Genomic DNA, 70,962 nt, shown 5'->3' with positions numbered 1-70,962 from the left:
TTTCATGTTTGTGTCCCCTAAGTGATCAGTAAGAGTAGACTGAATAGTCTATTTCCCCATAAAGAAAGGGGATTCTGAGGAAGTCAAGACTTCACTTCTTTCATAACACTGTAGGATGAAAAGGAAGTCTGCAGGGGGCTCAGGGCTCTGAGAGCTATAAGAGGAATTTCCAAGTATCAGACAGAACCAGAGGGGCCAGGGCTCCATCCTGCCTGCAACAGACAGAAGGGAAATGGAGATGGCTGGCTCTGTCAGAGGCTGGTACCATGGTGGGTCTTGCTGGTAGAAGAGGGGAGGGATTAACCTTGGCAGTGCCCTTTCTCATTCCCTCAAGGCTGGCTGGGGGAGATGGAGATGGCTGGTCAGAGGAAGACTTGGCTGCCCTGGGCTTGGGGCCTATTCCGGGGGAGCAGATACCTCTGGAGAGGTGTCAGAGTAGAGACCTGCCTGCAGAGGGGCAGGTTTGGATGAGAGCATAGGGGCCAAAGCCTACCTGTGTAGTGCACCACGCACGTCTGGCCCTTCTTGGGGAACGTCCTTCCTGCAAGGAGACACAAAGATCCAGGAATGAACAGCAAATTGGGAAAAGTCACCAGGAACATTTCAGGTGTGACTTGTGACCAAGAGCTCTGGCCCACATTCCCCTCCATACCACGGAGAAGCCCATGGCTCCAATTCTGGCTCTGTGCTGTGTATGAGTCAGTGGCTTTGTTGTGAGTGACTTCACTTCTCTGGCCTTGATCTGAACTTTATTTCCTTGGGTTCCACAACTTTGCTCTCTCCTGGTTGTTTCCCTTTCTTTGATTGCTCTTTTTACTTTCCTCCATCCATTCCACAAACCTGACCGCCTACTATCTGGCAGGCCTGGACTAGATTCCAGAGACACAGAGCAATCTATGAACTCACAATGAGGTTCGGGAAATAGATGCATAAATAATAGATTATAATGCAGGGTGACGACTGCACAAGGATGAATAAAGAGTGAAAGTCACTCAGTCATGTCCGACTCTTTGCGATAGCATGAACTATACAGTCCATGGAATTCTCCAGGCGAGAATACTGGAGTGGGTAGCCTTTCCATTCTCCAGCGGATCTTCCTGACCCAGGAATTGAACCGGGGTCTCCTGCATTGGAGGTGGATTCTTTACCAACTGAGCTATCAGGGAAGCCTGATGATTCTGAATAAACAGAATCATTCACAAATATTTATTGAATACCTGCTCTGTGTAAGGCCTGATCTCAGGATACACCAGTGAGTTACACAGACCAGACAAGATTGCTACTCTTTTGGAATTTACATTCTAACGGAGGGAGACAAACAATACTCAAATAAACAAGACAATATAGATTGTGATAAGTTCTCTAAAGAAAATAAACACAATGATGAATTGCAAAGAGATACAGTGGGACAGGTCATTTCAGAATGGCTGATCCAGGACAGCCTCTCAGAGATGACATTTGAACTGAGACTTGAAGGATGAGGAACACACTGGGAAAAGCACTGTGGGAAGAAGCAGCAGGCAGTGCCTAAACCGTGAAGCAGGAAAGGGTCAATGCATTTACAGAATGAAAGGAGTCTAGATGACTGGAAAGAAGGGAAGGAGGTGGAGACAAGTGGGAAAGAGCTGGATTTAATTCTGCAAATTCTTTAAGTGCAACAAGAAGGCATGGGAGGGCTTTAAGCAAGAGAATGACATAATCTGAATTAAGATTTTATAAGATCATTCTGGCTGCTCTGTGTAGGATGGACAGTTAGGCGCCTGTTGCAATAATCCAGACAGAAAATCAATGATGGCTTGAATTAAAGTGGTTGGCAGCAGAGAAGAGAGTAAAATAGATGGGAGATATATTTTGGAATTGGAGCTGACAGGGCATGCTAATGGCATGGAGAAGGGGATCCAGGATGAGGGAGAAGCATGATGTTAAGGTTTTAGGGTGGGTGACTGGAAGGCTGGAGGAGCTGATTCCTGAGATGGGGAAGACTGACGAGGCACAGATTTGTGCAGGTGGCAATCTCGAGATACCTATTAAGACACATGAGCTTGTACTGCAAGTAGGCAGATAGAGAGTCTGCACTGGAGCTATAAATTTGGGTGGGATCTAAAGGCCATGGGACTGGATAACAAAGCCTTGGGAGGGTGAACAGCTGAGCCAACATGTAGATGAGGCCCCAGGGAGGGAGCAACTAACTAGTGTCAGGGAAAGTATTGGAGAGGAGATAATGGTTAAACTGGGTCTTAAAAGATGAGTAACTTGCCAGAGGAAGTAAGGGAGATAATATGGGAAGAGTGAAGCACATGTTCAAAGGCTTCGAATCACGCAGTAATGGGAGCCTGTCTGGTTTCCTGCTTTAACCTTAAGTTCTAGCACACAGTATAAGCTCAATAAATATTTGCTGAATGGCTGGTGTGTTTAACAACTTCCACACAGCTCGATAAAGCCAGAGAAAAGTTGGTGGTAGGGATAGGGACTGCTAGTGAGAGATGAGGCTCCAGTGTGGAAGGTAACAGAAGGCTATATCTGTCTGCCTGGAGAAAAAGGAGGATTCCTTAAAACATTTTATGCCCAGAGAGGGGCATAATCAGATATGCATTTTAAAAAGTGCGCAGACTGTGGTGGAGAAAACCGTGTGGGTGAGGTGGGAGGCCAGACGGAAGGCCAAGAGGTGAGACTGGAGGTGGGAAGACCAGTTTAGAGACTGCGGAAATCTGGGTGAGAGATGGTGATGGCTGGAACTAGGGCAGAGGCTGAGGAGATGGAGTCTTCAAGATACTCAGCAGGAGAAGTAGGCAGGATTTGTTGTAGGCTCGACCAAGACAGACATCCTCAGCACAGCAGCATCGTTATTGAAATATTAATTGGTGCTTTCTCCCACTCTGGGTTACAGCATGGTACCTGGCCCTTCTGTGCTTCCTTGACTTGGGGATTTAGACTGAAGTAAAAGCAGAAGGCCAAAGTTCCTCTGTGCCAAGTCACTTCAGTCATGTCTGACACTTTGTGACCCAATGGATGGTAGCCCATCCATGGGATTCTCCAGGCAAGAATACTGGAGTCGGTTGCCACTTCCTCCTCCAGAGGATCTTCCTAACCCAGAGATCAAACCCAGTTCTCTTATATCTCCGTGCATTGACAGGTGGATTCTTTACCACTAGTGCCACCTGGAAAGTTCCTCCAGGCTTTCCCTAAAAATCTGATCTGCTTCAGGAGAAAAACTCCTTGTCCCTAGCCGGGGAGGGAGGATAAGGAGAGATCACTCTAAAGGTTTCTTTGAGCCAGGGAAGGGAGAAGAGGCCTGGAGGCCCCTGGCAGAATTCTAAAGCAGTGCCCTGGGTGGGGGAGGGTGGGGGAGGTAAAAAGACCTCAGGGAGATGCTTCCTGGGACCCAGTACAGAGGTTCCCAGCATAGAAAAAGAAGCCTGTACCTCTGGAGTGATCCAAGGTCCTGGCTGGGACTCCTAGGGACCACTGTTTTTAAATTAGGAGGGTGGCCAGGAGCCAAGAGTCCCTCCAATTTCCTTGGGTTGGGGGAGTGTCAACACTGCCTGACACGCAGTTTGCCTGTCAAATCCTGCAGAAATATGGGCTCCAGTCTGTATTAAGGTTGGTTTAAGAAATGGAGAAAGCTACTCCTGGCACATCCAAACTCAATTACACAAGGGTGATGCCTGGGATGCCTGGCTTGGGAAAGTGTCGGGTGACAACCGAAGGCAGGAAGCAAGGGAACACAGAGGAGCGCCTTGGAGTGGGGAAGACCAGGAGCAGGAGTTCTGTTTTGGACTTGCTGACTTTGAGGAATCCGTGGACTTCCAGGTAGAGGCTGAGCAGCGGCTGGATAAACGGACCACCGTGAACTCAAATCCCAGGCCTGGGCTGGACGCTTAAGTTTGGGGGCCATTGGTTTCAGCCGCTCATGAAAGCCGTGGAAGTGGACAGGCTGGCCGGAGAGGCTGAGTGGGGCAGGGAGCATAAAGCTAGATGCAGAGACAGTGGAGGAAGCGCTCCGCCTTTTCCAGACTGGCTCGGTCCCTACAGCGTCTCACCGTCCAGATCGCGGGGGGCCGCCCGATCAGAGGCCCGGAAGCGGGTGCGTTAGAAGAGGGCTGGCCCGAGCAGAAGAGACCCCAAAGCATCTCTTTTCCCCGTTTCCAGAGCTCACTCAGCAAGGCAGGGAAAGCGGAGCTGTAACCCGGCCCTAGGAAATCAGCAGCAGCGGATAACCGAGTGTTTCCAGCCGCAGCAGCGCCAGTCGGAGGCGCCCGGGGCGGTGGCGGGCCGCAGACCCCAGCCTCCCAGCCTCCGCCTCCGTTCCTCTAGGTGAGCAAGCGCGGAGGGGGATGGCGAAGGGTGTCTGCTAGAACCCCCAACAATCCCATGTCGGGTCATCTCCCGCTGTCCCCATCCTAGGCCCGCTCCCCCTGTTCTGCACCCCTCCGCGCCACCTCGGAATCGGACCCCCACCCCCCCCACCGGGCTCCGCCCCGAGACCCCTCCTCCTCCCCCGGCCCCGCCACCCGGTACCGTCTCCCGGGGAGATGGTCTCGATCTCCACGCCCATCGCGGTCCCACTGGCCCCGCCTCCGAGGGTCCCCGCTGCTGCCCCGACCCCGGCTCGGCTCCGGCCCTGGCCCGCTGGCGCTCCGGCTCGCCTCCCCGCCGCCACTGCAGAGTCGGAGGAGGTGCGGCTGGAGTCGGGACCTGCGCAGGGAGGGGCCACGGGGAAGAGAGCGGCGGGGCGGAGCGGCGCGGAAAGGTGGGGTCGACCGGGGCGGGGCCCGGGGGGAAGCGACCCTGAAGCGACTGCTCCAGAGCTTGACCAGGCTAACGATCATTAACCCACTGACTGGGGAAGATGTTGAGGAAGGCATGCAGACACTAGCGCATCTACCCACCCATCTGTCCCTCCCGCTTTCCCTCCCTCCCTCCCTCCCTCCATCCATCCATCTGTCGACACATTTATGTAGCACCTACTATAGTCAAAGCTATAGTTTTTCCAGTAGTCATGTATGTATGCGAGAGTTGGACCATAAAGAAGGTTGAGCATCGAAGAATTCATGCTTAACATCTTAATTCTCAAGAAGGCTCTTGAGAGTCCCTTGGACTGCAAGGAGATCAAGCCAGTCAATCCTAAAGGAAATCAACCCTGAATATTCATTAGAAGGACTGATGCTGAAACTGAAGCTCCAATACTTTGGCCACCAATGTGAAGAACTGACTCATTGAAAAAGACCCTGATGCTGGGAAAGACTGAGTGAGTGAAAGTTACTCAGTCGTGTCAGACTCTTTGTGACTCTATGGACTGTATAGTTCATGGAATTCTCTAGGCCACAGTACTGGAATGGGAAGCCTTTCCCTTCTCTAGGGGATCTTCCCAACCCAGGGATCAAAGCCGGGTCTCCTGCATTGCAGGTGGATTCTTTACCAGCTGGGAAAGATTGAAGGCAGGAGGAAAAGGGGGTGGCAGAGGACATTATGGTTGGGTGGCATCATCGACAGAATGGATATGAGTTTGAGCAAGCTCTGGGAGATGGTGAAAGACAGGGAAGGCTGGAGTGCTGCAGTCCATGGGGTTGCAAAGCATGGGACACCATTAAGCAACTGAACAACAGCTCTGTGTTACGCTGCGGGTGGATAGGGGGAGCAGTCAACTTGGTCTCACAGGTAAGTGGAGAGGGCCAGCAACGAAACCAACACTTTAATTAACTGCATTCACTGCCATAGAGTTCAGAACCTCACAGAAGCACCAGAGAGGTACCTACCCTAGCTAGGCTGTTGGAATCTGTAGGGACAAGTTGTGGGGGTGGTGGAAGGGGTGGGTGGAAAATAAACCAGTAATTACTGACTCTCCCCCACCCACCTACACCCCTATACTCCATCCTGCATAGTTCTTAGGTAGGCATGGGTGGCCTCCCGCCTTTCAAGGCAGAGAACTGCACCCTGGGGATACCAACCGAATTAAGACAATCGTTGTCCTGGAGGAATCCAGGCTGTGATGAGGACAGGAACAGTTACCACCTGGAGTGATTTAAGTTGCGGGATGAATGAATGAATGATTTCTACCAGACCTTCACCTCCTTCCAAAGGAGACCCAGGAATCTAGAACGGTATTTTTTGGAGGAGGTAAGCATTTGGAGAAGGAAATGGTAACCCACTCCAGTGTTCTTGCCTGGAGAATCCTAGGGACGGGGGAGCCTGGTGGGCTGTCATCTCTGGGGTTGCACAGAGTCGGACACGACTGAAGCTACTTAGCAACTTAGCAGCAAGCATTTGAAAAATGAATGGAACTTTCAATTTTTTCTCTCTCTTCATGCATTGTTGCAAAAATTGATACGAAGGTATGATTCTGACAAGTGGAGCAGGAAGGCAGGCATGGGAAGAAAAGCCTGAGCAAAGAAGAGAGAGTCCTAGGTGTTACTTCTCCACTTCCGCACTCCCCTCTCTCCCAGATGGTCAAGGCACGGACTTCAGATTATCAGAAGGAGGGCTGGCTGTGTGTTCAACAAACATGATCAACTATCGTGAGGGTCAGGATCTGAAATTCCCCATGAGCTGCCCCAAGGCGTGGCCCAGAATCTGGCAGGGGTATAGCTGGCTTTAAGCCTAGTGAGTTGTAGCTATGGTCAGGCACTTTTGGGGTAAGTGTAGAATAGCGGTTTGTAATTAGAGCAGGTCCATGGAGCGGAGTCAGTTACATATACCCTATTTTGTGTATGGAGAACATCTTTCTGAGATTTTAAAGAGGTCTTCAACTCCTTCTCTACCTCCCCCTCCCCGCTGCTTCCCTGAAAAGCTAAGAAACCGTCTTGACTCTAGGGCCCAGGACTCCTTCTTAGACTGCTGCTGCTGCTAAGTCACTTCAGTCGTCTCCGACTCTGTGAGACCTCATAGATGGCAGCCCACCAGGCTCTTCCATCCCTGGGATTCCCCAGGCAAGAACACTGGAGTGGGTTGCCATTTCCTTCTCCAGTGCATGAAAGTGAAAAGTGAAAGGGAAGTCGCTCAGTCTTGTCCGACCCTCAGCGACCCCATGGACTGCAGCCCTCCAGTCTCCTCTGCCCATGGGATTTTCCAGGCAAGATTACTGGAGTGGGGTGCCATTGCCTTCTCCCCTTCTTAGACTACGAGGACCGAAAAGATGCGGGGGAAAGCGCTAAACCTCTCAAGGGACGAACGGTATCAATAGCAGTTTTACCTTCGATGGCGTTTCAGGCGGAATACAACTCCCAGAGATCTGTGCGGCAAAGCTCGAGCTTATTGGCCAATGGGAAGGACCGTCTCATAACGGGACACAAGCAATAGCCAATAGGCAGGGGGAATTGCCTAGCTTGTACAGCCTCGTCTCACCTACCGGGCTGTGGGAACCGATGCTTCCGGAGTCTGCTTGGGACTTCGGATCAGAGGTCTGTGTGCTCCGAAGGTCGCGGGGAAACTGATTTTCTGTGCGGCAGTGAGACCAAAGGTATTTTGTCTCTACTGCTTTCCGGCCTGGCCTCTGTATGGGAGGCCAGGTGGGCGGGGACGGAAGTGGAGGGATCTGGGCTTTGGCAGACGCGGACTAGAGGAAGGGTTACAGGTGCGAGGAGAAGAGGTCTAGAAGGGTGGGGGGCCACGTGAGAGGGCTGGCGGATGCGGACGAGCAGGGGTTGGGTTTAAACCAGAGAATATATTACTTGTGCCTCACGAGTGACGCTTCTGGGAATATATCCTAAGGAAGCCATTCAAAATGAACATGCTTTATGCATAAATACCTTTATCCCAGCGCTATTTGTAAAAAGATAAAGTTGGCTGTAACCAGGTATCTCACCAGTGAGGAAAAATTATGGCACTTTCTCAACAGTGAGGAAAAGTGGTATGAAGTGGCTTCTAAAAGTAATTTATAAAGCTTTTAAATAACATGGGTAAAATCCTAATATAATGTGAAGCGAAAAAATCGTGGTATGAAATGGTGCAGTATGAGTGAAAAAGTTTAACATCAACTGCATAGAAAAATGTCTGGAGGGTTGCAGTCATAATTTTCTTTCGTTGAATTTGAGTGTGTGTGTGTGTGAATTTACCTTTTGACCTTTTAAAAAAATTCATTGGAGTATAGTCGATTTAAAATGTTGTGTTAGTTTCTGCTATACAGCAAGTGCATCAGTTATACATACACATATAGCCACCCTTTTTAAGGTTTTTTTCTCAATTAAGTGATTATAGAGTGTTGAGAATACTTCCCTGTGCTATACAGTTGTTCAGTTTCTACATTTTGAGGACTCTTTATGGCCTCATGGACTGTACCCTCCCAGGCATCAATACTGGAATGGGTTGACATTTTCTTCTCCAGGAAATCTTCCCCATCCAGGGAGTGAACTCTAGGCTTTTGCATGCCAGGCAGATTCTTTACCATCTGAGCCACGAGGGAAGGCTCATCCTATACAGTAGGTCCTTATTAGTTTTTTATTTTATATATAGTAGTGTGTATGTCAATCCCAGTCTCCCCATTTGCCCCTTCTTTCCTCCCTGGTAATCATAAGTTTCTTTTCTACATCTGTGACTCTATTTCTGTTTTGTAAATAAGTTCATTTGTACCATTTTTAAAGATTTTACATATAAGCAATGTCATATTCCTAAAGGAGATCAGTCCTGGATGTTCATTGGAAGGACTGATGTTGAGGCTGAAACTCCACTACTTTGGCCACCTGATGTGAAGAGCTGACTCATTGGAAAAGACCCTGATGCTGGGAAAGATTGAGGGCAGGAGGAGAAGGGGATGACAGAGGATGAGATGGTTGGATGGCACCATCGACTCGATTGACATGGGTTTGGGTGGACTCCGGGAGTTGGTGATGGACAGGGAGGCCTGGTGTGCTGTGGTTCATAGGGTCGCAAAGAGTCAGACATGACTGAGCGGCTGAACTGAACTGATAAGGGAATTTGTCTTTCTCTGACTTATTTCACTCAATATGAGACTTTCTAGGTCCTTTTGACCTTTCTTATGTATTAATTTAAAACAATAAGTGTAAAGAACTTGGAATTATTTTATAATGAAAACACAGTAAATTTGGAAAAACAAGTTGGGGAGTATGTAACTTTAAATTTACTGGAAGTGCTCCAATTCACCTGAGCCCCTTGACTGTCACTGTGAGTTGTCTTAGTTTTTTGTTGTTGTTGTTATTGTGCTGCATCTTAGTTGCAGCTCATGGGATCTAGTTCTTTGACCAGGGACTAAACCTGGGTCCCCTGCACTGGGAGTGCAAAATCTTAGCCCCTGGACCCCCAAGGAAGTTCCATGAGTTGTCTTTAAAGAAGATTAGAAACAGAAGAATTAAATGGCTATAGACTGAACACCAGATCCTGGTTCTGGCCGTCTCTCTCCTGAATGAATACATTCAGCTTTTCGCTTCATAGAGGAACCAGGGTTTCTGATTTGAGAAACCTTATCATCTGAGGGTGGAGAGACTAACAGGTGTACATACCGTTGGCTTCAGGCAAATATTTAAAAGATACAAAATAATTGAGGTACACCTGAAGGTCTTTCACCTTTGTCTTCTTGGTTCTCTGATCTTTTTACTACTAGCTCTGTAACAGTGACTCCCAAATCCTTACCTCTGACTGCCTAAGGTACAATGCTACTCTATAAACATCTTAAATAAAGCACGTGCATGCGTGCTTAGTTGCTTCAGTCGTGTCCGACTCTTTGCGACCCTGTGGACTGTATCCTGCCAGGTTCCTCTGTCCATGGGATTTTCCCGGCAAGAATACTGGAGTAGGTTGCCATGTCCTCCTCCAGGGGATTCCCCCCAACCCCAGGATTGAACCCACCACTCCTGTGTCTCCGGCATTAGAGGCAGATTTTTTACTGCTAGGCCACTGGGGAAGCCCACATTAAACTTGTTGCACACTACATTGTTCTTACCTCTGAAGCATGCGCTGCCTTCTGTAGCTCTGATTAATGGTTCATCAGTTTCCCAAGCTGAAAATTTGTATGTTGTCCTTAATTCTCCTTTCTTCCTTAGCGCTCATTCCACTTGATAATCTATTTCAGTTGTCTTAAAAGTATCTCATAGCTACAAGCTTGGCTCACTTTCTCATCCTGACATTCAAATTATCTATGTCCCCCATTTTAAAAGTTAATTAATTGATTAATTTTTTAATTGATTGATTTTTAACTGGAGGTGAATTGCTTTGTGGTGTTGCAATTGTTTCTGCCCATGGACCTTTATTAAACTTGTCAGCTTCTTAGTTTCTCAGGTCTGTTCTGCACAATGTTGCATGAATATGTACTGGTTTCTCTAAATTCCAAATTTTTCAGCAGGCCCTTTATGATCAGAGATATAAGGTTGGAAAGGTGTAGCAGTATCAGAAAATATAAGGCCTTCAATGCTTTGCTAAAACACTTTGGAAGAACTTTTATATGTATAGACTGGAGACTCATCAAAGATATTTGAGCAGAAATGCCCAATTACCAGGAGCTGTGACTTTTCTCAGGCTTCCTTAGTGGCTTAGAGGTAAAGAATCCACTAGCAATGCAGGAGACGCAGGAGATATGGGTTTGGTCCTTGGGTTGGGAAGATCCCCTGGAGGAGGAAATGGCCACCCATACCAGTACTCTTGCCTGGAAAATCCCATGGACAGAGGAGCCTGGTGCGGTATAGTCCTTAGGACATCTACAGTCCAAGCCGGACATCTCAAGATAATTCTGCCTACACTCAAAGGGTCCAGGCTCTGTGGAAAATAAGAGACTGGAATGAAGAGAATTTCTCCTTATCCTCCTCTGTTTAAAAGCAGAAGGTGATCAGAACCTGGACCAATTATTGTTATGTGTTTAAGGAATATAGGCCAAGTTTTCTTCATTTTTATTTTTAATTTAATTTTATTGAAGTATGATTTATTTACAATGTCATGTTAGTTTCAGGTATACAGCACAGTGACTCAGTTGTATATATATGTGAGTATATATAATTAGCGCTGCAGTGAACATTGTGTTGCTTGTATCTTTTTGAATTATAGTTTTCTCTAGCTATATACCCTGGTGTGTGTGGGGGATTGCAGCATCATATGGTAACTCTAATTTTTTACCAAATTTCTTCTTGTTACTAAAGATAAAAATATTAAAATTAATTCTTCTAAAAAATTTCAGAGACTTTATTATCAAGTTTGTTTTTCCCTTATTCACAAACTCTTACCCTGGGCTAACCCTGGCCATACACACTCTCAATGACATTAGACTAACTTGGGTGGCCTAAAACATACCATATAAATTGCTTTTGATATATAATTGGCCTATTAGGAATTTTCTTTGCCCAGGAAAATGTATCATGCATTATTTATCAATAAAAGTCTTTTAAAAGTGCATAAGTAGCTATTAGGGAAGTATATATATTATCTTACACAAGACCAATGGGTTTGAGATGGCAGCCTTCTTCATTAGTAATGACAGAGGACATATTTCTCCATTTAGCAAGCTACTGCAGAACCACTTAATCTGACATCATGTGTAGAAGTAAAACAGACCTTTCTGTCTTGGTAAAAGATTCTAAGAGTAGGGACAAAGCTAGCAAAAAGGTATGAGAAAAAAATGCAGACAAATGAAAATCAAATCTACCAGTTTGGTGGAGAGTATATTTCTTTGGATTTAAAGTCTGAAGACAGCTTCTCAAGTTCTGTCTTTGATGCTAGGTAAACCAGGCAGGGTTGAAAAATATCCATTAGATTCAGTGACATGAGTAGCACTGGTGGAATGGTGGGAGTTGTTTCAGAAGAGGTGAGAATGGAATCAGTTAGGAGTGGGTTAAGAAGAGAATGACTGGTGAAGATGGACACTGCATGTTTAGAGAATTCTTTGATTAAATATTCTAAGATTAAACATCACTTAGGATGTGTTTATTGATCATCATAGTTGTTTTGTAATATCAAATTGCCTGTTGATATTCTTCAACCACTTAAAATTTTGTCTTTTTAACTGGCTAACAAGAACTTTTCATAAATTATTTTTTCACATTTGACCGTTTAGTTTCATTTTTCAGTTAGAAAAGACTATTTGACTAAATGCTTATTAAAAAACAGTTTTTCAAAAAATACAGAAATAAAGACTGTTCCACCTTCTCTCTTTTCCCATCTCACTCCTTCTCAGCATGTACTGTGAACAGTTTGGTATGTGTTATTTCTGATCTTTTTCTGCATCTTTATGTGAATATATACAAACACATGTTTATAGACATAGAGAGGTGGATTTCTTTTCATAAATAGAAGCTTACCAGATGTGTTATATTGTGAATTTCAATGCTTTGGGGGAGGATTTTTCTGTGTCATTATTCATGGAGCTTCCATATTTTTTTAATGTATTTCCATATTGATGTACATTTAGATTTTTCTCTTATAAAAGATGCTGTAGTAAATCCTTATGCATATACATGCTGGAGTATTTTTATGGTACCATGAAAAGTCTTTCTTTTAAATCTCTTATATTTTTTACATATTTTTTTGCATTTGGATCTTTAATTTATCTGGAAGGTGTTTTGTTATAAGATATGAAAGGCAAGTTTCTTAACCTTTTAGAGCTTCAGCTCTGTTGTCTCTCACACAAGAATAATAGTGCTAACCTCACTGGACTATTACATGGATTGTATTGAATTCCAGATGCTTTTGAACTGTGGTGTTGGAGAAGACTCTTGAGAGTCCCTTGGACTTCAAGGAGATCCAACCAGTCCATTCTAAAGGAGGTCAGTTCTGGGTGTTCATTGGAAGGACTGATGCTAAAGCTGAAACTCCAATACTTTGGCCACCTCATGCGAAGAGTTGACTCATTGGAAAAGACTCTGATGCTGGGAGGGATTGGGGGCAGGAGGAGAAGGGGACGACAGAGGATGAGATGGCCGGATGGCATCACCAACTCAATAAACATGAGTTTGAGTGAACTCCAGGAGTTGGTGATGGACAGGGAGGCCTGGTGCGCTGCAATTCATGGGGTCGCAAAGAGTCAGACACGACTGAGCGACTGAACTAAACTGAACTAGCACCACATATGGCATATTCTGGATATATTTATTCTCTTCCTTTCCTTCTAATTTGGCCAGCAAATTCCTATAGTAATTGGATGTGTATATAGGATATTGTCTTTTTGCATATTCAGTAAGAGTCGAGTCATCCTGATTTCCTCTGTTTTGCCGTGTCTCACATTTCACAGAAAGGCTAAACCAGTTGTCTGGATTTGTCTGGTTATATTTTCATGGTGTAACTTTCCTTCTTAATTATTTCAGAGAACCTTTATCAGAAAGGATGGAGTTGGGACAAGGAAAACTTCTCAGGACTGGACTGAATGCATTATATCAAGCAATACACCCAATTCACGGCCTTGCTTGGACTGATGGGACTCAGGTAGTCTTGACCAATTTACAGCTTCACAGTGGAGAGGCCAAATTTGGGGACTCAACAGTCCTTGGGCAGTTTGAACACGTGTATGGGGTGTCCTGGGCCCCGCCTGGTGCAGCTGACACACCCACTCTGCTCGCTGTCCAGCACAAGAAGTGTGTCATCGTGTGGCAGCTGTGTCCTAGCCCTGCAGAAGAGCCAAGCAAGTGGCTGATGTCTCAGCCCTGTGAGATCAGACAGTCATGCCCTGTCCTTCCCCAGGGCTGTGTGTGGCACCCAGAAAGTGCCATCCTGACTGTGCTGACTGCTCGGGATGTCTCCGTGTTCTACAACATCCACTGTGACAGTTCCCAAGTCAAAGTGGACGTCAGCACCCAAGGCCTCATTCACTGTGCGTGTTGGACCCAGGATGGCCAGAGGCTGGTGGTGGCAGCAGGCAGCAGCCTGCACTCTTACATTTGGGACAGTGCTCAGAAGACTGTTCACAGGTGCTCCCTCTGTCCCGTCTTTGATGTGGACAGCTACGTGCGCTCAATTGGGGCCACTGTGGACTCACAGGTCGCTATAGCCACTGAGCTTCCGCTGGACAAGATTTGTGGGTTAAATGCTTCTGGAACTTTTGACGTTCCCCCTAGTGGTGAAGACACTTGTCTGCGTGCTTTACCAGTTACTGATCCACTTTCCTCTGAAACAAATTCTGAAACACCAGTGTTGTCATCCTTTTCTGAGCCTCTGGATCTAACTCATATCCACTTCAACAGATTTAAATCTGAGGGTAGTTCTCTTACTTGTCTAAGAAAAAAAGACTACTTGACAGGAACTGGCCTAGATTCTTCACATTTGGTCCTTTTGACCTTTGAGAAGGAGGTTACCTGCAACAGAAAAGTCATCATTCCAGGCATTCTGGTTCCTGATCTAATAGCATTTAATCTTAAAGCACAAGCAGTCGCAGTGGCTTCCAATACATCTAATGTAATTTTTATCTATTCTGTCATTCCGTTATTAATGCCAAACATCCAGCAGATTCAGTTAGAGAGTAATGAAAGACCAAAAGGCATATGTTTCTTGACAGATAAATTACTATTAATTTTGGTGGGAAGACAAAAGTCCACTGACTCGGCATTTCTTCCTTCTTCAAAATCTGATCAGTATATGATTCGTTTGATTGTTAGAGAGGTAATGCTGAAAGAAGACTCTCCAGTGACACTGAGTGAAAACCAGAGTGGTAACTCTGCTTTCAGTACTCTGATAAATAAAACAAATATAAAAAAGCTAATTGAAGATCTTTCGCCAGATTTTTGTCACCAAAGCAGAGGGCTCTTGTTCACAGCTAATAGCAGCAGTCAAAGTGGACGGCCTGGAAGAACCCTTATTGAAGAAATAGAAAGTCCTACATCCAGCATCTGTGATGGCTCCACAGTCCTAGAAACTCTAGATGCCAGGCCTGTTAACTGGTCAGTAACACTGCCCAGACCCAGCGGCACACCAGCCCACACCAGTACCGCAGAACCTCCTAACTTAGAACGGGAAAAGGAAACATACCAGCTGTCTAAGGAACTGGAAGTTGTATCTAGGAACCTGAGTGAAGTGCAGCGACATGTTTCTGAACTCAGCAACTTTCTGCACAATGGAAAGAAATCCTCTCCAGTGTACCCACTCTCTCAGGATCTGCCTTACGTTCACATCACTTGCCAGGTAACTTCTCCTCTGGGGGAACTACCACTGGCTCCTGTAGCCAGTATGTGCTGCAAGAGAAATTTATTGTTGAGGCAGTGGGGTTCTAATTGAACTTCACTGAGCTGGGCATGTTATGTTCAGGCAAGTTTTTATACCTTTTCAGGTTGGTTGGATAGGCCCACATAGCAATATACACCATGACTTTATCATGCGCATGATATGAAAACATGAATTCTTGCACTCATTCTGGCAATCTATGTTTAGAAAACAAATTATTAAGTCATGCTGTTTCATTGAGAAGACCTTTTCTTATATGCAGTTGCAAGCTCTCTTCCACTTATAAGAAAGGTTATAGTCATTACAACTTTTTAATGTATCTATGTATGCCTGTATATGCAAACATAAAATATTTAAATAGGCTCATATAATATCTTATTTTATCATGAATACTTTCCCATTGAACTTGGTCCTGCTTCTCCTCCCTGTAATCCACTTTTAGCTAGCAGCTTAATGTGGATCCTTGCATATTTTTCCTTCGTACTCATATAATCTTACACAGATCTTTGCTTAATTCATAGGTATATAGGTGTTGGGGTGGTGATTTTCTCATTGTTTTACAAACATGGGGTCATATGGTGTATTCTTTACTTCATGCTGAGAGTATTCTGTTTATTCAGTTCTTCCCTTGTTGATGGACATTCACTTTGTTTTCAGTTCTTAGCCACTCCAAATAGTGCTGCAATAGTATTCTCATATGTATCTATTTATATTCATACTTTTATTTCTATTGGCTTGGTTCCCAGAAGTGGAAGTATAGATTTGAAGAGTATATATATATATAATATGTATATGCTTCTACTTTTAATAGAGTTGCCAGATTGCCTTTCAAAGACTTTTTACTAAACAATGAATCATCACATGCCCGTCAGCAACATATGGGACTATCCTTTTCCTTACATCCTCACCAATCTGATGAATGTGAAGTAGTATTTCACTTTTATTAATTGTTTTTCCCATACTGTTGGCTGTGATGAATGCTTAATCATGGATGACTCTTTGTGACCCCGTGGACTGTAGCCTGCCAGGCTCCTCTGTCCATGGGATTCTGCAGGTGAGAATATTGGAGTGGGTTGCCATTTCCTACTCTAGAGGATCTTCCCAACCCAGGGATCAAACCCTGTCTCTTGTGTCCCCTACATTGGCAGGAAGGTTCTTTACCACTGTGCCACCTGGGAAACCCCTGGTAATTCACTACTATTAATAAGTTTGAGTATATCCTCATGTGTTTTGGTCAGTTGAGTGTGAATTGCCTTTTGCTCATTTTTTGCTATTGAGTTACCAGTTTGCAAGAGGTTTTCTAAAGAAATTGATAGGTGTGTAGTAACCTAGGTTTTCTTGTATTATTTTATTACATTAGTTTTTACATTTATGTTTTTAATCATTGATTAAAATTTTCTGAAAGGTAAGTAGTTGTGCTACCAACATTATTAAAAATCCATCTTTATCCCACTGAACTTGATTTACCAAATTTCTTATATGTAAACTTACATATCCTGAGATCTAATTCTGGTTACTTCTTACTGCAGCTAATGTAATACTGGTCTTTGTCTAAAACTTTAACAATACCACACTGATATGATTACTGTGGACTTATATATCTTTGTTTAAAGATATATAGATAGATCTTTTGTCAGTTGATAGTTAGCATTTTTTTAAGCAATAAAGCATTTTAAAATTAAGGTATGTACATTATTAGACATATGCAGTTGCATACTTAAGTACAGAATATGCACTGTGTGTCCTCCATGGCTAAGTTGTGTGTGATTCTCTGACTCCATGGACTGGAGCACCCCAGGCTCCCCTGTCCATGGGATTCTCCAGGCAAGAATACTGGAGTGGGTTGCCATTTCTTCCTCCAGAGGATCTTCCCGACCCAGGGATCGAACCCATGTCTCCTGCATTGGCAGGAAGATTCTTTACCACTGTGCCACCTGAGAAGCCCAGAATATGCACTGCTGCTGCTACAGCTAAGTCACGTCAGTCGTGTCCGACTCTGTGCGACCCCATAGACAGCAGCCCACCAGGCTCCCCTGTCCCTGGGATTCTCCCAGGCAAGAACACTGGAGTGGGTTGCCATTCCCTTCTCCAATGCATGAAAGTGAAAAGTGAAAGTGAAGTCGCTCAGTTGTATCCAACCCTTAGCGACCCCATGGACTGCAGCCTACCAGGCTCCTCTGCCCATGGGATTTTTCAGGCAAGAGTACCGGAGTGGGTACCATTGCCTTCTCCGGAATATGTACTAGGAAACCAAAAAACTTCATGTGGCTCACTTTATTTCAGTGGCCTGGAACCAAAATCTGCAATCTCTGAGGTATGCCTGTTTCTAAAACAGCCGAGCAGTTTTTCCTCACCATCTGATTGTCTTTCTCAGGCTGCCATCCACCATCCTATAAAGCTATTAGTCTCATCCTAGAGAAACCAATTCCTAGAGATAAAGACATAACCTTGGGGAGGAACAGAGCAAAAGGAAATTGGGGGTTGTATCTTGTCTGATTCTTTAGTTGTGCAAAATAATGCAGCAAAAAGCTCCTTATTAACACTGAAGTTGATAGTGGTAATAGATAAGAATTTGTTAAACTGTACATTCTGTTCTTAGGAAATGTTAACCCCATTGCTTCTGCACTCAGTTTAACAATTTTTATCTTTATTTTTGAAGAAATGTCATTTTGTACGTCCTGTTGTTGAAAAAAGAATGATGCTTCTCTGCAATGGCAAGCTAAGACTCAGCACAGTCCAACAGACTTTCGGCCTCTCTCTTGTTGAAATGCTGCATGGTAGGTAAAATTCAGAAGGCGACTCTACCCGACATCCCCTCCCTCAATTTTGTGACTGTCACTGGTGATGAAAATGAAGTGTACCAACCATTTAGTGATTCAGTAGACAGTTAAAAAGTATTATTAATTGTTATTGTATATCTAGGCCTGTTATAGGTGCCGAAACACACAGAAAATATGGGTTCTGCCCTTAAGGAACTTACAACCTAGTTGAAAAACCTGAGTGCACACATGAAAAAACTAAATAGAGTTACAAAGCAATATGTAACAACTGCAGGAAATGACAGAAAACCTCATATATACTAGTTGCATTAAAACATAAAAAGCATCGCAGAATATTTCTTTTTTGTGTGTGTCAGGGGTCGGGGGGGGCTCTGTGCACACACATTCTTTCATTTGTTTATTAATTTGGGGGCTACACCACATGCCATATGAGATCTGAGATCTTAGTTCCCCAGCTAGGGATTGAACCCTTGTCTGCTGCAGAGGAAGTCTTAGCCACTGGATGGCTAGGGAAGTTCCTATATTCTTTTTTTCAAAATATTCTTTCCCGTTGTGGTTTATCACAGAACACTGAATATAGTTCTCTGTGCTATACAGTAGGACCTTATTGTTTTCTTTCTTTTGGGGAGCTGCGCCTTGAAGCTTGTGGGGTTTCAGTTCCCCAACCAGGGATTGAACCCAGGCCACAGCAGTGACAGCCTGGAATCCTAACCACTGGGCCACCAGAAAACTCCCATAGAATATTTCTTAAAGGCATTGTCATTTTTTTTTTTAATATATTTTTTTTATTGAAGGATAATTCCTTTACAGAATTTTGTTGCTTTCTGTCAAACCTATGAATCAGCCATAGGTATACATATATCCCCTCCCTGGAACCTCCCCCCCCATCTCCCTCCCCAGCCCACCCCTCTAGATTGATACAGAGCCCCCGTTTGAATTTCCTGAGCCATACAGCAAATTCCCGTTGGCTATCTATTTTACATATGGTAATGTAAGTTTCCATGTTACTCTTCCCATACATCTCACCCTCTCCTCCCCTCTCCCCATGTCCATAAGTCTCTTCTCTATGTCTGTTTAGGAGCTGTCATTTTAATATGCAGCAAACGTGCACATGAAGGACCCTCCTAGATGGCTTAGGACTGACTCATGCCTGTGTTCCATCTGATGGGCAACATGGTGGTTTTCTTATGCCTCAGTCTTCAGGACAGCCACACACTAAACATAAAGTTTTTTTTTTTATTTCATTTTTTTTTCCTGCTAAACGTTTGTAGCATCAGCATTTTTCTATTTTGATACATGCATTTATGATATGACTTGATAACTGTAATTTTTACTGGGTTAATATTCTGTCTTGGATATACCATATTTTTTTTCCTTCCAGTTTTATTGAGATACAATTGACATACAGTGCTATAAAGTATACAACATAACAATTTGACTTAATACATCGTGTAAGTTAGTGAACAGCCATCATCTCACATAGACAGAAAAACTTCTTCCTTGTGATGAGCAGTATTTACTCTCTTAATACCATATTTCAGTTTGCCTTGTTTTCTTTGACATTTAAGTGGTTTCCAATTTTTCATTATCATCAATAACACTAATAAAAACCTTTCTGTATTTTATACATTTTTGGAAAGTGTAGATTTTCAAAAGTGAAATTACAGGGTCACAGTAGACTCAAAAGAACCAGAAAAAGTCCAGGTATGTGTTATACCAGTGGTCCTAGGTTACCTCAAAACAAACTATTTAGGATTATCTGGGCATTTCTAGCCTGGCACTAGTCAGCTCAACCTCCTTGGGTGTCTAGAGGCTGGCATGGATCTCAAAAATATAGACGTTTCCTCCATAGAGTTGCTGTTGCCAGCTTTGCGTAGTTTCTGAAGAAACTACTAGATGGCATTAGAAAAGGTAGGGACACCATACACACCCCCTAACACCAGCATGCACACATGCACACACAAGCTCAAATACATGACACTGACCCCTTAATGCCTAGCCCGGGCATTAATACCTGTCCCTTAGCTCTCCCTGTCACCCGTCATCAATATCCCATTCCTGCTATGTAACCTGACCCTCAGTTTCACCCGGCCCCTCCATCTCTGTAAAGTCTTGTGATGGTCAGGTTCAGGATCATCAACGACTGCATTCTTTCTCTCAAAAAAGTTGTATTTGTGATATTTTTCTTTATTGAGTAAGACAGGATATCCTGAATGCCTGTGTGTTTATTTTACTTTGCAGACTCCCACTGGATCCTTCTTTGTGCGGACAGTGAAGGCTTCGTCCCCTTAACTTTCACAGCCACACAGGAAATAATCATAAGAGATGGCAGGTCAGATGACTTCCAAAACTCTGCCTCAGAGCCTTGATAGCAGTCCTTCCCTTGGAGTCTTCAGTGATGGATTCCCCAAAGTGGAGATACCACCGGCTCTTCTGACTAAACTGGCAGTGTAGTCTGATACTATAAGCAGAGCATGTGCTGCACAGACGAGGCCATTACTAACAAGAGCTGTTTTCCAAGATGGATGCTCCCCAGCTGGGATCTGCAGTGCCGCTGGGAAGTGAAGCGCTCACCGTGGCTGGCTCCGCCACTCTTCCCCCCAGGCTGCTGTTCCCTGCTCCGCAGCAGAGCCCAGTCTTTGTTAGATGGCTCAGAAAGCAGTTATTTATGTATTCATGACTGTGTGGTTTTGTCTAAGGGCAGAATTCCCGGCACAAAACAATATTATGGTGCCATATGGATTGTGTTTTGTGGTTTCTCTGAGGCTTTCTGTCCCTTGCCCAAAATGGCATTAAAGCTCTTAGAAGCACTTAAAAGGTACCTCAGGATTGTAATAGATCTTCTTCTTGGCTTCAAGTTGAGTGTGAGGAGTGCTGGAGAACATCTGCTCCAGTGTCTCTTTTACCCTAAACGAGCAGGAATGCACAGACCTCAAAGGAAAACAAAAAATCGATTCATTTCTGCTCCCAGGACTACCTCTAACAGGAAGTAGTTCTGATGTTGGATTTAAACCTAAGCCTGTCACTTCCCTAGAAAATTCTGGCTGACAGAAGTCCAGGAGCTCCTGAAATCTGGCTCTGGGCAAATTTCAAATGATACTTAAAGTGCTTTGACTCCCTCTGGGCCCCACTGAAGCGGGTCCTGATGTTACTAGCACAGTGCCAAGCACAGGTGAGGCCTGTGGCAGGATTTTGTGCTGTTGTCACTCAGGATTTCTCCCTGAGAGGTTACTCATCTCCTATTTTGGGGATCCTAAAAAATGCCCTATTTTTCTCCCAGTAATCAACTCCCTTAATTTAAATTGCCACCTTAATTTGTCTATTTTTATGTTCTCCCCATTCAAGTCTTTCAGGCCAGCATAGAATCTGTGAGAGAAAGTATTTCAGAAAGTTGAAGGTTACACTGACTCTAAGATAGTTTCTTATAATTATGGGCTAAAGCACCAGCTTAGCCTAGTGGAAAGAGCCCTGATCCCAGCTTCAGAAAGACTCACCACTTTTCACAGAGTCGTAAACTTCTGGCACTGCAGCGTAACGAATGGATTGATGTGTGACTAGTCGGAGCACATCTGCAGGTACGTTCTTTCAGCCGTAGGAGCTCAGATGCATAGGAGCACAAATGCCTCTTCCTCTTTTCTTTTAAAGTCATCTGGAAAGATTTTATACCCTTGAGGACTCCTGTCTGCTGGTTTATGAAGATGGAGCAGGGATAGGGAAGAGGCGAGAGCCACTTTGCGGTTGAAATGCATTAGAGGAGGAAAGCAGTGGCTGAGGACAGCCTGAGGCCTGGCTCCATTTTCGAAGGAAGTGTCTGGTGGAGTGAAACCTCACAACTGTGAAGCCTCAAGATGGGGTCTGGGGGACCTGATAGCAAAATCTGTGTAGGTGCCCCAGAGTGTACGTTACAGTCATTTCGCTGGTCAGAATCCTGTGGATGAGTCTTCAATAAAATCACTAATGGTTGTTGCAGCTGTTGTGAATGTTTTTGTTTTTTAAGTTTATTTATTTTTGTGTGCATTGAGTGGCATGCAGAATTTCCCAGACCAAGGATTGAACTTTAGTCCCCTGCATTGGAAGCGAAGAGTGCCAACCACTAGACCACCAGGAGAATCCTGTTGTGAATGGTTTTTTTGTGTGGGTGTATATGTGTGAATATTTTAATATTTACTTTGTGATTGTTTCTGGTTTAGAGGAATGTTCTTGATTTTTACATATGTTGTCTTCATATTTCTTCTGGTGGACAGTCCAGGATATAAATTATTTCTTTCCAACAAATCTGATCCCATGACAGCTCTCATACAAAACATGTTTCCCTGGTCTCTACTGTATATAATCATTGAAATAAATAAAAGATAATCCAATATTTGTTGGTTTGGGGAGAGAAGGAAACAGGGAGAGAAGAGCTAAATACTTTGAATTATTGTTTAATGTTATATTGAGAATATTTTACATAGAAACATTACTTACAAATCTCATTATGCGCCCAAATTTTAAAAATTTTTGTATGGTATTATTTAATAACTACAATAGATGTAAAGAATAAGAAGGCATAATAATAAAGTGATTCACCTATCTCTAATTTAAGAACCAGAACATTACTAGGAACCATTCAAGCTCCCTATGTATCCCTCCTGGATCCTTCTCCAGAGAAGTAACTCCACCCCATGTGCTTATCTCTTGATTGTTGTAAATTATCATTTCTTCTTTTCTATTTTTTATTTTATGTTTTTAGCTGCACCATGGGGCTTGGGGTATCTTAATTCCCAGACCAGGGATTGAACCCAGGCCACTGTAATGAAAGCACCAAGTCCAAAGCACTGGACCACCAGGAACCTCCCTCTTTTTATTTATTTATTTTTGGTTGTACTGGGTCTTCACTGATACATGCAGGGTTTTTCTGTTTGTGCTGAGCAGGGGCTACTCTCTAGTTCTGGGGTGAAAGCTTCTCATTGCGGTGGCTTCTCGTTGCGAGGCAGAAGTTCTAGGCACACAGGCTCAGTAGCTGCAGTACACAGGCTTAATTGCCTCGGGGCATGTGGGATCCTCCTGGATCAGGGATTGAACCCATGTCCCTGCATTGGCAGGAAGACTCCCAACCACGGGATGACCAAGGAAGTCCCAACTTCTACCACTTGATAATGGTAGAACCCACACGTTGCAACGCTTTTCCCTCACTTAATACATACTTGGTATATATGGGGAATGGGTTGGTGGAGTAAATGGGAGAGAAAAGAGACTAAGGAGAGACCAAGTTAGGGATTTTGGTGACTGGGTAGATGCTTACATAAATTTACCTAAAATGCAGGAGGCAGAACAAGTGTGGGGAGAAGGACGTGTGATGTTTTAACTGCCTGGAGGACACTGATGTGGGCATCTGATCTCCAATTCTGGGTGCAAAACCATTTCTTCCATTTCTAACTGCTCTTAGGCAAGTTGCTTAATTCACTAGTCTATTTTCTCACCTGAAAATGAGATAATACCTGCTTCATAAGGTTGTCATGAAGAAGAAATGGAATTATACCTTTCAGGCAGCCCATGATCGCCTCCCATCTCCAAGATCCAACACTTGACCCCCAGCGGTGGCCCCTGACTGCTGTTCTTGTACAGTGCAGCTCTTCTCGATTTCCTAGGAGACTGCACTCCCGGGAAATAGAGGTAACATCAAATGTAGCACAAGCTTCTGATCCCACCTGCATTGCCCAGGTTTCCAAAGCACCGCATGACCACATGGGAGAAACTGCCTTCTTGTACCTTACTGTTTCCACATGGCCAGTGACTGTCCAGTGTTAAGAAACTGTTCTGGGGACTTTCTTGGTGGTCCAGTGGTTAAGAACCCACCTTTCAATGCAGGGTACTCACGATTGATCCATGGTCAGGGAACTAGGATCCCAACTAAGAACTTAGTTGCCGAGGGGTAACTAAGCCCGCCAACCCAACAAAGACAGTGCAGCCAAAAGAGAAACAAGCAAGCAAACAAAAACCTGTTCTATAGGTGTGTGTGAGTATGCAATGTGTGATGTATGTGTCTGTGCAGAGCAGGGGGTGAACAGAGTTTCCTATCAGCCCCCTCCCGAATCAGGAAGAGAGGTTGAGCCCAGCTCTTTCTCTGGAGCCCTGTGACCTCAAGGATCAGATGCCCTTGTCAGTGTCACACGGCCAGAAAGCTCAGGCATCAGACAGACCGGGTCACACTCTGCACTCTCTTTGAGGTCAGGTTCCTTCTTGGAACCTGGGAACTTGGGACTTGGGAAGGGTAGAACATTTGTCGTTGTTCGGCCGCCCAGTCATGTCCGACTGCAACTCCATGGACTGTAGCATGCCAGGCTCCTCTGTCCACTGTCTTCTGGCGTTGGCTCGAATTCATGTCCATTGAGTCAGTGAAGCACTCCACTCCAGTATTCTTGCCTGGAGAACCCCATGGACAGTACGAAAAGACAGCATTTGTAGAGGAAGCCGAATGCTTTAAGCTCTGAGGAGCACTATCTGAGTGTGTCTGAGCTCTGACTCTTAGACCTTCAATCTCATCTCACACTTAAGAGGCAGCCAGAGGGCTAAAGAGGAAGTGGAAGGGGGCCTAGTCCTGGGCAGTGGGCTTGGGAAGGGTAGAACTGGGGGTGGGGGAGGAAGGTGGGGGGCAGATCTCACCTCCTGGTCCCCCTATGGGTACCCAGGCTTCTCTAGGAACACTTGCTGGGGCATCAGGGCCCCATGGGTTCCCCAGCTCCTCCCCAGGCCCCAAACCCAAACAAGCTACCATGGTCTGCTGCCCTGGCCGATGGCCTCAACTTCTTGTCTCCTCCCACAGGGAACCTGTGGTCTGAGGAACTGCGGATATTCTGGGACACATGGTTGAGGAGACATGGTTTCGGTGACATTAGGCACCCTCCCCTTCCCTCCTTGGGACAGATTTCCCAGGAGGTGGGATGAGCAGGCTGGCCCCAGTCACATTTTACAGACTCAAACAGATCTTCCCAGGTGGTTCAGCAGTAAAGAATCTGCCTGCCAATGCAGCAGATGTCAGAGACGTGGGTTCACTCCCTGGGTTGGGAATATCCCCTGGTGTAGAAGTGTCAACCCACTCCACTCTTTTGCCTGGGAAATCCCATGGACAGAGGAGACTCATGGGGTCGCAAAGAGTCGGACACGACTGAACACACGCGCAAGCAAGCAAGTAGAAGGTAAACACTTTGTTTCTGAAAAAATAAACCTTAGTGGATCTTTCTTCCCCAAAGACGTGGTGGCCTCTAGAAAATAGTGGTTCCTGTGATTTCATAAGATGAACTTTCAGAAAAGTTTTCCCACAAAAATAACTTTTGTTCATAAAAATGATTGATCCGTGGTGGCTCAGTATCAGTCTGTGACCACTTCTAGAAACAGTGTCATCAGCTGAGCTGTACAAGGGGAAAGGTCTTGAGAAACACCTCGTGCCCTCTTCAACCTGTCCCCACTGCTGGCCCGATCCGCTCCCTCTGGGGTCTGCTGACCTCTCTGGCTGCATCTGTGTATCTCTCCACCCGGACATCCCAGCATGTCCCTCTGTCCCTGCTCTGCCCATTCACATGCTGTCTGTCAGCCTCTCCATTAGATGACCACTGGACCATCAGGAGAAACAAGAATTCTGTGTGTCTGTCTTGTCAAGTAGCTTTGCCATCTAAACAGGTTGGTGGGCCTGGTGCTCCCACAGAAGTCTGCAGACCAGGCTGGTAGGGTCTTCCTTTTTCCAGGAATAGTTGCTACAGGAATGCTTTCCAGGTCACATGTTGCCCAGAGCTGGGTAGTCAGCGGCACAGGCCTCTCTGAGATGTCCTGAGGTCAACGGGTAAGACATGAAAGGTGGAGCCCAGGCCACTCCCTTCAGGAGTCACTGAAGACTCCACATCCCTGGGGAAAAGACAGGTTGTGTGTAAATGGTGAGGCGGGGGTGCCAAAGGGCTAAAAAGGGGGGCCTGGAGCCCAGAAGATGCTGCTCCTGATGTGCTGGCTCACAGGGTCTCAAATTTAAGCCAGAGTGTAGCTGGTCCTCCTGCAGGAAAGAGAAGAGAAGTCAGAGAGGAGGGTGAGGGTGGGCAGAGGTCAGGGGAGTGTCAGTGGCTGCTCCTTGTCTCCTGAGCAACTCCTCTCCTGCTCAAACCTCAGAACGAAGCTACAGCCCTGTTCCTCCAGGTCCTACCCATGTGTCATTCCCCAAACACAGGGCATGATCTCAGTATGAGGGGCTGGAGTCCCAGGCTGTCCCTACTGTGCAGTGAGGGATCCATGATGGAGCCATTTCCTGGCCTATCCTGTGTGGGCCTCTGCCTGTACACGGGCTCTTGTTTGTAAGTTTTTGAGCATGTGCAAAAATGTGGGCACAGCTTGTGACTGTCTGCTTGACCAGAAGTGTTGACACTGCAGTGCCTGCTTGGACTTTGGCTCTGAGCTGAGCTCCTGGGACACAAAAATGAAGAAAACAGCCCCCTCAGCCGTCAAGGGCCCCACAGTCTACTGTGAAAGCCAGGCAGTGAGCAGATCATGCCCAGGGCAGTGGGGTCTGTGCTTCCAAGTGGTAAGAACAAGGTGAGAGAGCTGCTCAGGGCAGCTGTTGTGGGAGGAGTGGAAGATGACCCTGGGGTTTCAGCACCCAGGCTGGAAGGTTCTTTGTGGTGCAACAAGAGCAAAGATTGGAGAACAAAGATGAATTCAGTTTGGGGCTCATTAAGATGGACTGACAGCACTTTCCCAGTGGTACAGTGGATAAGAATCTGCCTACCAATACAGGGGACATGGCTTCGATCCCTGGTCCGGGAAGACTCCACTTGCCACAGAGTAACTAAGCCCGTGGACCACAGCTAATGAACCTGGGCTCTAGATCCCGGGAGCCACAACTGCTGAAGCCCTCGCACCCTAGAGCCCATGCTCTGCAACAAGAGAAGCCACCACAATGAGAAACCCAAGCACCTCAACTAGAGAGCTGCCCCTGCTCACCGCAACTAGGAAAAGCCCACGTGGCAAAGAAGACCTGGTGCAGCCAAAAATAAACAAATTAAAAAAAAAGACTACCATGCTTGTGGCACATCAGGTCCACATGAGAACTGTGCACATCTGTGCCCTAGGTGCCCTGCGCTGTGTACCCGTGAGCACGAGGTGCCTACCTCCCCAGGGAGCGGGAGTTGGCCTGTCTTGGCACCTTGGGAGTGGGGCCGACCATGAGGATGCAGAGACCAATGAGGATCATGCTGGTGGGCACAGCACCGATGAGGACCTTGAGGGTCACCACCACCTGCTCCGACTGCCTGCAGGCTCCTGACTCGTACCCTGCGAAGCTGGAGAAGCCCCCACCCTGAGCATCCAGCTCAGAGCCTCCTGATGGAAGGGTCCCAGGTGCCCAACCCCCACCCTATCCTGAAACTTGGATTTGTTTTCTGGCCAAATAAGTCTAACTAGGGAGGAAGGGAGTGTGAGGGAACAGGCAGACTGGGGAGGAGTTCAGAGAGAGCTGAGAATGCGGGGAGTAGAGGTTTCAGACGGGGTATAGCTGCTGAGACCTGTACCCCTTCAGGTCATGTGCACAGAGAAAGCTGAGGTGGGGGTTCCCACACACTCCTCAGACTCGTGGGTGGCCCCGGGCTGGCTTGGGTTGGGGACTTTGCCCTTTGCTTCCCACGTCACTTGTCTTTTGTGCCTCTGGGACAGCCCAATTCCGGGACTCACTCCAGGCTGAGAGTGGAGATGCCGAGGGCGCCTGCTCCCGAAAGCTTGGTGAAGAAGACGTAGGATGAGTAGAAGATGGTCTCCAGGCCTGGGCCATGCTGGTGCTGCAGCTGGAAGTCATCGACAACGTCTGGAAGCATGGACCTGGGGGCAGGGGCTGCAGAATTATGTCTTTTATCTCTTCGGGAGCTGTCAAACTGAGGGCTTTTTGGGGATAAGGACTGAGTCAGATTCACCCCTGAGTCCCCGCTGCCCAGCACCAGGACTGGTCCAAAGAGAGTCAGGCAGTAAAACTGCTTGTACTTCCCTGGTGACTCAGACAGTAAAAAATCTGCCTGCAGTGTGGGAGACCCAGGTTTAATCCCTGGGTGGGAAGATCCTCTGGAGAAGGGATAGGCTACCCACTCCAGTATTCTTGGGCTTCCCTGGTGGCTCAGATGGTAAAGAATCCATCTGCAATGCGGGAGACCTGGGTTCAATCCTTGGGTTGGGAAGATACCTGGAAGGGGGCATGGCAACCCACTCCAGTATTCTTGTCTGGAGATTCCCATGGACAGAGGAACCTGGCAGGCTACAGTCCATGGGGTCTTATAAGAGGCAGACACAACTGAGTGACTAACATTTTCACTTTTTCCCCAACACACTCTTTCCCCCGAAAGGGGGAGAGCCTGTCCCCAGGGGAGGAGGCCTGGGACCGCAGGTTGAGATGAAGGGAGGATACCCACTGGGAAGGGTGGGAGGCCCCTACTCCTCATGCCCCTCACCCGGCCTACCAGGGTAGCAGCAAGGACACAGCGATGCTCAGGCCAGACACAAAGGCCACGACATATGCCACAGGCACCATGGGCACAGCAGCCAGCAGGATTGCAAAGGGCACCATCGCCTAGGGAGACAGACACGCTGGCGCCTCCTCTGCTTGTACCCCTGCCCCACATACACTCATAGCTGCTCTTAGATTCACGCACTCACCAGTCCTTACTGATGCCCTCTGAGCCTGGCACCGGGCTAGACACAGAGGACACGAGAACACACTGCCCTCTCAACACCACCCCAGGCCTGGCGTCCTGCCTCACTCACACAGATCCCGAGGGCCGACATCCTCTTCCCAAATCGCTGCAGAACCCACTCCCACATCGGGGTGCTCAGCACTGCCGAGACCTGTGAACAGACAGAATCGTCATAGCCCAGGACGCCCTGCCGGGACCTCTGCCAGATTCTCAAATGCTCAGCTTCTAGGTGGGACCCCCGACATTGATCTTGTCCTTGGTTGGAATCAGTGGCTGAACTTTACGAACTTTATGACTCTGATCCCAATTCCACCCTCTACTGAAATGGTGGCACTAGTGGTAAAGAACCCACCTGCCAATGCAGGAGACATAAGAGACGTGGGTTCGATCCCTGGGTTGGGAAGATCCCCTGGAGAAGGAAATGGCAACCCACTCCAGTATTCTTGCCTGGAGAATCCCACGGTCAGAGGAGCCCGGTGGGCTACAGTCCATAGGGTTGCAAAAAATTGGACACCGTTGAATCATCTTAGCAAAAAGCCCAAGCAGAGTCCAAAATACTGACCACCAGAACTCCATCACACGGGTCATGTCAAGGACCACACAGCCCTGACTCAGGTCTCTCGCCTCTACCACCCCGTGTCCCCTCACCAGGATGGTCAGCACCATGCCCTGGACGTGGTCTTGAAGCTGGGAGGCATGTGTACAGAACAGGACCAGGTAGCTCTGCTCCACCTGAGGAGTCGACAGGAAGTAGGCATGTACAGGAAATGGCAGAAACGTGGAAATCAAGGGCAAGGCTGAGGTCTTGAGTCGGACCTTCCCTTTGGGCCTCCAAGCTCTGGTTTCTGCCACCATCATGCAATCCCTTCCCCAACAATGGAGTTTTATTGCAACACAGGCTTAAACCCTATTCCTAGTCTCCCCCAGCACAGCTGAGATGGATGGACTTTACCACTCCAGATACTTACTGGTGTCTGGGCCCTGACCCTCCCCAGTCCCACTAGATCTAGGTAGGTTTCTCTCCTCCCAGCATCAGCCTTGCCAAGCTCTTGCCAGCCACTGGCTTCCCTGTGGTGTGGTGGAGACGAGAGACTAACCTGAACCTATGCAAGCTCAGTATGGCCAGAGCCCAGCCAGGGGGGTTCAGCCTGGCCAGACATACCTGAACAGCTGCTGAGATGAAGAGGAAGGAGACGACCAGCTTCAGATAGGGCCGATGCCGGACTGTGAGACCCAGCCCAGCCAGGAAGCCCAGGCCCTGGCCGGATGCTGGGGTGGAGGGGTCTGTAACATTGGAAAGGGACATCTTGGCTTGGTGGAGTTCAAAATCAAAACTCATGCCCAAGAGGAGCGACCAGCTTCTGCTTCCACACTCTGTAGCCCTGTACCTACCTGGTCGCTCCTTCACCCCCAGGTAGAGCAAAGTACTGCACACTGGGTAAGTCAAAGCAACCACAGCGGCTGCAATGAAGTAGAGACGAGTCTGTGGACAGGACAGAACAGTAGGGGTGATGACTCCAACCCATGGAGGTGGGGATACCCAGGGGCCTGGCAGGAGTGCCTCCCAGTGGGAGCAGAAGAGCCCTCAATTCCAAGGATGCTAGGTGCTCTTCCTCTCCATCAGTCCACAGGAGGGGGAGATCTAAGGGACTAGAATGGTCCTTCCGCTGACCCTGTGCCTCCTGTGGGCATTCATGTAACCACGAGTCAAATCCCTCCCTCCCTCTCTGTCATTTTTTTTTAAGCAAACATTCATTGCTTCTGTCTTCGGTGTGCTAGACCCTGAGGTTACAGTGATGAATAAGTGACCCTGTGCATCCACAGTAAGGGGCTTGGGGTGAGGGGGAGACAGATCCATGAACAGTTACAATGTGATGTACGATGACACAGAAAATGTCAAAAACAGAAACGGCACCACTGGGCATTCAGAGGAAGACACACATGGGATAAAATACATATAAGGCCTGCATGGGAGTAACAGTCACCCAGTTCAGAACAGGGGTTGCCTCTGGTGGGGGAGGAAGGAGGGAGACGCAGAGCTTCACCGGTGTGAGGGGTCCCACATTCAGAAAGCGCTGCACTTGGGAGTTAATGCTCTGCTCTCTTGAAATTCGGGACGGTTTTATCTATGAATTTGTGTTTTGTACGTGAAGTCTATGGGACAGCAGAACTGGAACTAGCAAGAGGCTCCTGGATGCTTCTCACCGTGGCTCACAGCCTCATGTGAGCCATGAGGACATGAGGGAGGGCAGGTTTTCAGCTTCCTACTCCCCACTTCTTGCCATCCTATGTCCCACCTGGCCTCCTGGTCTCCCACCCAAGGGGAGCTCCTCAACCCTGCTCCCCATTTCTACCCTCTGTTCCACTATCCTCACCTAGACAGTGACCCAGAAGCTTTGGGGAGCGGCCTTGTAGAGGCTTCTTGGTGGCTCAGATAATGAAAAATCTGCCTACAATGCAGGAGACTTGAGTTTGAGCCCTGCATCAGGAAGATCCCCTGGAGAAGGGAATAGCAATCCACTCCAGTATTCTTGCCTGGAGAATCCCATGGACAGAGGAGCCTGGGCTATTTTCTATGGGGTTGCAAAGAGTTGGACATGACTGAGCGACTTTGACTCTCAATTTTCTTTTGAGCGGGGCGGGGGGCTCTGGGCTTGGAAGCAGGGAAGGTAAATCTGCAGGCCACAACCCCTCTGATCCTGGGCTAGTAGCACCATGATGGGCTTTGAGGGCAACGGGGCATAGCCTCTCACCTACCCAGATCCAGGCAATCCCTTGACTGGGGCAGTGGGCCATGGGAAGGGGAGATAGACTGCCTGCTCTCTCTGGGGCCCTACAGCTTCATTTCACACTGTCTGGAGGCACATTCTGTAGCTGGGCTGCAGATGGCCTGGGGATCTCTACACAGGACTTCATTGTAATGTTTTCTTACAGGCAGTGAACTGTGGGTACATGATGCTGGCACTATTCTCATAACATTAATTCTCAGATGTTGGTGGAGATCAGTGATGTCATTTGCTTAAGAAGAGGGGGAATAGAAGATGCACTTGACAGATGAATAGATGAACATCTCCTAATTGCTGAAAAGGGAACGGCTTTGAGGGGAGAGGAAGGGGTACCGCTCCAGGTTTCCCCTCTCCTTTCACACTGTGGGTGGGGTTGGGGGGACACCTGTTCAGGGCTGCGTGGCACTGCTCATAGGATGGGTTTTGCCCAGAGCTCTCCCAGGACACTAAACCCTTCTGCTGTCTCTCTCCTGCCCCTGCTGGTGGCCCCTCCCCGCCCTGCCCCTTCTCTGGGGTCCACATCCTCCACTCCAGATGACCTGCTGGCCTGTTGTTTGGCTCCACGTTTAGAAGGCGCCCAGCAGGAGAAGCAGATTTGGCGGGAGGATGGGGAACATGGGCTCAGCACAAGGAGCAGGGAAGGAATGCAAGAGCCTGCTGGGCAGGGCTGAGCCCCCAAACAACCACGAAGAGACCTGGCGGAGACCTGTTCCTCGAAGAAGGAGGTGACCTGGAAGCGGGGGCCCCAGGGGCTCCGGGCAGCCTGGACACTCACCGCATTGGGGGAAACAGCCACTTCCCCTGGGAGCACGTCCTCCTTGCACCTGTGGGACCCATGGGCACCAGACACGATGAGTCCGTGGATGGTGGCTCCCATCAGCGTCCCCGCCATCTCCAAGGTCATCCCTGGGACACAGCATGCAGCAAGGTGACTGAGCTCCTGGGGCTGGGCCAGAGCTACCCCCTCCCACCCAACTGCATTCCTGCCTGCACTCACGGTACGCGGTGGCTGAGTCCCGCTCCTTGGGGTTGGGGGTCAGGAGCATGGTCAGCGCCGTGTAGGGTACCTGGACAAACTGCAGGACCAGGCAGAGCTTAGGATAGTGCCCACTGCCAGGTGGCCAACCCAGGTCAGCAGCTTCCCCAGGCCAGGCCTGTGTCAGGCTGGCATGTTGCCACAGGTCCCCTCAACCTGCAGGAAGGGCATCTGGCCTAGAGCCCACAAGAAAAGCTAACAGCCAGTTACCACCTGGTGAGTAGGTGGGCAGTGGGCACCCCCCAGCACACACACACACTTCAGGGAGGCCTCCTGCCAGTATGGGATTCCAGGAGTCCAGACCCAGGAAGGGGCCCACCTGCTTACCGTGGCCAGGGCCTGGAACAGGCAGTAGAGGGTCGTGTACCAAAGGCCTCGCAAGGTGGTGAAGGGGGGCAAGAACCACAGGAAGAAGTAGGCCAGGGCAATGAAGGGTGTGCAGCCCAGCACCCTGCGGAGGCACAGCCAGGTGGGGCGCCCTGCAGCACCAGGACAGGGGGTCCCCAGGGGCCTGGAGCAACCTCACCTGGCCCTCGGCCCCAGAGGAGCCCTGGTCTGGGGCTCAGGGTGGGAGCCACGGAGGGGGAGAGGTGGCTGAGGGGATGAGGAGGTCCCTGGGAGTGGGGGCTGGTGCCCTTAGGGGCTGTGTGCGTGCGTGCTAAGTCACTCCAGTCGTGTCCAACTCTTTGCCACCCTATGGACTATAGCCCGCCAGGCTCCTCTGTCCATGGGATTCTCTAGGCAAGGATACTGGAGTGGGTCTCCACGCCCTCCTCCAGGGGATCTTCCCGACCCAGGGATCAAACCCCTATCTCTTACATCTCCTGCATTGGCAGGCAAGTTCTTTACCATTAGTGTCACCTGGGTTGGGTGGTGCCATTCCCTGTACCCAGGAAAGTCTTATCTCCTCTGTGAGAATTTCCAAGCCATCCAGCCCTGCCTGGCCACACTCCGAGCCCCCTGGGGCCAGGCCTGAGACTCTTGTCCAGCTCTGTGCCACCCAGTGAGGGAGAGGTCCCTGAACACCTGCATGACTCACTCAGACCCATTCCATTCCTGCCACCTACTGTCCAGACCTGACCTCTAACCACTAAGAAGCAGCTGTGACAAGTGTCGAGATCTCAAGCCAGGGGTGGGTGCCAGGATCCTAAGGACCGTGGGGTGCTCACCAGGGCATAAGTCGTCCAGAACCTGTCCTCCTGCTTCTGTTGATGAGAAACCCAGCCAAAGGGTCTGCAGCTGCCCCAGACACCTTCCCTCCAAACAGGACCAGTGACACCTGGGCAGCAGGGATCTGAAAGGGACAGAGGAGGGGACAGCAAAGGCCCTGCACAGTCAGCGAGGGTGTCTGGACCTGCCGGCCAATCAGGAGAGACCCTGGAAACTGGCAGGGCCATAGTCACGCTGTAGAGGTCTATTCAGTCCCTCCCCCAGGACAGGAATCCAGACGGCTCTGAGGATATCTGTGCACCAGTGGAGAAGGGATGGGGGGACAAGGAGAGGGGAACAGGTGCACACTAGCACATTCCTGTTATATTTATACCCAGTCACTTTGGGAGAAGACTTGAGAGACCCTCCCCTGAGGTGGCTCAGTGCGAGAAGGGTGCACTGAAGCTGACAGTCAGAGGCAGAGCTTGTGTTTTACAATGAAAAAATGGTTTATTGATTTTTCTGATTACATGAGGTGATAACACTCATTACACACACATTCAAACAGTTCAGAAAAATATCACACAAAGCTCATCTGAAATTCCACCATCCTGAGACAACTGCCAGGAGCATTTTGATCGTTCTTTCCTCCATTTCCTTATGTGCATTTGTGAATTATAATTTTATACAAATGGGATATTGGTGTCATTTAAAAAATCATGGAAGATAAGTAAATAATAGATACTTTATTAAAAACTTTTGTTTATCCTCTATCCTCCATCAGTCCCTTCTATCACCAACATTAACATACTTTTGGATGGATGTCCTTTTGGAATATACTTTCTCCATGCTCATCCTTTAATCATGTTGTTGTACAGTTGCTAACTGGTATCTGACTCTGCGGCCCCATGGACTGCAGCAGGCCAGGCTTCCCTGTCCTTCACTATCTCCCAGAATTTGCTCAAACTCATGTCCATTGAGTCAGTGATGCTACTCAACCATCTCCTTATACCTGTGTACTCATATATATAGGGCATGTTTTTGTTTTGTTCAAATGGGATCTTTTATATGTATACCCTTCTCTAAAAATAATTTTTCTCACTTGACAGTGCATCATGGAAATTCTTGGGCATCAACTGGTATAGATCTAATTCATTCTTTTGAGTGACTACACATTACTCCATCATGTGGACATAGTCCAACTTACTGTTGAACTACTTCTACATTTGGGGGCATTTGTGTTGTTTCCCATTCTTCTACTACAAACAACCTGCAAATAAACATCTTTCAGGAGGTTGCCCTCAACAGCATTTGGTTTTTCTCAGCCTTGGGTCAGAAGTGCCATTTACCAAGGATTGTGGTGGTGGAAGTAAAGGCAGGTTGAAAGGACCAGACACCAGACATGGGAGTAGGGGGCCCCAAAGCTGCTGCCCACACTCACCTGTGCCACATCGAGCAGGAAAAGTTGCAGGTAAAAGGCTATGGCGCTGGAGGCCACCTGGTTGGGAACCCCTCCAATGCCATAGCACAACTTCCTATAGAATGAGAGGTGACCAGCTTCGCTGTCCTGGGGGAGACACAGAAGCTCAGCCCCCACAGGCACCAACCACTCCCTCCAGCCCCCTGACTTCCAAAAGTATCCTGCAGCCCTGTCTTGAGGGCTGTTCCAGCAACTTCTCAGTCCTAATTGCTCTCAATTTATCTTAAAAGAAGTGAGACAGGACTTCTCTGGTGGTCCAATGGTTGAGAATCTGCCTGCCAATGCAGGGAAAAGGGGTTTGATCTCTGGTCCAGGAAGATTCCACCTCCCTTAGGGCAATTAAGCCTGTGAGCCACGACTACTGAGCCTGCGCTTTTCAACAAGAGAAGCCACCGCAGTGAGAAGCCCATGCACAGCAACAAAGAGTAGCCCCTGCTCGCTGCAACCGGAGAAAGCCAGAGCACAGCAGTGAAGACCCAGTGCAGTCAACAACAAACACACACACACAAAAGAAATGCGACAAAAAGGCGGGGGTGGGGGGTGGGGGGGGGGAGGGGGAAACCCTGAACTGTGACTTCTAAGCATTTCCAGGGGGCAGTTTTTCCTTATATTCCCCCCTCCCCCAGTGCTTTCTGCTGCAGTCTGTTTTATTAGTCAGCAAACTAGAGTGAATTGGGAGGGTCAGGCGGCCCCTAACCTTGCCACGAACTTCCTGTGTGTGCCTTTGAATAAATCACGTTATCTCTCTAAGCCTCATCTGTTGATTGGAATATTCCTGCCAACTTCAAGGGATGTTTTGATGATCAAATGAGGCCATGGCTCTGGGAGCTGATTGTTAAATGTTCAGGACTTTTGCAAGCCAGTTGTTTAACCACTGGCAGGCTGAAATCAGCCACGGGGAGAGTATTTACACCACAGAAATCAGTAAACAACAAACATGAGAGCAAAAATGAAGTAAAGGTTACATGTATACCCACACACATATATTTGGGGAGATATATATATATATATATATCCCTAAGCATTCAGGGAACTCCAGACTCATAATTAGACTGTCTACTCACAGCCCCATATGGTTGCCAAACAGGCATTCCAGCTTAGCATGGTCAAAACACAGCCCCTGATTTCCATCCCATTGTTTTAATCTCCTAACTCTACTGTCCTTATTGCATCAAATGGCCCCAATGTTCACTCAGCAGCTCAGGCCACAAACCTAGGTGTCATCCTTGATTCCTCCTTCCCAATTTCCCCATCTAATCTATTAGTGAGAGTCTAAGTGGCTTCCAACTTAAGTGGCTTCTCATTCCCTACTATCCACTTTCTGTCCAGTAGTCAAAGTGATCTTTTCATAACATAAATCAGATTGCGTCTCTTCTCTGGTGAAAACCTCCCAACAACTTACCATTACAGTTTGAATAAAACTCCAAGTCCTTCCCATATAGCCTACAGGAGCCCACCCAATCAGCTGTCACTCCTTTTCCCACCTTACTTCAGATAGCTCTCCTCAACCACGGTAGCCTCCATCCTGTTGCTCAAAATGACCTTGTCTGTTACTGCCTCAGGGCCTTTGGACTTCCTGTCCCTTCTGTCTGGATAGCTCTTCCTCCAGGTCTTTGCAAGAGCTGACTTCTTGCCATTCAGGCTGAAGCCTCAATGTCATCTCTTTAGAGGGGCCTTCACTGACCACCCAAATTTCTCTCAGTTGTACTCACTACAGAATATATTCATATTTATTTCCTGCCTCTCCCCACCAGCACATAAACTCTCTGAAAGTGTGAACTACATAACTTTTATTCACCACCATGTCCCCAGTAGCTAGAAAAATGCTGGGCATGTAGATGCTCAATATATATTTGTTGAAAGAATAAGTGACATGAAGATGCTGTGTAAGGTGCTATTTCTCCCAAAGATGTTGGGAATCGTTCTTTTTCATCTTTTGCCTGGGGATGGGAGGAGGAGTGGAGAGGTCTATGGCTTCACCCAGTTAGGTATCTAGCCAGACACCCCAAAAGGACTCTTTTGAAAGGAAGGTCTTCCCAGATAAGGGTTTATCAAATCCTCTGCACTCTTCCTACCCACACACGAGGCAGGATGTGGTCTCTTCTGACATTTTTGTGAACAATATCTCAACTTCCAGAAAATTTAACACCAGGCAGAATCCAACATGATAGCCCCTCCTCCCCATTCCCCGACCCCTCCATAAAGGGATTCTGGTTTCCTCCGAAAGGTACTTGAAAATTAAAAAAAATCTAGGTATATGATTCAGTCTTGGAATCTTGAGGAATACTGCTTTACCTACTCAAATCATAAGCCCTTCACAGTCAACTGAGGACACGTTTCAGTTAGTCAAACTTGACAAATTTGAATGCAAATTCTCCATCTGCCATTTCTAGCTGTGTAACCCAGGACAAGGTACTTAATATGGCTAAGCTTCATCACGTGTACAATGGGGGTAATACACCTCCTAGAGTTGTTATGAAAATTAAATGCTAGTGTTTCATGGCTAATGTTTCCTCCCTAACAATTCATGTCATCCTGAGTTATGAAGGTGCAGCCCAGAGTGGGCAGTGGATTCCACATCCAGCAGCAAGCTCAGAAGTCCTAAGTCCTCTCCAACTCGGCCACCCTGAATGACACATGTCCTGGCCCTATCCGGGGGGTGGGGGAGAGGCGAGGCAGAGGGGCTGAGGCGGCCCCTGGATTCCCACCTGCCCTCCACCCTCACTTCGGAGCCTGGTTACCAGGAAGGGCTCTGGGTGAGGTCTTCGCTAGGAGAGTCTGGTGCCTGGAGGGAGCCAGGTTTGAGAGGGCGGCCAAGCCCATAGCTCCTACCTGGAGACTGGGGAAGGCGGGCCCAATTAGAAGTTCTACCTGCCCGGGGTTCCAGACTTCGGGATGACCTGGCGGGTGGTGGACAAGAGCGCTGGACTGGCCCTGATTGACTAGTTGAAGGAATCAGCGGTCTTCTGCACTTGTCTAGGACTCAGTTTCCCATCTCTTTGGGGCTCCAGAATAACCCCAGCCTCCCCGCTCCGCTGACAACTGTCAAACCCCAGCCGGGGCAGCTGAACAACCTGGAGGCTCGGGCGGGGACCGTGCGGGGCTGCGGCTGGCTGACTGCACCCAGGTGCCCCGGGATGGGGGGGGGGTCGGTCCCCGGGGCCCCCGGCCCGGCCCCGCGCTGAAGCCTAGCGCCCGCTCCCCGCGCGCCCCTCGCTGTGCGCTCACCAAACCCTGAGCTGAAGTGTGTGCTTCCGGCGAGGGCGACGGCGCCTCCAGAGCCGGGCCCGGGATCGCTTCGCGGTACACGGCCATCACGCACGGCCGCCAGCGCACCAAGGCCCTCGGGGTTATCGCCAGCCGGAGCCCGCGGGGAGGGCGGCTCCCCGGCCAAGAGGGCGCGGCGCGAAGAGGGGCGGGCCGGCCGACGCGCCCCGGGCGGGGGCAGCGCGCGGGAAAACGGGAAGCCGCGAAGTGCCGCCGGGTGGATTACCCAAAGTGAAAAACGCCAGAGCCCACATTTGCTGCGGGGAAAGGCTGGCAAATGACTCGGGACCGTTTTCCTTGGGATCGGTCTCCGAGGGAGTGAGTCAACAGCGGTTCTCACTAAACCCTCCTGCTAAAATAAATCTTTGTTAAAATCGGCTAAGTTCTTAGAAACACGAAGCAATAGAATTGCTCAGACTGTAAGGCTGAGTAGGCTTACAACCCCGCTTAAAAAATACTGCTATCGGATGGCCGAAATATACATTCTCCATCCTCTTAGAGATGACTGGTACAGCCAGGTAACTAAGTTCTAGCCAGAGAATAAAAAACTGGTGTATGCAAACTTCCCCGACAGGTACTTAAAAGGGAAGGGCTTGCAACACATACAAAGATTAACTGAAAACCCATCACACACCTATAAAGGCTGACACATAAAACTCTTCGATCTTGGCTTAGGCAAGTCCATCTTAGGACACCACAAACCCAAGATGGGCTATAGCTAAATGAAAAACTTCTGTGTTGCAAGTCAAGCAACCAGTGAAAAGACAACCCAAAGAATGGAAGGAATGTTTGCAAATCATTGTGTTGGAATATATAAAGGACTCCTTAAACAGTAGATAGTACAGTTAAAACTGGGTGAAGGATTTGAATAGATATTTCTCCAAGTCTACAAAGGGGCAATAAGCATACGAAAAGACATTCATGTCATTAGGGAAATGCAAAGCTACAAGAAACCACTCTGTTAGAAAGACTATAATTTAAAAGACAAAAACAGGGATTGGGAAGGATGTGGGAAATCATACCTTGCTAGTGGGCTTGTAAACTGTGCAGGTGCTTTGGAAAAGTCTGGCAGTTCTTCAAAAGTTAGGTATGAAATTATATGATCCAGCAATTCTACTTCTAAAGATGTAAGAGGAATGAAAACATGATCACACAATAACTTGAACACTAAGTGAAGAGAAATGAAAGTCAGTTGTGTCCGACTCTTTGGGACTTCATGGACTGTAGCCTGCCAGGCTCCTCAGTCCAAAGGATTCTCCAGGCCAGAATACTGGAGCGGGTTGCCTTTCCCTTCTCCAAGGATCTTCCCTACTCAGGGATCGAACGTAGGTCTCCCATGTTGCAGGTGGATTCTTTACTAGCTAAGCCACAAGGAAAGCCCTTGAGAACTAAAGTATTTATAATAGCTGGTCAAGGCTATGGTTTTCCCAGTAGTCATGTATGGATGTGAGAGTTGAACTGTGAAGAAAGCCGAGTGCTGAAAAATTGATGCTTTTGAACTATGGTGTTGGAGAAGACTCTTGAGAGTCCCTTGGACTGCAAGGAGATCCAACCAGTCCATTCTGAAGGAGATCAGCCCTGGGATTTCTTTGGAAGGAATGATGCTGAAGCTGAAACTCCAGTACTTTGGCCACCTCATGTGAAGAGTTGACTCATTGGAAGACTCTGATGCTGGGAGGGATTGGGGGCAGGAGGAGAAGGGGACGACAGAGGATGAGATGGCTGGATGGCATCACCGACTTGATGGATGTGTGAGTGAACTCCGGGAGTTAGTGATGGACAGGGAGGCCTGGCGTGCTGCAATTCATGGGGTCGAAAAGAGTCGGACATGACTGAGTGACTGAACTAAACTGAAACAGTGGAAACAACCCAAATGTCCATCAACTAATGGGTGAATATTTAGGATGTTAGGAATATTCATACAATTTTATTCAACAATAAAAAGGACATAGATGAACCTTGAAATTTTATGTTGTGGAAAAAAAGCTGGTCACAAAGGACAGCAATATTGTATGACTCCACTTACATGAAATGTACATAGAGGTAAATCTACAGAAAGAATATAGACTTGTGGTTGCCAAGAACTGAGGGTGGAGACTGTTAAATAACATCAAGTTGAAATTTCTTTGAATAATTTACATTTGAACACACTATATATGCAGTTTTAGGAGGTTTGGAAACACTTCACTCACAATACTTTGTTGCATATACTACCACAAGTTTAATTTTGAAAGGAAGTGGGTGGGGAGGGCAAACCAAAAAAACCCCAAAACCCTCTTTCCCTTGTTTGCACAGAAATGCAACTAAAAGGCATTTTCCCTATTACTATTCTACTTAAAGTGGCGGTATAGTCCTAATAGAATTTTTAAGGACCAATAGAGTTCCATAAATAAAACAGGTCTACAGTAACCAAGAGGTTTGTTTTTTTTAAAACAAAACTGAATACTGATACACTTAAAAATATCTGTAAAGATGCACACCAAAATGTTATTAGCGGTTATCTCTGAATGGTGGAATAATAGGTGAGCTAAAGACCATGTCAGCATAACTGTATAATTTTCTCCAGTGGATATGAATTATCTATGTAAAAAACATACATTTAATTCAAATGACAAAGAGCCAATATTAGCCTACTGAGTAAGCCACTTCTATTTGAAGATTCAGTGTGATGAGCAATGTTTGAAAGGTTTCTTCTGAGAAAGAATAAAGGAGTAAATCATACTAAGGAGTCTTCAACTACGTGAAGTAGTTCCACTAACGACACAAAGGGTGGTGAAAGAAATAAACACAACCACTGAGTTTAAAAGTATCACATTTTAACACTTCTGAGTATTAAATGAAAGTAACATTGGTTAAAATAGCTGGCAAATAGAAAGCACCTAATAAATGTTTGTTGATTCTCAAACTGAATGTCTTTGCAAATAAAAATGACAAATGCATCCATATGTAACTAATTTATAACAAACAAATATAAATTATTTCACAGATCCTTTTAATGAACAGTATTTCACCTTTAAGACAACAGTTCTTTAACCATTATCAAGATTGCTTTCAAAATACTTTAAGGCACTGAAATAGATGCATGCACAATTTCAACACAATTAAGTAAAATGAAAACTACTCTAAATGACAGAAGTATATAAAATAAATAAGATCACCTTTATAACCTGGATAATGCATAGTAATTTAACCAATAAATTAAAATTTGTTAAATTCAATATGTACTGCTCTATAACAGGCCTAACAATGCTTTTAAACTGATTGAGGCCAGTTTTCAAACAACTACTTAGGTCAAATTGTATTCCACACCTAAGATGCTGACTTATTTTCAAGTTTGCCTTCCTTTGCAAAATTCAGTTTGTTTTCTAAAGTCAATATGTTTGGGCTATATTAGACATTTAATTAACAACTTTAGAATTTTACACTTTCACATAAAAAGCTTTATGAGGTGGTTCTCACTTTAGAAAACCTTTAAGAATATCACTTGCGGTAAAGTTTTCACAGTTACAAAAATGAGGGTTATTGCTGATGACGGGTCTTTCTCTAAAGAACTTCTCATTGTGGTGTACTCTACATGTTCACCCAAGAAAACTTCCAATATGTCTTCTGGATAATAATTACGGTAAACTGGAAAACCCATAAGAGGCTTTTCTATACATGGGAGAACAATATTTCCAACAAGAAGCCCCTTCATATAAATATATGGAGAATCATAAATTGACATATTTATGCAAAGGAAAATTATAAAATGCTTCATGAAAGGCCTATATGAAACATTTTCTTACAGATTCTTGAAAATATATCAACAGTCATCTTATGTATGATCTTAGCATCCCCTCACTTTTTTAAGAATGCCATTATTTTTGTTTCACTAGCGAGAGGGCTCTATCATGGCCGTAAACATTACCGACAATAAATATTTTCTGTTATGTGTCTATTTCTGAGGGTGAATGATAAAAGGAAAAGTCTCTCCTTTGTTCTCCCTCTCTCCCTGATGAAACGACAGAACTCTACCATGTGGAGGGCTGAGAGCTAGAAAAGCAAGCATTCTCAAAATGGATTTCAAACAGAAGATATATCTTATAAACCAGGTCATCTAGTTATGTGTCTCCCTTTTGTTATCCCTGAGCCTTTAATAAAAACCTCATTTAAATAGTGCAGCCTTGTCTCGTCTCAGCTGTGCTTATAGAAGATAAAGCACAAGTTTATCTCATGATCAGTTCAGCATTAAGGGGTGGGGGAGGGAAAAACAGTTTAAGAACAAACCGTGGGGGACCAGGATAAAACTTAAAGGTCTAACAGCCCCATTTCAGTCGTGTCTTATACTGCCATGGTGAAGCATGCAGGTTTTATTTTCCTAGGGTGAAAGCTTAGTGCAGGATTTCCTGAAGATAGGTTCTCCTACTACATACCTAAGAATTACTGGAGATTAAAAATGTAGAGATCTGGGACCCATCCCAAATACAACGAATTGTTAAAATGTGTGCGGTAGGTGGCAGGTAATAGGCATTCTGAAAGCTTTCCAGGTGATCCTTAGGCATTAAGGCTTGAAGATCACTGCAAATCACTGCTTTCACTTAATCACAAGATTAGTTCTTTCAAGGGGTCTGCAAGGTCAAAACTATTTTCATAATTATATCAAGATGTTATTCTTGCTTTTTTTTCTTCACTTTTTCAAGAGTTTATAGGAGCTTTTACCAGAGGGGACATGATGTGCGGTATTGCAACAGACTGAATGTGGAAGCAAACGAGATCCCATCTGTCTTCTTTAAATCGGACAGTAAAGATGTCTTGCAGAAAATAAAATACAATGCCACATTTCCCACTCCATCTTTTGACATTTTGGAAAATGACATTTTTCACGAAAATGTTCTTTACATTAACACGTTTTTAGTGAATAAATATTTTATAACCTTTTATTTTAAATATAACATTAATATGTGTAACACACATAAACAAAAGGTCTTGGGACCAAAAAGTTTGAGAACTTCTCTTTCCAGCAGGCATTCAGTACCCTATGAACATTACTGCTGATAGGCCCCGTTGCTTCATTCCTTGGCATACTCAATGTATATTTCACTTTAAATATGATTCAACAGATCATCTGCAAAAAGCTTCTTAAACTTATTTTCAGGCAAGAGGATTTAATCTGACAGTGAAATACTCAAGTCGAATCAGTTTTAGTTAAAAATCTAAGATGTGAAGCAGGTTTTCCTTAGTGACATCTAACGTAATAAACAATCCTTTAATATATAAACAGGCCAACTGATGTATGAAATAGAAAACCACACTTCACATGACGCATTTTTAAAATGCTAATTAGTAATGTGACAACATCAGCATTAGATTCTATGTGAGTGGTGCCAAACAAATGGCTCACTCCAAATGTCAGCTAAAAACAAACCCCTAGTTTTTGAAAGAAAATAAAGTAGGGAATAAACAGGTTCCTAGAGAAAAAAAGAATTCTTTTAAATCTACACATTTTTAAAATGTTGAAATATGAGTTGGCACATTGATACTGACATTATACTAAGCTACACAGTTTTATTCTTAAATGAAAGTACATCCCAGATACTGTTAATATTCGATTGTTGGAGTATGCAAATTGGGAACACTTCTGAGGTTTAGCTGTGGTAAAAGCAGACCCTTTCAGCCTTATGATTGTATCTCAGATATAAGAAAATTATACTGATGCTTTTAACCTGCCATGTACAATTTTTTAATGTATTGCCATTTAAAAAATCTGAGACAGCTAACATTTAAACACATCATTGCTGTTTGGGAATGATATTTTAATGAAAGATGCTGTGCACATATTTCCTACTTTATACCATAGTAAGATTTTAAATGATAAGTTATTGAATATATCTTATGTTGAATAAATGATATTTGAAAATAAGTATATTTTTCTTTCTGAGTAGCCTTCTGGAAAAAGTTCACTGAATATAGTTTCCAGTAATAGTTTACTTTCCTAACTTGTACTTACAGCAGGGAATTGAAACAGTGTAAAACCCAGAAAATCTGACTTTCCCTTGTTTTGATTTGCATGTCCACTTATGACCATCATTTTTGGGGAAACTTTCCACTTAGTATATCAAAAATCAATGCTATGAAAGTTCTTTAAAAGGTTCAGCGGTTTTTTTGAGTCTCTGAATGATTACAGCATTCTGTAAATCAGCTTCTTCCAGTGTGAGTGTTTCATCTAGCAATTTGAGGAAAGGAAGAGCAGTTGCCAGGGAAAAGGGAGGACTCCTCTGAGATCCCTGGTATTTTTCGATGAAGTCTTTGATGTGGCTTATCCTGTAAAATAGCACAAACTATTAATGTAATTTTATGAAAACCTGAATTAGCTAATTTAAGGTGAAGTCTGGGATTTTCTTAAACATAATTTAGTGGGAACTTAGTGATGGATCATTATATCTTCTCACTTTTGCATATGCCTAAAAATTTATATAACAGAAAAATCAACATAACTAGCTCTGCATGGATCAGAAACGGTCCAGTCAGTAACCCTACACAGACATGGGCTTTATCTCTTCCATACCAGGTGATGTTGTATGCAAATCTAGTTAAGAAAACACTTAACCTGGTGCAGGCCTATTTTCAATTAGTATCATGAACACTATAATGTAATATAATCACTGCAATCTTAAAGGCAGCTCAGTTATTACATGTAAGTATATGTGTGTATACTTAAAGAGGGAGAGGACATACACAGTTCATCAAAAATAATTAACACAGATTTACAACAGATTTCTCTCTTGCACAAAAGGAAACAGATAAGATCATGGAAAGGCAAATAAGATATATTGGCAGATGTTTTGAGCGAGGTAGTACATAAGTTCGGAGAAGGCAATGGCAACCCACTCCAGTACTCTTGCCAGGAAAATCCCATGGACGGAGGAGCCTGGTGGGCTGCAGTCCATGGGGTCGCTAGGAGTTGGACACGATTGAGCGACTTCACTTTCACTTTTCACTTTCATGCACTGGATAAGGAAATAGCAACCTACTCCAGTGTTCTTCCCTGGAGAATCCCAGGGATGGGGGAACCTGGTGGGCCGCCGTCTATGGGGTCACACAGAGTCCGACATGACTGAGGCGACTTAGCAGCAGCAGCAGTACATAAGTTATTTCACTATTACTATTTTAACCAAGCACATATGTATAGAATATTTTACATGTGTAATATCTCCTTCCCAAATTTTAAATGCTTTTAAATAAAGAAGAAAACCTACAAACAATATGTTCCTACTTTAAATAAAATGAAAAAAATTAAGAAGAGATGAATGACTAGAAAAATTTATCAAAGTAGTAATAGTGATGATCTCTAGGCGATGAAATTTAAATTGACTTCAGTTTCTTTCAGGACTTTCCTGTATTTTCATTCTTTTTATACAATTAATAATGGAGAAGGCAATGGCAGCCCACTCCAGTACTCTTGCCTGGAAAATCCTATGGACGGAGGAGCCTGGTGGGTTGCCGTCTATGGGGTCGCACAGAGTAGGACACGACTGAGAGACAATATACACATAATGCTAAAAGGTCTACTTAAAAACATATTGAAAATAATTCTTTTAAAATTATATATCTAGTTAAGCCATAAAACTAATGAAATAAGTGGAAAAAAATCAAAAATATTTCATTAACGTCCAAGAATTTCCATTGTCATGATACATTATGTTTAGAGAACTATTTATTAAGATTCTTGGTTAGTTCTTAAAAGTAACTATTAAGTGACTTGAAAAGAAGAAATATTATTAAAACTCGGGGTGGGGGGAATCAGACAAATAATGAAATAGAAGACTCACCTATGAGAAATGTTAAATTTTTGGACAATCCTTTTCCCGTTGGCTAACCAGATCTGTATATTAGTGATGGGTTCCAGATTGTTTAGTGGGACAGCAGACAACTTATTTTTATTCTCAACTTCAATATTCTTAGCTTTAGAAACAATTTTTGGTGTAGCACTAGGAAAATCCATACAACAAATCAGATGGGTGTTTTTCAGTAAGCAGAACTTTATCATTAAGCAATTACTCTAAAACTTTTACAGGGAGTATAGATTTTAGGAAGATTTTAGCCAGTCACAGCTGTTCCCCCACTAACACATAAATATATTAGTATCAGTTGTATCTATCATAGATGATGATTATAGGAATTTAATGAAATTATGCATATCCAAGTAATATGTACGACTGTAGAGTGTTATATAAGTATACTTGAATACTACTTAAGTACATATATATTTGAATAGTGCCTTCCAGAACAATTTTATAGTGCTGACAGATCCACGGACTTTACCTATGTCCCAGGTTAAAATTTCTAGAAGAAATAAGTTCTCTGTAGAGAACAGTCCTTGGGTTATAAACGAGATAAAGTATTTCTTCATCACTCTGAAGGTCACACTTGAATATTTTTATACTCGTGGATGAATATGCATGTATATACCGTACCAATCTTGATAATTCATACATGAGAATTCATAAAAATAAGAAGCAATCCTATATTTAATCTCTTTGCACATTCTGTCACAGGCATAACTAGATAAGATGAAGACTGCAAAGTCTGAAAATAATTAAAGGCTTTGATACTAACTTTATCAGGCATTATTTCACTTGTATTACTTCAAAATTCAGATACTGATTGGAGGAATGCAATGCTGAAGGCACTGGTTACAGAATACTATCTCCCAAAGCTAGCCTATATACCCTATGACATTAATGGCAAAGCTCAAGTGGTGGGTGCAAGAGAGAAAAAATGATTTACCCATACAATTTTGTCCAATGTCCTTATTAAACCAGGCCCTTTTGATCTGAGAAAACCAAAAAAAGCCTTCATGATTTTTAAGTGTAGTGCCAGCTTGTGTTATTTTCACTAAGGTGAATATGATTTAGAAGTTCTCATTAAAGTTAACATGAAAAAAAATCTCATTTTCAGTGGGAGAAATGATAAACTCTATATATGTGGTCTACATAGTGAAATAATTAAAAGCCAAATATTAGCCAAGCCTCTGCTTATGAAAAGCACAGACCATGAGCCTACTCACCTTCCCAGTCTGTGACCTTGTCCTGAGAAGGGCTGAAACACAGGCTTTGTTGACATACATACTTCATTTTTCTTATCTTCAACTTTAACATCCACCTCCTCTTTATCAAAAACTCCCTGTAATTCTAAAGGTAATTCCCTTGGAAAATAAAGAAAAGAAGCTAAGAAGCTACTAATATCCCTTTTGTTCCTCTGAAAAACATATTCTATATTCAAAAAGAATTAAAAAATATACAAATGAGGCATATAATATTCTATATAATAAAACTACATCTATTTAAAATAATATAGTTAAAATAATACAATTAGATAATATGAATATCAAAAGCCAAGAATATAGAAAAAATTTTTTAAATTAAATTTTTTATTGAAGGATAACTGCTTTATAGACTTTTGTTGTTTCTGTCAAACCTCAACATGAATCAGCCATAGGTATACATATATCCCCCTCTCTTTGAACCTCCCTCCCCATCCCACCCCTCTAGGTTGATACAGAAACCTTGTTGGAGTTTCCTGAGCCATATATCGAATTCCTGTTGGCTATCTATTTTACATATGGCAATGTAAGTTTCCATGTTACTCTTTCCATACATCTCACCCTCTCCTCCCCTCTCCCCAAGTCCATAAGTATATTCTGTATGTGTTTCTCCACCATTGCCCTGTAAATAAATTCTTCAGTACCATTTTTTTTAGATTCCGTATATATGCGTTAGAATATGATATTTGTCTTTCTCTTTCTGACTTACTCTGTATAATAGGTTCTAAGGTTCATTCACCTCATTAGAATTGATTCAAATTGATTTGAATTGATTTTTATGGTAAAAAATTTTTAAAACTACAAATTCATGAACAGCTTGAGCTATTCAGTTTGTCCAGAGTAACACTGAAGTCATGAAACATTTGATGACTACATACTGCTAAAATTAAACAATTTGATCACTTTCATAGATATCTAAATAGGATTAATAATGTACAAGAAAAATCAAGATCTTTCTTTCATTTTTTAAAATGAAAATATAGCTACATGCTTGTTCCAGAAAAGCAAGACAAAAAATATAAATACAAATTGACTTAGACAGTGACAGTCCCCTCCCTCCAAAGTGACTGTCCTTAGAATTCCTCTCTTGATAAAAAACTGGGGTGAGTCTCTGAAATTTTTTCTCTATATATAGTAAAATACCACGGATTTGTAATTTTTCCCAAGATGGTATCATTCTATACACACTTCTGTATTTTGCATACTGCTATTCTGTTTTAAAGTAGATCAAGTACAAACATATAAAATACTCTTTTCATCTTTTTCTAAATGATTTGTAAGAAATGTGTATATATTCCATTTACAGGATATAAGTGCAACAAGTATTCCCAGTTTGGCAATTGATTTTATATAATCAGACTTATCTTTCTTATATTGCTTCTGGGATTCATGCCAACTATAGTTATATGCAACAACATGGATGAATATCCCAAAGAAATAAACTGAGTAGACACAAAACTTAAACATAGTCCATTTATATAGAGTTCAAAAATCAGATAAAATGAAAAAAGCCTAAAGAAAAACAAAAAACTATTTAAAAAAAGCAAAGAACAAATTACCACTGAAGTTAGGATAGCATTACTTTTGTGATATTCCTACCGATAAAGTATACTTTAGTCTTATCAAGGATTGTTGTTATTTAGTTGCTAAGTCATGTCTGACTCTTTTGCCACCCCATAGACTGTAGCCCACCAGGCTTCTCTGTCCATGAGATTTTTCAGGCAAGAATACTGGAGAGGGTTGCCATTTCCTTCTCTAGGGGATCTTCCCCACTCAGGGATCAAAACCATGTCACCTGCATTGGCAGGTGGATTCGTAACCACTAAGATACCTGGAAAGGTGGCTATCATGAATTAAAAATGGGACAAATCTGAACTGAGAGACATTCTATATAATTTGGGCCCATAATCTTCAAGTGTCAAGGTTATTAAAAAAAGACAAAAACAAAAACTCAGGAACTGTTCCGTTTTGAAGAAATGAAAGAGACATGACATTTAAATGCAATAAGTAATTCTGAATTGGATGCTTTTGCTATAAAGGATAGTATTAAGATAAATAGTGACTCCTGAAAATGTCTGACAATTAAATGATAATCATACATTAATAGATGGTTGTATTATGGTTACAGAGGTAAATATATTTCCCTTTTTTTAAAAGGATAGTATTAAGATAAATAGCGACTTGAAAATGTTTGAGGATTAAATGATAATCATACATCATTAGATGGTTGTATTGTGGTTACATAGGAAAATACATTTCCTTTTTTTTTAAAATAAAATATACAAACTATTCTGGATGAAGAAGCATTACTTTGGCAACTCACTCTCAAATGCTTTTAGAAAAGTTCTTAGTACTTCACTTGTGACTTTTGTATAAGTTTGAAAAAGATTAAAAATTAATTATATACAAATATACTACAAAATTAATTATATACAAATTATATACAAATATAATACAAAACAATTTATAATTTGTATATACATTGTACATATACATATGTACAGACCTATATATGTGTATGTATATATTGAAAATTGGTTATATACAGAATATTATGAACCCTTCTGAAATAAAAACTGACCAAAATAAGTACTTTGCACCATTAAATTGATGTCACACATAAAATCATATGATAAGGACAGTGCTATGGGACAGAATTTAATTTTGTGTATCTTTTTAATAAAGCAAAAGCATGAATATGAGCATCAATAGCTGAAAGAATGTTCATGTCTTTTACACATTAATTTATTTATTAATTTATCATGAAAGAGTAATTGAGATACTAGTCAACTTTGAACATAATTATAAGAAAACATAGGAGTAAAATCTTCAATGCCCTGACATAAGTGATATTTTCTTAGCTATGACACCAGACAAAGGTGACAAAAGAAAAAAAAATCAATAAATCAGACTCTTCAGATTAAAAACTTTTGTGCTTCAAAGAGTACCATCAAAAAAATGAAACAACAACAAACATAAAAGAATGGGAGAAAATAGTCTCAAAAATACATCACAAACTCTTACATATAAACAGCAAGGTAAATAACCTAAATTTTAAAAGTAGGCAAGGGGGAATTCCCTGGTGGTCCAGTGGTTAAGGCTCTGCACTTTAACTGCTAAGGGCTCAGGTGGCAAGGGTAAAAAACACCAACAAAGGATCTGAACAGATATTTCTTCAAGGAAGATATCCATGTGGCCTACAAGTACATGAAAAGATGCTCAACATGACTGGTCACTAGGGAAATGCAAATGAAAACCACAAGATACCACTTCGTAATGAGTAGGATAGTTATAATTTAAAAAACCAGTGTTGGCAAGGATACGGAAAACTGGAACTAACAAGCACTGGCAAGTATATGGAAAAACTGGAACTTTGATACACTGTTGGTGGGAATATAAAACGGTACAATCACTTTGGAATACAGTGTGGCATTTCTTCATAAACAGAGATAACAATTCCACTCCTAGACCTGAGAGGACTGAAAACATTATGTCCACATGAAAACTTGTACACAAACGTTCAGAACAGTAGTATTTGTAATAAGCAAGATATGGAAATGACCCAAATGTCTCTCCACTGAGAAGCGAATAAACTAAAGGTAGCATATCCATACAATGCAACACTATTTGGCAATAAAAAGGAATGAAGAATTGTTAAAAGCTACATGAATGAAATCTGAAAAGACTATGTTGAGTTAAAGAAGTCAAACACCAAATGACTGCATTTATATGGAATGTTCAAACTAGACAAATCCATAGAAGTAGAAAGAAGACTGCAGTTGTGCAGGGTTGTGAGGAGCGGGAAATGGAGAGTGGAGAGTGATTACTAGCATGGGGGTTCTTTTTAGGGTGATGAAAAAGGAAATATTTTGGAATTAATAGTGCTGAAGTTGCATAACTCTGTGAATATACTAAAAAATTATGAATTGTATACTTTAAAGGAGTAAATTTTATGGTAGGCTAATTTTATTTTAATAAAGCTTTAATTAAAAATAAAGCTGTTATTTTTCTTAAAAATTTAAACACAAGGATAATCACATATTTTTTACAGTGGGAGACTTAAGAAATAATCAAATCACCAACAACTAGGTATATATATATATAAATTATGGCTCATCATTGTAACAAAATAATATACAGACATATTCAAGTATTTCAAGATAAAGTCAAAACACTTTTTTAAATATATGCACAATTATGTATAAATCTATGAACAGAAAGTGCCAAAATGAAATTCAACAGAAATGTTAATAGCAGTAATACTTCTGTTTTACTTCTGGGTAATGAAATTACGGGTGATTTTCAAGTTTTTATAAATATATAATATAAAACACTACAGGGCAATGGAAATCACAATTTAACAACTATAAAGATCTTTAAACATAATTATTAAATAACAAGTAGGATGTGATGTGGTATTAAGTAACACTTGGCAAAGTGAATTAATTTAAGTCAGATTTTGGTTGATCAGAATTCACATTCCTGACCCTTCAAGATTACAGCTGTGGTTCTCTTAAGAAAACCCATCTTATGAAAAGTGTGAATTTAAAAGAGAAAAAGGATTTTTCAATGTATAAGGATGTGTGAACAACATTAAAAAGGAATCTTCCAAATGAAACATATCTAAAATATCCTTCTGCTAACAAAGATTGCTTACCCTTTTTTGATGGAGTTCAGAAACTGTTGACTTGCACCATCAGAATAACTTCTGAAATCATCATTGACAGTGAATCCATTTTTCCATAATTTTATACTTACATCTACCTGCAAAGCAGTAAGAAACAAAATGTATAATGTTAATCAATAAAATGTACTAGTAGATTAAAAATCCTTTGAAAATTTCTTCTATCAGTGTGTATTTTATGTATCAATCTTTTCTTTAAAATTGAGATATAACTGACATATGACATTGTATTAGTCTTACAAGTACAACATGATTTGATGTATGTATATATTGCAAAACGATTACAGAATGAGTATAATTAACATCCATTACACAGTTAAAAAATTTTAAATATACCATTCATAAGAGCTAGCTTCAAATATAAAATATCAAAATTATAATGTTCATGTATAATCTAGTTCATAATGAATAATATTTTAAAGTAAGTCATTAATCATTTTCTTTAGGAGAACTCATTTGGAAGAATATCCTGTGCTCTATCTCAGAGGACACTGATGCTGTCTGGTCAGAAGAGACTTCTCAACAGTTAGAGAAATCTGAAATGACTTGAACATTAAAAATAAAAATGGGGGAAAAACAACTAAGAGTAATTGACAGCTATTCCTTCAAATGTAATCTATCAGTTTGGACTTCCTGGGTGGCTCAGTGATAAAGAATCTGACAGCCAATGCAAGAGAGATGGATTGGCTCCCTGATTCGGGGAGATCCCACATGCTGCAGAATAACTAAGACTGTGCACCACAACCATTGAGCCGTGCTCTAGGACTGGGGAGCCCCAGCTACTGAAGCCTGCTTGCCCTAGAGCCAGTGCTTCACAAGAGAAGCCCCTGGAATGAGAAGCCTGTGCATCGCACCTAGAGAGTACCCTTTGCTCACCACAACCAGAGAAAGGTCTGTGCAGCACTGAAGACCCAGCACAGGCAAAAATAAATAAATCAATAAAATTATTTTTAAAAAACACACAATAATTTGCTTAAAAAAAGAACTGTCAGTGTTACTGTTAGCAATATTTCATCTCTCAACATTTTCTGGATCATCTCACTTCCTTGAAGTGTCAGACTCACTTTATACATTTTGAGGAAGTGTCTGCAGAATAGCCAAGACTGAAAAATCAGTTGTCTGTAAAGCATCCTTTCATGTATAAACAGTACACCATGAAAAAGCAAACGGTTCAGCTTGCATCTCAAGCAACTGTACTTTTCCTTAAGATACTTCTGTATATTGCAGAAGAGTTTCACATATGTGTCTGTGTGTGTGTGTTAGTCTCTCAGTCGTGTCCAGCTCTTTGCAACCTATGGACTGTAGCCTGCCAGTCTCCTTTGTCCATGGAATTCTCCAGGCAAGAATACTAGAGTGGGCTGCCATTTCCTTCTCCAGGGAGTGAACCTGGGTCTCCTGCACGGCAGACAGATTTTTTACTGTCTGAGCCACCAGGGAAGCCTCATTTTATGTATATACTTCATATTTTATTATACAGAAAGTTAGTAAGATAGGTATTGAAGTGTTGGGATTTAATGGAATCTGTAAGTTTCACTATTCTATCAAGGACATTCTTAATTGAAACAAGTGTTTTTCACCCCCTGCAAGTGCAAAGAAGAGTACAGTAATTACTGGTACGGTGTGGTGCTGTGTGGTGCCATTGCCTCAGTTCCTCCTGAGGTGCCAGTTTTGTTGACCATTGCTTTTGCAATATCAGTGCAAACTCAATACAGTGAAAAAAGTAAATAGTATCTTTCTATTAGTAAGAAAGCTGAGCACAGAAGAATTGATACTTTTGAACTGTGGTGTTGGAGAAGACTCTTGAGAGTCCCTTGGACTGCAAGGAGGTCCAACCAGTCCATCCTAAAGGAGCTCAGTCCTGGGTGTTCACTGGAAGGACTGATGCTAACACTGAAACTCCAATACTTTGGCCACCTCACGCAAAGGGTTGACTCATTGGAAAAGACTCTGATGTTGGGAGGGATTGGGGGCAGGAGGAGAAGGGGACGACAGAGGATGAGATGGCTGGATGGCATCACCAACTCGATGGAAGTGAGTCTGAGTGAACTCCAGGAGTTGGTGATGGACAGGGAGGCCTGGTGTGCTGCGATTCATGGGGTTGCAAAGAGCCGGACACGACTGAACTGAACTGATTAGTACGAAAACAGTTTTGACCTCTAAAGGTCCATATTTTGAGAAACATCAGGAAAGAAAAGATTTATGGACACTTACCTGTTTCTTTTGTTCAGTGGGAGACAAACATTTGGCACCAACCTTCTGAGCTTCCTCAAAAAGGCTGTCAACAAAATATTCACAATTTGTTTGTTGACTATCACTAAGAGGTTGGTGGTCAGATCCTGTTTCACAAACCCTACACACAAACAGACACAAAAAGAAGAAGCATTACTGACCACTAATTCTCTAAAAGTTTACATAAATTGCTCTAGTTAAGGGATCTAACACTGAGACACTACCTCCATGTCTGCAGTCAGAGATCCTATTTTAAATTAAGATAATAGATATGTGCCCTTGGGAAAAAGCCATTAACCCTTTTGGTCCAGAGCAGAGCTCTCTCAACTTCAGTCCATTGACACTTGGGGAAAGATAATTCCTTGCTGAGCTGGCTGGCCCATACATTGTAGGAGGTTCAGCAGTGTCTGCGAGCAGTAGTGTGGACATCCCCCTACATCCCAGTTTTATAATAAAAAAAAACACCTTCAGACAATGCCAGATGACCTCTAGGGGTGGGATGGATAAACCTTGCCATGTGGAAAACCACTGGTCCAAAGTGAAAAAAATATGTGTTCTTTGTAAAGGTCTCAAAATTGCTTTAAAAGGGGTTACTGTGTAGTTTTTGGTAACAGGGAGCACTCTTGAAATGAAAGGTGATAATGTGTGAAGAACAGTCACAATCATAGCTTTGCCCCTTTGTGCACTTCAGAATAAAATTTCCCACTCAAGACTTTCATTTGTAGTGGTTTAATACTCTGCTTGCACTCATCTCACACGCTAGTAAAGTAATGCTCAAAATTCTCCAAGCCAGGCTTCAGCAATACATGAACTGTGAACTTAAAGATGTTCAAGCTGGTTTTAGAAAAGGGAGAGGAACCAGAGATCAAATTGCCAACATCCACTGGATCATCGAAAAAGCAAGAGAGTTCCAGAAAAACATCTATTTCTGCTTTATTGACTATGCCAAAGCCTTTGACTGTGTGGATCACAATAAACTGTGGAAAATTCTGAAAGAGATAGGAATACCAGACCACCTGACCTGCCTCTTGAGAAACCTATATGCAGGTCAGGAAGCAACAGTTAGAAGTGGACATGGAACAACAGACTGGTTCCAAATAGGAAAAGGAGTATGTCAAGGCTGTATATTGTCATCCTGCCTATTTAACTTATACACAGAGTACATCATGAGAAACGCTGGGCTGGAAGAAGCACAAGCTGGAATCAAGATTGCCGGAAGAAATATCAATAACCGCAGATATGCAGCTGACACCACCCTTATGGCAGAAAGTGAAGAGGAACTAAAAGGCCTCTTGATGAAAGTGAAAGAGGAGAATGAAAAAGTTGGCTTAAAGCTCAACATTCAGAAAACTAAGATCATGGCATCTGGTCCCATCAGATCATGGGAAATAGATGGGGAAACAGTGGAAACAGTGTCAGACTTTATTTTTCTGGGCTCTAAAATCACTGCAGATGGTGACTGCAGCCATGAAATTAAAAGATGCTTACTCCTTGGAAGAAAAGTTATGACCAACCTAGATAGTATATTCAAAAGCGAGATATTACTTTGCCAAAAAAGGTTCGTCTAGTCAAGGCTATGGTTTTTCCAGTGGTCATGTATGGATGTGAGAGTTGGACTGTGAAGAAAGCTGAGCACCAAAGAATTGATGCTTTTCAACTATGGTGTTGGAGAAGACTCTTGAGAGTCCCATGGACTGCAAGGAGGTACAACCAGTCCATTCTAAAGAAGATGAGTCCTAGGCATTCTTTGGAAGGAATGATGCTAAAGCTGAAACTCCAGTACTTTGGCCACCTCATGCAAAGAGTTGACTCACTGGAAAAGACTCTGATGCTGGGAGGGATTGAGGGCAGGAGGAGAAGGGGATGACAGAGGATGAGATGGCTGGATGGCATCACCGACTTGATGGACATGAGTTTGATTGAGTTCCGGGAGTTGGTGATGGAGAGGGAGGCCTGGCTTGCTGCAATTCATGGAGTGGCAAAGAGCTGGACACGACTGAGTGACTGAACTTAACTGATCAGATATTTACATGAAATAATAAATCCTCCAGTGAAAAAATAACAATATTTGGTATAGAAAGTGTTCACAAAACATCTGTTAATATAAACATTTATCTTTTTAAATGGACTATGAATGAAAGGTGCTTACATTTTTGAGTATTTAAGACAAAAAGAACATAATAGAAAAATAGATATTTCATCTCAGATAAGGGAGAATAAAGAACTCTATATTAATAAGAACCACAATCTTTATACCTGCAATTTATTGGCTGCCTGCTACATGCTAATACTATGCTCAGTGTTTTGAATTGGCTAATTCTCACAAAAACTTTTCAGATATCTATGTATGCCCTCTCCCTTTTTAGAGGAGATATTGAAGCTCAAAGAATCTAAGTTGCTCAAAGGCCAGAGAAGTAGTAGACGACAGAGATGAGATTCAAACTTAGGTTTATTTGACTCCAAAGTCATTATATTTCCACTATGACTCCAAGAGAGTATAACAGAAGGGGCTAATGAAGTAAACAGTTACTTTAATTTTTCAGTTATATAACAGAAATAATAAGTGAGCAGAAAGAAATTTAACACTTTTTAAAAAACTAATCACAAAAATATTTAGAAACCACTAAAAATCCATTTAATGTGAGTACAGCAAAAAACACCAACTTTCAAATACATTACTCATAGATACTTAACAAATAATCATAATGAAAATATACTAAATCAGTGAACTGTGATAAAAATATAGTACAAATAAAATGCACTACTCAACTTACCATTCTTCCTTTATACTTTCAAGATTATCCACTTCTTTCATTCTCTTTTGTTTTACTGTAAAAGGAAAAGCTAAAGTTTTTAATACAGTATTTTAAATAAATTCATTCCCCCATATGTATTAATATTCTTTAAGCTATTATACAGTCCTAAAATAGCACCAAAGAGATCTTAAGAACAAATGACCAGACCCAAAGCTGTCACTTTCACCTAGAGTAAAGCAATAGTAAAAAGTAAATTCATGATTTGGATAATCTTCTGGTAAAAGAAAGATTTGTAAATATTATGATGAAAAATAATGTACCCTTTGATTTAATAACAAACAAAAGCAAATGTAAACATTTCATTCAACTTTCAATAGTAACAAAATATTAAATCAATATAAACTGATTCTCACAATGTTGGAGAAAGCAAACTGACCATGTTATATCTTTTGACCCTGATCTTCCAGATTTCTGGAAACTTAGAAGACCAACAATATAAGCTATATACATAAAATATGTCTACCACAGCTGTTTTTCATCAAGAAAAATTGAAAATGCAGTAAGTGGTCATGATATAGCTGCTTGATGGGACACTGTGCTATGCTTAGTCATTCGGTCGTGTCTGACTCTTTGCGAACCTGTAGACTGTAGCCCACCAGGTTCCTCTGCCCCTGGGGATTCTCCAGGCAAGAATACTGGAGTGGGTTGTCATGCCCTTCTCCAGGGGATCTTCCCAATACAGGGATTGAACCCAGGTCTCCCGCATTACAGGTGGATTCTTTACTATCTGAGCCACCAGGGAAGCCTAAGAATACTGGAGTGGGTAGCCTATCCCTTTTCCAGTGGATCTTCTTGACCCAGGAATCAAACCAAAGTCTCCTGCATTTCAGGAGGATTCTTTACCAGCTGAGCTACCAGGGAAGCCCTGATGGGATATTATGTATCCCTCAAAAATACTTGTGAAGAAAAAGATACCATATAAGTGAAAAATATAAGAAATAAAAATTTCAGCAAAAATTGAATATGAAAAAATGGAGAGAAACAAGAATGAAAATAGTTATTGTTGGCAGGTAATAAAATTGTGGATTATTTTCTTTCTTTTCCAAACTTTCTGCAATATTCTTGCCTTTACAACAAAAATGATGTAAGAAATAAGCAAAGGAACCATGGACATTCCAGTGGTCCAGTGGCTAACACTCCAAGTTCCCAATGCAGAAGGCCCAGGTTTGACCCTAGGTCAAGGAATTAGATTCTACATGCTACAATTAAGAGTTGACATACTGCAGCTAAGGGTAGGCTGCAACTAAAGAACCTGCATACTGCAACTAAGACTTGGTACAGTCAAATAAGTAATAAAAAATTTTTAAAAACAACAAATTGATTTTAAAAATAATCAAGCAAGTCAATGTTTAAAACAATCCAAGCCATCTGCCCTTTGAGAAGTCCTGGACGCAAGGTTACCCTAGATAAGTATACCAAAAACTCACACCGTGGTTTCTAAATACAATTTTCCTAAAAAAGGGAATCATGGCTCCTTAGAGAAAATTTTGACTACACAGGCAGAGAAAGAACAAATGAACCTGAAACATACTGCTCCAGAAAGTAAGATGGTGCTCAGTGAATGATGAAGACATAAAAGGACACTGAAACTACATGAAGAGGCTCCCGCTGGACAAATCTGGGAAATGGAACGTCAAAGTAAATGATGATACTAATGGATTATACTCATTGAATATAACAAAAACCCATGAGGAATCCATACTATTATTACAGATCTAAAAAAAAATCAGGAAAAGATGCACTTTTAAATAAACTCAACAATCATATGGAGTCATCATTATAAAAATAAATTCTAGATATAACCAAGATTTAAAATTTAAAAATTGACCTTGGCTGACATATATTAACTACTACATATAATACAGGTAACTAATAAGAACCTACTGAATAGCACATGGAACCCCATTCAATACTGCAATGACCTATATGGGAATAGACTCTAAAGAAGAGTTACATACATATATAAAACTGACTCCTTATGCTGCACAGCAGCAACTATCAGTAACACAACATCATAAATAATTATACTCCAGTAAACTGCCCTCCCCATCCCTACTCCCAAAATGCACTCGAGGGTGATGTCAGCAAAATGAGGGAACAGGCAATTGCAAGCTCCTATCTCCACAGAAACACTGAAAGATAAGCAGAAACTGTTAGAAACAACTTAGTCAGAACTCTGGAAAGCAGTCAAAGGTTTGCAGCTATCAAATGAATGATAAAAAAATGCAACTTAAAAACAGCAGGGAAAACAAGCCAATTCAAAACTGGGCAAAGGATCTGAACAGACATTTCTCCAAAAGATATATGAACAGCCAATCAGCACACAAAAATGATGCTCAACGTCACTAGTTACAATCAGATACCACTTTATACATATTAGAATAGTTATTATTTAATAAAACAAAAATAGTAAGCATTGACAGCGTGTGGAGAGATTAGAGCCCTGGAACCCTGGTGGTGGAAATGTAAAATGGCACAGTGGTTGTAGAAAAGAATTTGGTGGTTGAGGCATTATTCACAAAAGCCAGGAGATGGAAGCAATCCAGATGTCCACCAACAGATAAATGTCTGAACAACACATAGTATATACATACAAAGGAATATTTGTTGTTGTTCAGTTGCTAAGTCATGTCTCCACATTTCCTGCATTCCAGGTGGATTCTTCACCACTGAGCCATAGAGCCCATAAAAGCCAGTATTTACTTTTGAAATAATTAGTTGCATTCAAAGAGAAAACATTTATATATTAGTATTGTTTTTATGAAACTATGGTATAAAGATAAAGCAGTGCGTCTCAATCAGGAGGCAACGATGCCACTAAGAAGACATCTGGCAACGGCTGGAGGCATTTCTGGGTTGTCAAAACAACTGGGATGAAGGGTGCTCCTAATATCTAGTAGAGGAGGTCAAGGATGCTGCTGAAAATCCTACAATGCATAAGACAGTCCCCACAAGAAAGTATTGCCCAAAATGTCAAGTGCTAATGTTGAGAGACCCTGATATAAAGCAAAGTCAGCATCTTTGCCGGCTGCAATGAAGCTGAATCCGCCTGCAATGCAGGAGACCCTGGTTCGATTCCTGGGTTGGGAAGATGTGCTAGAGAAGGGAAAGGCTACCCATTTCAGTGTTTTGGCCTGAAGAATTTTATGGAGTATATCGTTCATGGGGTCGCAAAGAGTTAGACACCATGAGCAACTTTCACTTTCTTTACCAGCTGCTCTACCAGGGAGGAGAGGGGGACGACAGAGGATGAGATGGTTGGATGGCATCATCAACTCGATGGACATGGGTTTGGGTGGACTCCGGGAGTTGGTGATGGACAGGGAGGCCTGGCGTGCTGTGATTCATGGGGTTGCAAAAAGTTGGACATGACTGAGCGACTGAACTGAACTGAACTGAACTGAACTACCAGGGAAGCCCTCCAAGGTGCTTAGCCAAGTGCAGAGCAAGGAGGAGCCATTCTTAAAGCATCTCACTATGTTTCCCATTAATAAGTTATTATTCTCTAGCAAATTATTACTATGTTTTATCATTTCACAGTTTAAGCTATTGATAAATTGTTTTTACTTGTTCCATGAGAACAAAAGAGAATGAAGAACAGACCTTGCATTCAAACTATCCTGTGCTGGAATACTGGCTACATCATTTTTGAGCTTAAGAATTGCTTAACTTCTCTAAGGACCAGTTGCCTAACTTGTAACTTGGAGATAATTATCCTCCTAAGAAGGTTGTTCAGAGAACAAAAGAGATATAGAGACTACAGTAATGTTATGCTCCTTTCTCTTTTCCCAGTCCCCAATTATAACCTCTGTTACAAGGACTTATAGTAAGAAACACCTTCAGACTTAGTCTCAAAGTTTTAATTTCAACATGGCTATGAAATTTCACTTTTCATTTCACTAGATTAACTTTAAAAAAACATTTGTATACTTACAGAACCTCCCACTGCTGTGTGCAAGGTACTAGTTTAGAACTAATGGTAGAAGGACAGACTCAGTATCCATTAACAGAAAGTTTACAGACTAACAAGGAAAAAAATAAACTGAATTACTAATTGCAAACACAGTACAGAATTGTAAAGTAAAAACTCATTCTAGGAACTTTCTTGGTGATCCACTGGTTAAGAATCCACCTTCCAATCCAATAAGGATGGGGGTTTGAGCCCTAGTTAGGGAACTAAGATCCCACATGCTGTGGGGCAACTAAGCCCCTGTGCCACAGTGAAGATCCCACATATTGCAACTAAGACCCAATGCAGCTAAATACATAAATGGTTTTGGAAAAAACAAAACAAAACTTATTCTATAATGGACATAAAGTTACTATTATTTTAGGTATTTCTACCATAAATTAGTAACATGGAAATGAACCATGTAAAAATTTTACATCCATTGAGTGAGCATCTACAACCATCAGTCATGTGACATGAAAGAACCTGTCATGTACATACTGTATGTAGAAAATAAAAAAGCCATCTGACAAATATCGAAGTTACCACTATGAGGCTGGGCATCAGAATGGACAGATAAACACAAGTTCCTTCATTCTGCTTCAGTTTACTTCCAATTAGTACCACTACCATCTTACATTTGTATTGTGTATCACAGTTTACTAAACACCTTCTCAAATATTATCCCACTTACTCCCAGCAAGTGTAGTAATAAAATCAGTCAGGAGCCAGAGGAAACTGGGCTATCTGGAATGTATCCACTAAAAGGAAAATCCAGTCAAAATAAATTTAGACTACCAAGAAATGTCATCTTTTAATGTATACACTAGAATTTGAAAAGAAAATATGCATATTACAAATTTTACTTATTTTTAAAAACATACTACAGGCTATTTTTTTTTTAAGATTATTAATTTGAATCCAGATATTGTACCACTAGGCATGCTATGCAGAAACTAGTTTCCCCTTTAAGGATAAAGTCATTCAGCACAAAGGAAAAGAAACCAATGGATCACCTTTCAGTTACATCTTCTACAGAATAGGATTAGGCCGCCAAGAGCAAACTATGTCAGCATCAGATTCAAACACTAGTAAGACAGTTATTTGTATATTTTGTGAATTCTAGTTTATTAACTATTATGTATATAACAATTTAAAAAATGAAATCTTTTGGAAAGTTTTAGCTTGGCTTAGCTGTAATCCCAGTAGTGAAGAACATACATTTTTGCTATCTTCTATTAATAGAAAAAATTGTTAAGGAGGGAGTTATATGCTCACAAGGACCACAATGATAGTGACAAAAGTAATTTCAATGAGAAAATCTTAGGAGAAAGGTGAAACTTCTGCAAAAAACCCTCCAGATCCCTGAGTTAGCTACTGTTTTGACACCAAGATATTCTCATTCCAGAATGGGCTCCATACTGTTATTTCCCTTGCAAAACCCATCTCAAACACAATCTCCTTTAGAAAACCTTCCACGATTCCTCCAGAAGGCATGAATATAGAATTACTGCCACAACAAGGAGAGATCAATTATGTACTCTTTGAATCTGCCCTACCTTCACAACCACAACCCTAGCACCATCTTCTCTAGGTGGTTTCCCCACATCCATTCTTGTTCCCATCCAATTCAGTTTCTACACAGGAGTCAAGGTGACATTTTTTTTTTTTCTTCTTAATGACAAGCAGCTTATGGGATCTTAGTTCCCAGATTAGGATCGAACCAGGCCCTCGGCAGTCAAAGTATGGAATCCTAACCACTGGACTGCCAGGGAATTCTCTTTTTTGTTGTTTTGTGTTTTTTTTTTTTTTTGTCAGGGTGACCTTTTTGATTAAGATACAGATTTGATTATGAGACTTTCCTGCTTCAAATGCATCAAGACCTCCCACTATTCTTCAAATAAGATCCAAATACCTTGGATAACATGACAAGGAGTTAACTGCAATGTTCTCTCACTACATTTGAGAAGTTTGAAAGTTTTGGTATAAACATTTTTTTAAAAAGAAAAGAAAAAACTGGTCCCCAAACCTTAACATTATTTAAAAGGCCCCACATCATCTCTCTGGCCCGAACTGGCCACAGTCCCCTCAATTCACCTGTTCTGATCTTCAGTTCCCCAAACATTCTCAAGTCTTTGTGGAACTGATTTCCTTTGCCTGGATCTTTCTTCCCTCCTTCTGAAACCGTTTTGGTGTCCTTTCTGGGGGCAGGGGTAGGGTGTGGGGTCTGAAGAGCTCCAGTACTGGGAATCTCCTTCACCTAATTTCCTACTTATCCATAATAACTGAGCTGAAAGATGACCTATTCCTAGGAAAATCTGAACTGATTTCTTCAGTCCCCGGTTATATGTTCACACAACACCGAACATTCCCTCTTTTCAGCTTCTTTCTAGGTAGAGGATGACATGGTTAGATAACTATCTAACCAAAGGACAGGAGTTTGAGCAAATTCTGGGAGACAGCAGAGGACGGAGGAGCCTGGCTTGCTGCAGTCCATGGGGTCGCAGAGTAGGATATGACTTAGCATAGGAAAAACAAGTTAGGTAAGTAGGCATTTACTTGTGTGATTATTCGTTTCCTCCAATGACACTGCACAAACCTATAATGGTCACTGTCATAGCGTCAGCACTCAGCACACAATAGGTACTAAAAACATTTGAATGATAAATTTAGTAATTAGCATTAAATATTCAGTAATTAAAGTCTTCGTGTAAAGTATTAACGACACGCAGGGCTAAAAGTCAGTGCTCAATACGTAGTAGTTTCTGCCTTGCATCACTTTTGTTGTGTGCTTAATTACTCCCTCCATTCTGCACACAATTCTTAATTCATTTTTTGGATTCCACCAGTGCCTGTCTCTGGAGAAGGCAATGGCAACCCACTCCAGTACTCCTGCCTGGCAAATCCCATGGACAGAGGAGCCTGGTGGGCTGCCGTCTATGGGGTCGCACAGAGTCGGACACGACTGAAGCGACTTATAGCAGCAGCAGTGCCTGTCTCTAACTTTACCTTATAAACAGTCCCAAAACACACCTTGAGCCACGACTATGAAATAAGGAAGCTTGATTTTCACGTCGCTTATAAAATCGATGCCATTTTACAATCCCACATTAGTAGAGGCTGCCAGTTTCCTATCTTTACTTTCAATGATCTCAGATTGAGTACGAAGAAACCAACGCTGGAAGCCACACTAACGTTCGTTATTGCTAACAAGCAACAAACTGCAAATAAAAATGGACACAGAGGAAAAAAAGACATTAAGTAGGAAAAGAGAGACCATCAAGTCTACAAAAGTGAGTTTTAAGAGCCAACTAATGAAGTTACCTAAGAAAGGTCCACCCCACACAAACATGCGCTTTATTTCTGCGCTGCGAGTCTGCATTTTGAGAACAGAGAACTCGAAGTTTCCGAGCGCCCGCAGAGAGAGAAAACCACCGGGGCGCGTGCCCGGAGTCGGCGGCCCCGGAGCCGCGCCTCACCTGCGCGGGCCCCGAGTCCGCCCCGCCCGCCGCCCCACTGCGCCCTTTCGGGATCGCGGATCGGAGCTCCGACAAAGACGCGGCGAGGCGGCTCCGCCAGACCCATCCAACCCATCCACCGGGCCCCGCCCGGCGGCCGGCCCGGCCCCTCACCCAGCCGAGCGCGGCGCGGCTCCGGGAAACTCACCTCCCGGCGCGGCCGCTGGAGGGGGCCGCGCCGCGCCGTCGCCTCGCGGCCTCCGTCTGTCTGCTCAGGGGCCGCAGGCGCCGCCGCCGCCGGGCTGGAGCCCCTCAGATGAGGAGCACCGCCGCCCCCAGGCCCAGTCGAGCTCGGCGGCCGGGCCGCTGGAACCGCGCGCGCCTCCCTCGGTCAACGCCGCCCGGCGCCGAGTACGCGCCGAGGCTGGCTCTGCGCAGACCCGAGCGCGCGCGCTCGGGGGCGGGGCTGCCGGCGGCGGCGGCTGCTCGCCCAGAGGCCCGCGCCGATGGCGGCCGCCTCCTTCCTCCTGCGGCCGCTGCTGCTTCCTATCTCTCCACTCGGCGCGGAAAACGCAGGGAGCTAGGTGTGGGCTCACCTCAGAACTCAGCACCAACTTACCTGTGTACTTCGTCAGCCTCTGATTGAATCTGCGGAGAGATTTCCCTGCATCCTGACCATGTTGGACTTTACCTGAGCCCCGAGATTCCGGGAAGCGACGGTTAAAAGCACCCACCCCCCGCCCCTTCCGTCCCCCCGCGACCCTTTCGTGTCCCTGGAAGGTCTGATAACAGGAAACCACACTTCCCCACGCGGTTTATTCAGACTCACGGATGTCCCCTTGTTTACCCATGACAAGGTCAGACATAGACCCTCCAAATCGCCGCTCTCTTTGCTTCATGATTGATTGTCTTTACTGATTGTGCCCACTGACAATCTGGACAAAATACCAGCTACCTTGTTTTGACCAAACTTAAGATTCTCTCCTTCCTCCAGGCTCCTAGAACTTGGACCCACTCTCAGCTTGACCTAGCCTACAAAGTCTCAGCTTGACCTAGCCTACAATCCCCCCTTCATCGTCGCTGAAAAGTAGGCTGACCTCCACATAAACCACCCTGATCTGCTGAGTGATCAACTGCCACCTCCACGCATCCATCCCCCTGGCCCTATGCTCAGTTCTGTGAAGTCTTTGTTCCTCCTCCCTATAAAAGAAGGGCTCTTTTCTGTCTGCCTACAATGCGGGAGACGCTGGTTCGATCCCTGGGTTGGGAAGATTCCCTGGAGAAGGAAATAGCAACCCACTCCAGTACTCTTGCATGGAGAATCCCATGGATGGAGGAGCCTGGCAGGCCACAGTCCATGGGATCGCAAAGAGTCGGACACGACTGAGCGACTTCACTTTTCTGACTAACCCTGGAGGTAAGTTGCAGGCCTCTGTGATAGCATTCCCTGATAGTGATGGTTGTTGCCTCAGCTACCACATCTCATTGCAGTAGTTTCTTTTCCTCTTCTTGGAATAATCCTTTCCAATAAAGTCTCTCTTTATCTAAACCCAGGACTTTTTTGTTTGTTTTGGACAATTGAGTGTTCCTCCCTTTGTATTTATCCTCTGGCTTTATTGCTATAGTCTCTCCACCCCTCCATCCCACCCTTATTCCTGTTGGAATAATCCTTTCAAATATAATCTCCATTTGCCTATTTGTTTTTACTTGACAGTTTTTAGTGTTGGGATTCAAGTTGATATTGGGCTTCATCTACAGATCCCTGCCATCCCCATGCAAGTAAAGGCACCCTGTGAGTCTTCTGAACTCTTCTTCAGGTGAGCAATTTTGGGATCCTGTAGTTAGTTCAGCTTTCAAACCTGTTCTCCAGGGATCTTGTCTGTTGAAGCCACCAGTAAGGAGTTACTTTGATTCCTTAGGACAAAGAGACTTTTCTATGGATGGCCTTTATGTGAGGCCTCCTCTTCTTTTCCCTCTTCTTCTTTTTTGGTCCCAGCACCGTTTTTTAACAAGAGAACTCTTCCCTGGTCAAAAATCAACTGACCCTAGATGTGCTGGTTTATTTCTGGACTCAAAATTCTGGTCCATTTAGGACTTTCCTGGTGGTCCAGTGGTTAAGACTGTTCTTCCACTGCAGGGAACACAGGTTTGAGCCCTGATCCCCCTTATCAGGGAAGTTCCACATGGCACACAATGTGACCCCCAGAAAATTTTTTGTTCCATTTATCTATATAGCTATCCTTATGCCAGTACTGTTATCCACTGGGGATCCCACTGCTCACCACTTACAAAGTCAGTTATATAGTCACAAATGTTGGTAGTAAATGAAAAGTGCCTTTCATCAGAATGCCAGCAAGCTGAAGTGACAGTGGATTCAATGTCCCCCAAAAACCACCTCTGAAGAGTCTGCTTAGTCATGGAATTTCTAAAGGGAAGGAGGGCAGTAATCTCAGTTAATCATTAAAATATGGGGTCAGAGTTGCCACCTCAATGGCCTGCAGGCCTGTTGACTTATTGTGATTTTCCTGTAAGTGTTATCTTGTTCACATGGTTTGGTTGTACAATTTGGGAGATAATTTCAGGGAAAGGTAGGGAAGAGATCTGGCCATCTGTTAATTACTTGTTCTTCATTTTGGCTTCTTAGATCTATGGAAAGAACCAACAAGTTAGGCAAGGTGTTATCTGATTAAAAGATTTGAAAGGTATGCTTGAGCCTTTCCCAAGAGATGAGTAAACCATGTGCTTAGTCCCTCAGCCCTGTCTGATTCTTTGCAACCCCAAGGACTGTAACCTGCTAGGCTTCTCTGTCCATGGAATTCTCCAGGCAAGAATACTGGAGTGGGTTGCCATGCCCTTCTCCAGGGGATATTCCTGACCCAGGGATTGAACCTGGGTCTCCTGTATTGCAGGTAAATTCTTTACCAACAGAGCCAACAGGGAAGCCCAACAGGTTATTGAATTTTGTCAAATACTTTTCTGTGTCAGTTGAAATGATTATTATTTTTTTCCTTTATTCTATTGTTGTTGTTATTGTTCAGTTGCGAAGTCGTGTCCAACTCTTTGTGACCCCATGGACTAAAGCATGCCAGGCTTCTCTGTCCTTCACCATCTCCTGGAATTTGCTCAAACTCATGTCCATAGAGTCAGTGATGCCATCCAGCCATATCATCCTCTATAGCTCTCTTCTCCTCATGCCTTCATTTTTTCCCAGCATCAAGGTCTTTTCCAGTAAGTTGGCTCTTCACATCAGGTGGCCAAAGTATTGGAGCTTCAGCTTCAGTATCAGTCCTTCCTATGAATAGTTAGGGTTGATTTCCTTTAAAATTGACTGGTTTGATTTCCTTGCTGCCCAAGACTCACAAGAGTCTTCTCCAGCACCACAATCCAAAAGCATCAATCCTTCAGTACTTAACCTTCATTATGGTCCATATTCATTCTACATTAATTTGGTATATTACATTTTTTTAAAGTGCAAACCTATTTATTGGTTTCCTATTAATCTTTTAGTTGGGCCTGGGGGAAGGTGGTACTAGTACATCTGTAATTAACCCAATAGTTTAATCTCCTTAACTATATTCAGCAAATAATCTATTTTAATGCCCTTCTATCTGGCTTATTAAAGAACAAGTTGACATCTTGGACTTAGATTTACATATACTTGTCTGGTGTACTATCTAACAGATAAAGCCCATGGTCCCAAGACCATCTATCAAATAGTCCCTTTTTTTCTTATAAATTTCTAATGCTATCTTATATACCAAATCCCCATCAACACTAAGAGCTATTTCTGGGCCCTGTATTCTTGATCTGTATTCTGTTCTGCTGATCTGTTTGTTGACTTCTGTAACAATAGAACAATACTCCTAATATGGCAAGATTTTTATTTTTGTCTTGCTGCTTTTACCATTTTTAAGTAGCATTAATTACTTTCACAATCTTGTGTAACTAGATTGTATCCACTTTTGTAACTTGTATCCTCTTCTAAAACTTTTTCTTTACCCAAACAGAAACTCTGTACCCATTTACACAATAACACCTCAATCCACTCTCAACTCCTCCAGACTCTGATAATCTCTATTTTCTGTCTCTATGATGTTGCCCTATTTTAGTTATCTCTTATAGATGGGATCATATAATATTTGTCCTTTCACTTAGTATAATGTTATAAAAGTTCATCATGTTGTAGCAGGTATCAGAATCTTCCAGGAACAGGCATGGAACCCGTGTCCCCTGCATTGGCAGGTGGATTCTTAACCCCTGGACCACCAAGGAAGCCCTGCCCAGTTTTAAGGGGGATTATTTTTTATTGTCAAGTTGTAGGGGCTTTTCATGTATTCTAGAATTTAATGCCTTATCAGATATGTGATTTATAAACATTTCTCCTATTCTGTGGGTTGTCTTTTCACTCTTGATAGTGAAATTTAATACATAAGTTTTTAATTTTGATGAAGTTCAATTTATCTATTTTTTCTTTTTTTCTTATGCTTTTGACAGAAACTATTGTCAAATCCAATGTCATGAAGATTTTCCTCTGTTTTTTCCTAAGCATTCTATAGCTTTTGCTCTTACATTAGATGTTTAATCCATTTTGAATTAGTCTTCGTATGTGGTGTAAGATAAAGTTCCAACCTCACTCTTTGGCATGTGAATATACAGTCTTCCAAGTACCACTCATTGGAAACTGTCCTTTTCCCCATTAAATGGACTTGGGATAAAATGCACTTGCTCATGGTGTTCAGTTCAGTTCAGTCACTCAGTCACGTCCGACTCTTTTCGACCCCATGGACAGCAGCACGCCAGGCTTCCCTGTCCATCACCAACTCCTGGAGCCTGCTTAAACTCATTTCCATCAAAGATACCATCCGACCATGATACCAAGGTCACGGTGTAGAGTCCTTTTAATATGCTGCTGGATTTGACTTGCTAGTATTTTGTTGAGCACTTTTGCATCTACGTTCCTGAAGTATATTGCCCTGCAGTTCCTTCACTGGGATATCTTTGTCTAACTTTGGTATCAAGGTAATGCTGGTCTCATAGACTGTGTTAGAAAGTGGGTCCTCTTCTATTTTCAATATTTTGAGAAGGATGAGTGTTAGTTCACCTTTACATGTTTGGTAGGCATGTTTGATAGAACCTGTAAAGTCATCTGGTCCTGGGTTTTTCTTTGTTGGGAGGTTTTGATTAGTGATTCAGTCTCTTAATACAGTTCTGTTATAGAGTTTCAATTTTTTTTGTCAGTTCAGTTCAATTCAGTCGCTCAGTCGTGTCCGACTCTTTGCGACCCCATGAATCGCAGCACGCCAGGCCTCCCTGTCCATCACCATCTCCCAGAGTTCACTCAGACTCACGTCCATCGAGTCCGTGATGCCTTCCAGCCATCTCATCCTCGGTCGTCCCCTTCTCCTCCTGCCCCCAATCCCTCCCAGCATCAGAGTCTTTTCCAATGAGTCAACTCTTCGCATGAGGTGGCCAAAGTACTGGAGCTTCAGCTCCAGCATCATTCCTTCCAAAGAAATCCCAGGGTTGATCTCCTTCAGAATGGACTGGTTGGATCTCCTTGCAGTCCAAGGGACTCTCAAGAGTCTTCTCCAATACCACAGTTCAAAGGCATCAATTCTTCGGTGCTCAACCTTCTTCACAGTCCAACTCTCACATCCATACACAACCACAGGAAAAACCATAGCCTTGACTAGACGGACCTTAGTCGGCAAAGTAATGTCTCTGCTTTTGAATATGCTATCTAGGTTGGTCATCACTTTTCTTCCAAGGAGTAAGCGTCTTGTAATTTCATGGCTGCAATCACCATCTGCAGTGATTTTGGAGCCCCCAAAAATAAAGTCTGACACTGTTTCTACTGTTTCCCCATCTATTTCGCATGAAGTGATGGGACCAGATGCCATGATCTTCGTTTTCTGAATGTTGAGCTTCAAGCCAACTTTTTCGCTCTCCTCTTTCACTTTCATCAAGAGGCTTTTTAGCTCCTCTTCACTTTCTGCCATAAGGGTGGTGTCATCTGCATGTCTGAGGTTATTGATATTTCTCCCGACAATCTTGATTCCAGCTTGTGTTTCTTCCAGTCCAGCATTTCTCATGATGTACTCTGCATATAAGTTAAATAAGCAGGGTGACAATATACAGCCTTGACGCACTCCTTTTCCTATTTGGAACCAGTCTGTTGTTCCATGTCCAGTTCTAACTGTTGCTTCCTGATCTGCATACAGATTTCTCAAGAGGCAGGTTAGGTGGTCTGGTATTCCCATCTTTTTCAGAATTTTCCACAGTTTATTGTGATCCACACAGTCAAAGGCTTTGGCATAGTCAATAAAGCAGAAATAGATGTTTTTCTGGAACTCTCTTGCTTTTTCCATGATCCAGCAGATGTTGGCAATTGATCTCTGGTTTCTCTGCCAGAGGAAACCAGCTTGAACATCAGGGAGTTCACGGTTCATGTATTGCTGAAGCCTGGCT

The 70,962-nt window shown here is 43.5% G+C and overlaps 4 protein-coding genes across 7 annotated transcripts in view; 1 reads left to right on the top strand and 3 right to left on the bottom strand.

The window, feature by feature from the left end:
- Window positions 1–7,389, bottom strand: part of FKBP1B (FKBP prolyl isomerase 1B) — a 13,274-nt gene extending 5,885 nt beyond the window's left edge. For 2 of the 3 annotated variants that reach the window (XM_068977950.1, XM_068977959.1), the window contains exons 1-2: window positions 4,519–4,641; window positions 494–541 (exon numbers count right to left, since the gene is read on the bottom strand). In XM_068977950.1, the coding sequence (XP_068834051.1) occupies window positions 494–541; window positions 4,519–4,555 (85 nt within the window). In that variant the 5' untranslated portion in view covers window positions 4,556–4,641. Of the gene's footprint in view, window positions 1–493; window positions 542–4,518; window positions 4,642–7,345 lie in introns of those variants that run through there. The other variant, XM_068977967.1, reaches the window with a different exon arrangement.
- A 5,865-nt stretch (window positions 7,390–13,254) lies between these two features.
- On the top strand, window positions 13,255–20,230 carry WDCP (WD repeat and coiled coil containing). The gene is made up of 3 exons (XM_068966611.1): window positions 13,255–15,042; window positions 17,741–17,858; window positions 20,103–20,230. Exons 1-3 carry the CDS (start codon window positions 13,255–13,257, stop codon window positions 20,228–20,230), a joined length of 2,034 nt encoding a protein of 677 aa, XP_068822712.1.
- Window positions 20,231–25,859: 5,629 nt separating this feature from the next.
- On the bottom strand, window positions 25,860–36,669 carry MFSD2B (MFSD2 lysolipid transporter B, sphingolipid). Its single transcript, XM_068966602.1, has 14 exons — window positions 36,583–36,669; window positions 34,971–35,096; window positions 33,550–33,674; window positions 32,708–32,831; window positions 32,342–32,420; window positions 32,120–32,250; window positions 29,951–30,041; window positions 29,721–29,842; window positions 29,207–29,290; window positions 28,629–28,709; window positions 28,325–28,434; window positions 27,552–27,695; window positions 26,993–27,163; window positions 25,860–25,884 (listed from the first exon to the last, which is right to left on the bottom strand). Exons 1-14 carry the CDS (start codon window positions 36,667–36,669, stop codon window positions 25,860–25,862), a joined length of 1,500 nt encoding a protein of 499 aa, XP_068822703.1.
- Window positions 36,670–41,241: 4,572 nt separating this feature from the next.
- On the bottom strand, window positions 41,242–64,147 carry UBXN2A (UBX domain protein 2A). 2 transcript variants are annotated; one of them, XM_068972647.1, is made up of 7 exons: window positions 64,070–64,147; window positions 57,046–57,100; window positions 54,254–54,392; window positions 52,016–52,122; window positions 47,323–47,460; window positions 46,085–46,243; window positions 41,242–44,576 (listed from the first exon to the last, which is right to left on the bottom strand). In XM_068972647.1, exons 2-7 carry the CDS (start codon window positions 57,084–57,086, stop codon window positions 44,384–44,386), a joined length of 777 nt encoding a protein of 258 aa, XP_068828748.1. In that variant the 5' UTR covers window positions 57,087–57,100; window positions 64,070–64,147; the 3' UTR covers window positions 41,242–44,383. The 2 variants fall into 2 exon arrangements, with proteins under 2 accessions (XP_068828748.1, XP_068828741.1); XM_068972640.1 differs by lacking the exon at window positions 64,070–64,147 and having other exon boundaries at window positions 57,046–57,147.
- Between the last annotated feature and the right edge of the window lie 6,815 nt (window positions 64,148–70,962).

This window comes from Capricornis sumatraensis, chromosome 1 (genome assembly GCF_032405125.1).
Source record: "Capricornis sumatraensis isolate serow.1 chromosome 1, serow.2, whole genome shotgun sequence".
In the NCBI taxonomy this organism is placed as follows: Eukaryota; Metazoa; Chordata; class Mammalia; order Artiodactyla; family Bovidae; genus Capricornis; species Capricornis sumatraensis.
This window is presented reverse-complemented; position numbering and strand designations above follow the sequence as displayed.

Coding starts and splice junctions, on each gene's coding strand:
- WDCP (XM_068966611.1), top strand. CDS start 13,255: ATGGAGTTGGGACAAGGAAAACTTCTCAGGACTGGACTGAATGCATTA. Junction 15,043..17,740: donor ACGTTCACATCACTTGCCAG/GTAACTTCTCCT, acceptor TTATTTTTGAAG/AAATGTCATTTTGTACGTCC. Junction 17,859..20,102: donor TCTTGTTGAAATGCTGCATG/GTAGGTAAAATT, acceptor TTTACTTTGCAG/ACTCCCACTGGATCCTTCTT.
- MFSD2B (XM_068966602.1), bottom strand. CDS start 36,669: ATGACATTGAGGCTTCAGCCTGAATGGCAAGAAGTCAGCTCTTGCAAA. Junction 32,421..32,707: donor TGTTCCAGGCCCTGGCCACG/GTAAGCAGGTGG, acceptor CTGGTCCTGCAG/TTTGTCCAGGTACCCTACAC. Junction 28,710..29,206: donor GCATGGTGCTGACCATCCTG/GTGAGGGGACAC, acceptor GTCTGTTCACAG/GTCTCGGCAGTGCTGAGCAC.
- UBXN2A (XM_068972647.1), bottom strand. CDS start 57,086: ATGAAAGAAGTGGATAATCTTGAAAGTATAAAGGAAGAATG. Junction 54,393..57,045: donor GAAAGTATAAAGGAAGAATG/GTAAGTTGAGTA, acceptor GTTTGTGTGTAG/GGTTTGTGAAACAGGATCTG. Junction 44,577..46,084: donor AAATTTAACATTTCTCATAG/GTGAGTCTTCTA, acceptor GCTATTTTACAG/GATAAGCCACATCAAAGACT.